This window comes from Erythrolamprus reginae, chromosome 1, assembly GCF_031021105.1.
Source record: "Erythrolamprus reginae isolate rEryReg1 chromosome 1, rEryReg1.hap1, whole genome shotgun sequence".
In the NCBI taxonomy this organism is placed as follows: Eukaryota; Metazoa; Chordata; class Lepidosauria; order Squamata; family Dipsadidae; genus Erythrolamprus; species Erythrolamprus reginae.
In genome coordinates, this window is record NC_091950.1 from 383,041,879 (window position 1) to 383,113,967 (window position 72,089).

The window sequence follows — 72,089 nt, forward strand, 5'->3', positions numbered from 1 at the left end:
TTAATTAATTGAACCTGAAATATTATGTATTGTTTTATTATATGTTGTGAACCACCCTGAGTCCTCGGAGAGGGGAGGCATAAAAGATAGATATGGATGGATGGATGGATGATTAGATAGATAGATAGATAGATAGATAGATAGGTAGATAGATAGATGAAAGATAGATAGATAGATAGATAGATAGATAGATAGATGATAGATAGATAGATAGATAGATAGATAGATGATAGATAGATAGATAGATAGATAGATAGATGATAGATAGATAGATAGATAGATAGATGATAGATAGATAGATAGATAGATAGATAGATAGATAGATAGATAGATAGATAGATGATAGATAGATAGATAGATAGATAGATGATAGATAGATAGATAGATGAAAGATAGATAGATAGATAGATAGATAGATAGATGAAAGATAGATAGATGATAGATAGATAGATAGATAGATAGATAGATAGATGATAGATAGATAGATAGATAGATAGATAGATGAAAGATAGATAGATAGATAGATAGATAGATGATAGATAGATAGATAGATAGATAGATGAAAGATAGATAGATAGATAGATAGATAGATAGATAAATAGATGATAGATAGATAGATAGATAGATAGATAGATGAAAGATAGATAGATAGATAGATGATAGATAGATAGATAGATAGATGAAAGATAGATAGATAGATGAAAGATATATAGATAGATAGATAGATAGATAGATAGATAGATAGATAGATAGATAGATGGATGATAGATAGATAGATAGATAGATAGATAGATAGATAGATAGATAGATGAAAGATAGATAGATAGATGATAGATAGATAGATGAAAGATAGATAGATAGATAGATAGATAGATAGATAGATAGTGTTCATGCCTGCACAAACATGTGCATGTGCAAACATGTGTGAGTGTGTGCATGGATGGACATGCACGAACGTGCATCTTCACAGACATCTGCATGCACATGCACAGACATGCACACATGCAGAGCAGGAACCTGAAGACCATCTGGCCAGTGGGGCATCCTAACAGTGGCAGTACAGCAATCTTTTTCTTTTATCAACTTCTGTTTCATTGTTTGCCAAACGCCAAGAAGATCTGACCTGGAGTGATGGCTCACGTGCCACCAGAGAAAGCTCTGCGTGCCATCTTGCACGTATGCCATAGATTCGCTATCATGGCCCTAACGGTGGCGGTAATGAAACTCATTACCGGACTCCGGGGGGTCATCCCCTAACCGCCAACATTTTACCCTTAGACTATCCACAGATGACCTCTCCAGATTCCTAAGAGGTCAGTAAGGGGTGTGCATAAGTGCACTAGCGTGCTTCCCGTCTCCTTATTGTCTACCCCTATCTCATATCTCTTCTCTCCTATCCCTATATCTTTTCTTCTATAATCTCATTGATATATTCTATTCCTTTTTTTTTTTTTTTCAATTTTTTTATTATTTTTCATAAAAAGACAAACAAATACAAACAAACAATGAACATAAAGTGGGGGTGTATTTCCCCCGCTTCTTATGAAAGTATAAATTCAAATATAGAAAAAGAATACATATGTGTTAACTATTATAAAAAAAAAAAGAAAAGATTAATAAATTTAAGTTGAAGTTTACAAATCTTAATGTGGGTATTAAGGTTAGTATAACATAGTTACCAAAAAGGAAAGATACCTTTAGTATAATCCTAATTACTATAATAAAATAGTGTTAAACCTTCAATCTAAACAGTAAGACTAAATTCAACTATTATACTTCAAAAATCTTAATATATTGTTTATACTTATGCATATATAGCTATATCATAATCATCAAAAAATCCTTTTAAACTAATATTACTATTATTATCGTCATCTAGATAAAAACTAATACAAAATAAAGAGAAAGAAAAAACAACCACTAACGATATATCTTATTTTTTCTTATCTATCCATTTGTAAACGTTGTTCCATGTTTCGTAAAATTTAGTATCCTCTTGATCGTTTAATCTTCTTGTCATCATATCCATTTCAGCGCAATCTAATATCTTAGCTATAACCTCTTCTTCCTTGGGGATTTCCTCCCCTTTCCAGTTTTGCGCATATATTATTCTAGCCGCAGTTAATATATGTATGATTAAATAAAAAATTTCTTTCTTATAGGTCTGGGTTGTAACACCTAATAAATAAAATTCCGGGGTATTATCTATGTCTTGTTTTATTATTTCTTTTAATATTTTTTCAATCATCTTCCAATATAGTTTTGCTTTGCTACATGTCCACCATTGATGATAGTAAGTTCCTATATCCTTCTTACATTTCCAACATATTGGGGATGTTTTGGGAAACATTTTTGCTATCCTATTTGGTGGGAGATGCCATCTATAGAACATTTTGATTTGGTTTTCTTTTAAGGAAACTGATTTAGTCATTTTCCAATTATTAATCCACACTTTCTCCCATGTGTCTATATCTATTTCCTTACCAATATTTCTACACCATCTTATCATAGTATCTTTTAAAGTCAACTCTATATTTTTATGAGCAATAAGTAGTTTATATATTTTCCCTATCATTTTTGTAGAGTTAGTGGTTATTAAGGTAGTTAAAGAATTCTTACTTTTATTAAAAATGTAAAGAGTTTTATCCTTCTGATATCTAGATCGGATCTGGGCATAGTGCCACCAATCTATTATTATCCCTTCTTCTTGTAGTTCAATTCTAGATTTAAGCTTCATCTGATCATTTAATAGTTCTTTATATCTATGAGTCATTTTCTTGTCCTTTATAGACTTTGGATGCGTTATTGCTTCTAAGGGAGCTAACCAATCTGGGATGCTTAAGAAATGATTCTTCTTTATATCTTTCCATACTTCTAGTAAGTATTTCCTTAATGTATGCCTTTTAAAATATGAATGGTTTTTGTCCTTATCATACCATAAAAATGCGTGCCATCCAAGCATTAAATCATGTCCTTCTAGTTCGAGTGTTCTTTTATTATCTAAGATTATCCAATCTCTAAGCCATGTTAGTGCAGCGGCCTGATAGTATAATTTCCAATTTGGAAGGCCAAATCCTCCTCTTTCTTTGATATCTTCTAAACAATTCATTTTTATCCTTGCTTTTTTACCTTGCCATATAAATTTTTTAACTAAATTGGTTAAAGTTTTTAAAAAGATACCCCCTGGGTTTATTGGTATAGTCTGAAAAAGAAATAAGACCTTGGGTAGAATGTTCATCTTAATTGTTGCAATTCTTCCTAAGAAAGATATTTTCAAATTGTTCCAGGTTGCTAAGTCTTTTTTAATTTCTGCTAACAATTTCATATAATTATCATTTTTTAATGTTATTGTTTTCGCTGTTAAATTTATTCCTAAATATTTTACCTTTTTTACAGTCTTTATTCCAGAAATAATTTCTAATTTAGTTTCTAGTGTTTTGTTCATATTTTTAGTCAAGTAATGTGTTTTGTTTTTGTTTATCTTTAAACCTGCTACGTTTCCATATTGTTCAATGGTTTGTAATAAAGTAGGAACTGTTGTAGTCGGTTCTTCAATTATAAACATTAGATCATCTGCAAAGGCCTGGAGTTTATAGATTTCATCTCCTACGGTTAAACCTTTTATTCTGGAGTCCGCTCTTATTTTAATTAATAAGGTTTCAAGGGTCATAATAAATAACAATGGTGATATAGGACATCCTTGGCGAACTCCCTTATTTATATCAAGTATTGGCAATTGACTGTTATTCAATATTATATTCGTTGTTTGTTTTGAATATATGGTATCTATTAGATTAACAAATTTTGGGCCAAATCTCATTTTATTTAATTGCATTTTTATAAATATCCAATTAACGTTGTCGAAGGCTTTTTGAGCATCCAAAAACATTAAGGATGCCATCTTATCTGGGTGTTGTTCATAGTACTCTAGTATATTTATTACAGTTCTAATATTATTTTTAATTTGTCTCCCTGGAAGAAACCCATTTTGGTCTTGGTGTATTATTCCATTTATAACTCCTTTGAGTCTCTCTGCATAAATGGCAATAAAAATCTTATAGTCTACATTTAATAGTGATATAGGCCTATAATTTTTGATTTTTTCTGGTTCTGTACCCTGTTTATGTATTAAGGTTGTCAGTGATTCTGACCAAGATTTAGGAATTTTTCCGTCAAGTCTGCAGGAATTAAAAGTTTCTAACATATGGTTTCTTATTGTTTCATTATCTATCTTATACCATTCTGCAGGTATGGCATCTGGGCCTGTGGCCTTGTTGCTTTTCTGTTTTTTAATTGTTATTAGGAGTTCCTCCATTGTTATTGGTCCATCCATGGTAGCCTGTTGATCTTCTGTTATTTGTGGTAAATTTGAAGCCTCTAAATAGTTAAAAACTTCATCTTCAATGACATGATCTTTAGCATATAATTCCTTATAAAAATTATACACAATGTCTGCCTTACCTTCTGTATCGTATTTTATTTTACCATCTTTATCAGCAAATAGTCCAAAAGGCTCAGCAAGTATTCCAAATAGGTTAATCCAACAATAAGTAATCCAAGAAAGAAGTGATTTCAATCTCTTCTAGATTCCATTTAATTCATGATTATTATTTTATTCATGTTGTGAAAATAGGCAGCAAGAAAGAAAAAAAAAAAGGCAGCAAGACTGTGTTCCTCCGCTTCAAAAATTAAGTCCAGAAGATTATGATTTTAAAAGTCTATCAAGAACAGATTCTGATCATCACTAGAAATTTTCTTTAGCAGTTAAAATTTTCTAAATAGTCATATCAAATTTAAACTATTTTGTTAAAGCATAAAGTCAGAAAATTATTTTGTAGATTCCCAAGTTCACGTTCAAAATGGAAAAGTAAAAGTGAAGAAAAAAAAAATTAGGTCCGGCTGTTATTTGCGGATGAGTTTAAACAAGAAAAAACTTTCACTTTCGCCCTGGAAAAAAAAACTTTTACTTAAAGGTTTTACGATCTTCTGACTTAAAAACGAAACACAATGGAGATTTTTACCTGAAGTCCTTTCTCTGCTATATTCTTTTTCTATGTAGATGTAGATATTTTTACTTTCGCTTCTTTGCTTTTATTCTTCCCGCTGAGTGAGGGGAGAAAGCGCTGGCCGGTCCTCTTAAGCAAAGAGGAGCGGTTCTCCCGTCTCCGAAGCTGCGGGGCGAACCGCTGCCTCTGGAGTCCTGGCGATGGGTCCTCGGGCAGAGGAGAGCCCCCTGTTCATGGATCGGGCCATCCGGGCCCGATCCGATCGCAATTGCGACCTTCGGAGGGGGCTTCCGGTTTGGTGGAGATCGCGACGAGACGTGTCTGGCAGGGCTCTGCCAGGCGAATCTCTTCTACCCCCTCCGAAGATATATTCTATTCCTATATTTTCTCCTCTACTCTTTTTCACTGTTTCCACTATAACCTTCATTGTGCATTATTGTGTATTGGATAAAATAAAATAAAATAAAATAAAATAATAAAATAAAATAAAATAAAATAAAATAAAATAAAATAAAATAAAATAAAATAAAATAAAATAAAATAAAAATAAAAATAAAATAAAATAAAATAAAATAAAATAAAAATAAAAATAAAATAAAATAAAATAAAATAAAATAAAATAAAATAAAATAAAATAAAATAAAATAAAATAAAATAAAATAAAATAAAATAAAATAAAATAAAATAAAATAAAATAAAATAAAATAAAATAAAATAAAATAAAATAAAATAAAATAAAATAAAATAAAATAAAATAAAATAAAATAAAATAAAATAAAATAAAATAAAATAAAATAAAATAAAATAAAATAAAATAAAATAAAATAAAATAAAATAAAATAAAATAAAATAAAATAAAATAAAATAAAATAAATAAAATAAAATAAAATAAAATAAAATAAAATAAGTTATTCAATGAGAATATTTCATTCATTCAAATCTAGGACGTGTTATTTGAGTGTTCCCTTTATTTTTTTGAGCAGTATATAAATCACATATATTGAGACTATTATATATCTTTGTATGTTTCTCTAAATACAATCTGTGTGTGTGTGTGTGTTTGTGTGTGTGTGTGTATACCTACAGACACCTATAAGCACATAAGTATATATTAGAATATTACATCATATAAAGATTATATGGAGATAATATGCTTCCAGCAAGGAAATTATGTACATTTTCCAGTCAATTTACATAATCTCCAACAGACCTAGAAAATAAGTAAACCTTTTTTAAAAATATTCTTCAATAGAATCACACTGTTTGTGTAATATGCATAGCCTTTAAAATCACACCTTTAGTGTCTGTCTCTACTTTTAAGGTGGATAATGTACTCACAGCCATACAGGATATGGTCTAATTTTATGATTAGTGATGTAGATATTCATATAACCCCAAATTACAAGGAGTTCTTTAAGATGAATTGATTGAACCTTATCTAATCAGTTTCCACTTACATGTGTACAATATAAGCTCTATTTATTAATGAAGATATTGAAATGGTAGGTAGTTTCTGCCTTTTAAGATCAATCATTGATAGCAAGGGAATCAGCTGTCAAGAAAAACAGCGCAAACTAACATTTGTAGGGTAGCTATGAAGGCCTTGGAAAAGCTATTCAGATCTGTGATATGTCTACACCGACAAAAAACAGAATCAGTAAGGAATAGCTTTCACTGTGACACTTCATTAGAAACAAAAGTTTGATTTAAACAAAAGTTGGAAGCAGTTTAGAAAGAGCATTTAATACTGGAAAAGACTTGAGAGTAGTCAAGAAAATAAACAACATATCATAGAACAAACCAATCCAGAGTTCTCACAGAAGAAATGACCAGCCTCAAAGTATAATATTCTGGACACTTAATGCAAAGATTCAGTTCTCTTGAAAAGTCCATAGTGCTGGGAAAAGTGGAAAGACAGAAAAGAAGAGTAATGAAGAAGAACTATATTATAGTAGTAGTGGCTGTACTATTGGAAAACCTTAGAAGGCAGGATCATCTTGGAGAAGAACTAGGAACAACTTTATGACACATAATCAAAATAAACTCTCTATGCAATATGAACATAAATATAATTTAATGTTAATGCGAACTACTTATACTAATGAAAGAATGAATTCATATTATATTGTGCAGCCTTATTTAGAGATAAGAGCCTTGGTGGAGCAGTCGTTCAAGTGTAGCACTGCAGGCTATTTCAGCTAACTGCTATCTGTAGTTCAGCAGTTCAAATCTCACCACCCGCTCAAGGTTGACTCAGCTTTCTATCCTTTGAGGTGGGTAAAATGAGGACCCAGATTGTTGGGAGCAATATGCTGATTCTGTAAACCACTTAGAGAAGGCTGTAAAGCACTATAAATTGGTATATAAGTCTAAATGTTATTGCTATTTTTATTTATTTTTAAAGTGTTTGAAAACTTTACCCTTGAAAAGTCTTTGCACTATGACACTAGAAGAGAGGAATCATTCAACAATTCCCATCCTCTTGTCTACTCTAAGGTGCAGAAAAACTATGAAACCCTCTGATGATTCATATCTTATATCCTTAGCATAGGTTTACGAATAAGCCACTTAAAAAAAAAACACTCCGTATGATATTATTCCTTTTAAAATGTACAATGAGTGCAAATAATTATATTTTAGTTTTCTTTAGTAGTTAACCACAACAATTTAGTTAATAATAGATTTATATAGTTACCCTTTTAAAAGAATATAACAAAATTTGCATTGGTAGAAAATACTATCTGTATATTTACAATTGTATGTTCATCTTTCTTTTAAAAGAAAGAGGAAATAAAATTAAAATATAAATTACAGTCTCATTTTTTTGTGTGTGACTTCTATATTTTCCTAATTTGCTGGCAGAACAAATACCTTTGTAAGCGAATGTGTTTTGGGACAACTTTCTGGCAGTTCTAAACAAGGTAAATAAATGGTTTTTCATCTTCTTGCTTTGCTGTTTGCAAACTGCACTTCTCCCCTGGTACAACAGCTCACTCTTTTGGCTACAAGCATTCCTAATGTTTTTTTCCACCTCCTCCTCCTCCTCTGCATACAAGCCAGGCTTCAGAGTGTGATACTTGTTTCTGTCACTTGGATCAGCAACTTTCATATTCTTCAGATGCAATTCATAGAGGTAATTTTTAAAAATGCAATTGCCAAACGAGAGTGTTCTTTTGATTCATTGTAGAAAGTCAATGATGTGGTTTTGTGATCTTTTATTAGTTGCCTATTTTTACTATAATATAGATGTACATGTATTAAAACCCATCATTTGTAAAATTTGATAAGGTGCTGCAACACTGTTATATTTATAGCATTATGTTATTTGTAGTATCTAAACAGGGATAGGCTACTACTACCATTGAGGTATTCTGGATGATAATTCTCATTATCCTTTATCATTGGCCATACCTGGATGAAGTTTTTGGCTGATGTTATGAAAAATATTTGGAAGGGGTCTGGTTGCACTGTGAATTAAAGATAGACAATAGAGACCAATTCTTGTCTGCATCTGTTTTACATTACTACACAATGCACTGTACTATTTTTAAATCCATGCAGGCTTCTGAAAGTTGAAAATATTTTTTTTTCTGAAATATCTTTTGGAATTGATTCATTAATGTCATGCTACAATCTAATAACTCAAACACATCTGTATCGTATATTAATTGTACAATCACCATGCCAACTTGGCTTTTTGGACATACCCACAAACACATTCTGGAGTCATCAAGGTAATAGCTGCACAGTGGCTTTTTCCCAGTTATCTTCTGCTGAATCTCTGCCTGAGATGTTAGGGTTATCCCAATCTGCTTTTGGAAGATCATGTAGATCTGACTCAGTCAAAAAGGATTGGGAGAAAGATTGTGACTCCCCCTCCCCCCCACCCCCGGTTGAGAAGAGGCTATACAGTGATACCTCATCTTACAAACCCCTCGTCATACAAACTTTTAAAGATTTTTTTTGCCTCTTCTTCCAAACTATTTTCACCTTTCAAACCCAAGCCGCCGCCACTGGGATGCCCCACCTCCGGACTTATGTTGCCAGTGAAGCGCCCGTTTTTGCACTGCTGGGATTCCCCTGAGGCTCCCCTCCATGGGAAACACCACTTCTGGACTTCTGTGTTTTTGCGATGCTGCAGGGGAATCACAGCAGCACAAAAACAGGTGCTTCACTGGCAACGGAAGTCTGGAGGTGGGGTTTCCCAGCGAGGGGAGCCTCAGCGAAATCGCAGCATCACAAAAACACGGAAGTCCGGAGGTGGGGTTTCTAGGACTTCCGTGTTTTTGGATGCTGCTTCCACTTCCTTCTCATGCTGAAGGGCTCCCCTCTTCTCTCGCTCACTCGCTTTGTAGCCGGTGCCTTTCGTTCACTGTGGTGACTCCTCAGTTTAGCTGAAGCCGAGTCGATTCAGCCGGGGTGAAGTGCCTCCTTTTGCCTTTCTGTGCCCATATGCTCTGGGAGGCAACCTTTGCCAGGTGTGTGGGAGGCAGCGCGAGGGAGTCACCACAGCAAAGTGGTTTATTCCCTCTCCAAATGCCCAGAGAAAGGAAAATGCTCCTTTCGCTATGGGCTGCCCTGAGCAAAGGGAGAATTTCTTTTATCTGGGTGCTGGCAGAGGTTTATTCCCTCTCCAAGAAAAAGGAAAATGCTTTGTTCGCTCTGGACTGCCAAAGCCTCCACTGGCAGCCCAGAAAAACCTGAGATGGCCAGGATTAAAGGGGGAATGGCAGGAAAATGGCCGGGCCTTTGTGCCGCTCTAAAATTTCCTGGGAAATTTTTTTGGATTTGGGTTCTTAAGTAGAAAATGTTTCTTAAGAAGAGGCAAAAAAATCTTGAACACCCAGTTCTTATCTAGAAAAGTTCTTAAGTAGAGGCATTCTTAAGTAGAGGTATCACTGTATTTGTAGACATACAATATGTAAGGCAGAACACAAAAGATAGATTGTATGTATGTGTATGCATGTGATGCTTCTCCTTATCTATATGGAGGGTTTAAATAAGATAAAAATGAGAATGTTGCAGTAGAGTGATGTGTGTGTGTGAGAGAGAGAGAGAGAGAGAGAGAAAGAGAGAGAGAGAGAGAGACCTTGATGTTTGATAGTTGTAATAACCTGCCAAGTGTTCTAATGGCTCAGGGATCAGGTGCAGAACTACAGCAATAACAAGTGCTGAATAATTATCCCAGCCATATTCTACTAAACCAACCCCCCAAAGTATGAGCCATATAAGGAGGCTTCTGCTGCCTTGCCGAGATTCCCTGAAATGTTAAATCACTGGATTGGGAGCACTTCCAACATTAGTACTGCCCAGTTAGAAAGAAATAAAGCCCAGAATCCTCCAGTGGCAGTTCTAATGTCTTTGTTAATTATGAATTATGGGTAAACATACCGACTCACAGAGGTCATTCCTGTCAGCAACAATACTTTTCAAGAAAGGTTTTTTTAATCAGGGCCTTTTTCATTCTGTTGCAATGTATTTCATATATACATACATAGCAATCTAGCCTCCCATACAGTTCCAGAAAGTGTATTTTGACAAGAATTATGTTGATTTTTTTTCTGGGTTCCTCACTTTCCTTTTCTGCCCCCCGCCTCCACTTCCTTGTTTCTAGAACAAAACTGCAATATGATCTCATAGGCTAGTCAAAATGTATAGGAGAATAGCTAGTATGTAGGCCAATCACCTCTCGCAAGCCCTAAGATGTTGAAGGCTGGATAAGACCTACTTAATTTATTCCGCTTATGTGACACCTGCCAAACTGAAATCTGTCCTGGCAGCTCATATAAAGAGAATAGAAATAATATTATGTGTGGATATGAATCTCATTGGCATAACATTGGTTTGATTAGGCAGTTCATGGTTGATATACGTTGAACTATTGGCACTGCTCTGCACTTTCCTTTAGTCCTGCCCTTCCTTCAATACTGACTTCTTGAAAATATTCTGTGGACTCTGTATCAATGTGATCAGAAAGATAAAGGGGATCTGATTGATGCAGAGAAACTAAAACGTGTAGTTGATACATAATCAATATATTCTTTTATTCCTCTTTTGGTAGTGAATGCGTATGTACCTTGGTTGTATCATTATATAATCTTAAAGAGTTTTGTATTTCTTCATTGTATCTGTTAGTACAGGGTGTTGTGGTTAGCTCTGGCCCAGCTCCTGCCCCAAGGACTGTGGATGTGGGGGAGACATCCACATGCTGCAGGCCTGTTTTGCCCCCGGTGGAATCTGCTGATGAAGGCTCCTCTGACCAAGAAGACATGAGTGACAGGGAGGACGAGAGTGTGGCAGACAGCTCAGAAGGAGATCAATTATCTAGCTCCTCCTTGGATTCAGAACAAGAGTTAATGATACAGCCATGCATGCGGAGAGCTATGCATAGGCAACAACAACTGAGAGATTATTATCAAAGAAAATGAGGCCACCTTTGGTTGGGTGGGGTTGTGGTGATTATTGAGGCTGCTATAAATAGCAGCCTGTGGGTTTGGCCATTGTGGAGGATTATCTGATCGTTGTTTTGTGACTGCTTTACTGACTTTGACCTTTTCTGTGCTGCTTTTTCCCCGCTTTGAAACTACACCAGAGCAAAGTGTGTTTCACATTGTGAAAGAAGAAGGACTGTGAATTGCCTCATAGCTGCAAGGTAAGTATCACAGAACTGATAAGGGACTTGTACAAATTACCAGTTTGTTTGGAGACGAGTGCTCTTTGCTATACCAAAAGAGGGCTTAGGTTAAGTGAATTTTCCTTATAAAGAACATTGTTTTGAATTTTCAAACGTGTGTGTGTCTGAAATTTGTACCTGTGAATTTTTGGGAGGAGTCTACCAGAGAGCCTGACAGAACACCAGGGGTAGGCAAATTTGGCCCTTCTATGACTTGTGGACTTCAACTCCCATAATTCCTAAGACAATCATGCTAGCTCAGGAATTCTGGGAGTTGAAGTCCGTATGACAAAGAAGAGCCAACTTTGCCTACCCCCGAGTTAGTCTTTTTTGGTGTATAAAAGTCAAGGTGAAGTCTGCAGTCTTAGATATATTTACATGAGGAAGAATCCCACTGTATACGCTGAAGCTTACTTTTGGGTAATTTTTTCACAAAATTGGGAGGATAATTTTACAATCTGAATGTGCAGAATCCTAAATTTATTTTTTATTTGAAAAACAAAATCCTAAATTTGCTAACATAATACCTTTGCTTGTGATTTTTCAAGACAAAACTTCTAATTATTCCGTTTGATTTGCAATAAATGAGCACTTTATAAGTGACCATGTCCACCTCATAGCAGCCATTTTGTGAGAACAAATAAAATCTGTTCCACAACATGAATGTCTTGTCATTAAGCTTCCTTATCTTTGTCTTAGAGCAGAATTCTCTAATCTGATGTACTCTGATGCATCACATAACAACTTCCAGAGTTTGCAGCCAACATGTTCTCTAGTCTAGAAATCATAAGAGATGGAATTATGTATTACACTTGGAGAGCATAAAATTAGCCAATGTTTCTTTAGATCACCATTTTTAATCAGAGTACATAATACTGAGATAAATTAGTCAATACTTTGAACTGGCACCATGGATCTAGGTTCTAACTGTATTTAGTGTAAGGCAGAAAAGGAGATACTTGAGTGTACTCATATTTTCTTTAGGTCACAAACAAGAAATGTGAGAATATTTAAGATTACTTCTTTTATTGGACCACCATTTACTTAGTGGCTCTGGCAGGAAAGAAGATACATGGGAAGAAGTGCAGGGCACTGAAGCAATTGACTTTACAATAGGAGACTGAAAATAAGTGGCCTGATAGGAGGAGCAGAATATACAGTATAATCAACCAATGTCAAAGAACAAAGTAAAATGTTGGGGTCCAATTTATAGCAGTTGGATGCTAGATTCAGACTGAATGTACTTAAACATAAAAGCATGAACTGAGAACTATAGATGTAGGGTTTAATGATAGCAGCAGAACAAAAAGATAATAAAGGAAAAGATACCCTCCCTCAAACAACAAGGAGGCTATGTGACATACATTAAAGATAATTATTACTTGTTAGGAGATAACCACCCATAGTCTTTATTAAGATCACAAAATAACCATGTTGGCTGTGTTAATGAGCCACATTTCAGCAGCCACATGTTTGGTGCTGCAAACTTATTTTCTTTCTTATTTGGAAGTATTCTAAGGTCAGAAGTAGCATTTCAGAGGGCTGCATGTATTTGGTTATGCGTATGTACAGTATATGAGTTCTCACATAGGGATCATCTTATGTTAGCACTGATCTGTTTGGTCTTTTCTTGTGAAAAGGCAAATATTTTTGTAAGGAAGGATGATGCCTGTGAAAAGGCAGTGATAGCAAGGGACAACCAAGATGACATTAGACAATGAGATCTTTTGAAAGGAAATATAATTAATTACATCAGATGTGTGCTTTTTCTTTCAGGAGTTCTCTGAGGATCTCACAACATTTATTATAACTACAACACTACAGTTTTGAAAAGTATGTTTTCTAGTGGGGGGGGGAATGGATCGCGAAGAAAAATGCAAGGAAAGGGAGGGATTGAGGAAACAAGGAAGACAACATAATAAATTACTGAACAACTAAACAAAGGCAGAAAAAAATAAGTAAAACATTACACTTGCTTGAAAAAGATTGACTTTCTCTAAATATAAGTCAAAATATAGAAAGTCAAACTGATGTGGAGCACAAATAGAAGCAAATGCCTCTAAGGTGCAGTATCTATCTGGTTTTGTTCTTTCTGTTTTCTGGCTCTCCCTTGAAGACACACAAAGACACATGAATATGCTACTGAACGGCAGCTGCCCCAGGAACAGGAATGGTCTGTGTCAGTGATGGCGAACCTTTTTTTCCTTGGGTGCTGAAATAGCGTGCATGTGCTAGCTATGTGTGAGTGCCCATACCCATATTTCAATGCCTGGGGAGGGCAAAAACAGCATCCTCCACCACCACCCCAGAGGCCCTCTGGAGGATGGAAACAGTTTGTTTCCCAACTTCTGGTTGGTTCGTGTTTTGTCCTTCCCATGTTCCAAAGGCTTCCCTGGAACCGGGAAAGGGTAAAACGCCCTCCCCCATCCCCCCAGAGGCTCTCTGGAAGCAAAAAATGTCCTCCCAGAGCTTCTGTGCAAGCCAAAAATCATACATGCACGTTGGAGCTGAGCTTTGCCAGCAGATATTGCTCCGCGTGCCAATGGTCGGTCGGTCGGTCGGTCGGTCGGTCGGTCGGTCGGTCGGTCGGTCGGTCTGTCTGTCTGTCTGTCTGTCTGTCTGTCTATCTATCTATCTATCTATCTATTTGATTTTTATGCCGCCCTTCTCCTTAGACTCAGGGTGGCTTACAACATGTTAGCAATAGCACTTTTTAACAGAGCCAGCATATTGCCCCCACAATCCGGGTCCTCATTTTACCCACCTTGGAAGGATGGAAGGCTGAGTCAACCTTGAGCCGGTGATGAGATTTGAACCACTGACCTTCAGAGCTACAGTCAGCTTCAGTGACCTGCAGTACAGCACTCTACCTGCTGCACCACCCCGGCTCTATGTTGTCATCTGAATGCTGTTTCTCCCTTCTGGTTATTAAAAATATGCAGATTGACCAATATTACATCTCTGCTGATGGTGAACCAGAAGATGGAAATAAGCTTTGGGTTGAAACTAATAGCTGGAATTCATGTTTCTTCCAACTAACTTGCAAAAACTGGGGGAGGCTATTATGTAATGAGAAGATTTCTCCCTGTCCTCCTACTCTTTATGCTTTTATTATAGTGCTTTATGCAGCTTTTCCTTCCTTTACTTGGGAAGAGCCTCATTTAACAGCTATGTTCCTCTGGTCCTGTTCTTTTATTCTTTCCTTTCCCACATCTCTATGTTTACCGCTGTTCCCTTTGCTGCTCATACTTTAGTCTTTGCTATAGCAACATCTGCAGGTGAAGGCAAAGCTCACCCCCCTCCCCACATGCTTTGCAGGAGTTGAAGAGGCAAGTAATCACTTGACAAGTGGTGAAGTGCTATTTCTCTGCTTCCCATGATCAAATTGCTGCTTCTGACCTGCCCAACCACCCCCCTAGTCTGCACAGGTGTGTAACCTGCATCTATGAGCATCAGGGAAAAGTTCTGTTGATTTTTTTTTAATGCTGCTGTTGACTCATATCACACCTCCTGTCTACTCTGATTTCACACATAGTCACAAAATTTCATCAGGAGCATAACAGAAAATAATATAATTTTGGTTTAGTTTTTGCTCTTCTGCTAATGTCACGCAATAGGATAATGTAAGGCAAGCTATTTAGGATTTCCAGAATCTCTGTTTTCAATTAAACTCCACAAGTTTCTAGCTCTTAAGTGTGTTACTGGATATTCATCTGCACAATTTATACAGATTATGTCAGGGGTTCGGCAAACCACAGCTTGAGAGCCACAAGCTGCTCTGTGGCCCCTTGAGTGTAGCTCTTCTGCAGAAGCCGAGTTTCTGACACTGCGTATGTGTTGTTATTTTGTTTTCAGTAAGGGGGTGAATTTTTTTCAGGGGTTTTTGCACTCCGGCCACATGGCGCCGTAGGAAGCGAACCGGCAGCGAGGCAGTGAGGTAAGTTGGAACCCACCAGCCTCTCCCGAAGGCTATGGAGATGGAGGGGAGGGGAGAGGGCAACCCGGTTAGAAGCTTTCCAGTCCGGCAGCCTCATCCTGCAGCCAGTCACCATCTCCGGAAGTTTGCTGGGATGCGGTGGGGGAGAGAAGGCCACACCTACCAAAATTTTGTGGCTCCTGGTGTTTATTTTTCCTGTGAGAAACAGGTCCAAATGGCTCTTTGAGTGTTTAAGTTCACCAACCCCTGGATTATGAGATTTGGTTTTATTTAGTTCAAGGATGTACAACTTTGCATATTGGGAAGATCATTGAGATAACAATTAGCTTGGCATGCAATGAACTTTAGACTGGTACAGAAATACCCATTCTCCTGGCAGTGACCTTAAGGACCATTTTGATTTTGGCAGCAGGAGAGACAAGTGCTTGCTAATTGAAATCTTCCTCCTTTCAGAAGTCTGAACTGGTTCCATAGATCAGCTTGAATTCCAATAATAGCACTGGGGAGGGAACTTCGCTGTTTTACAGTCTAATCCTTCCTGTATCTATCAGCTGCTCCTTGAGCTAATTTTGAACATAGATTTAACACTCTTCTGGTATAGCATTAAATTGTGTTCTGTTCCCTTGGACACAGGATTAGTTCTCCTTCTGAAGTAGTGCAACCCCTATTCCAAAGAAGTCTGAATCTTCACCAAAGACAACTGACAGGCTCCTTTTGAACAAACTTGTAGAAAATCTTAGAACAAAAAGCAGAATACATGGTTGAACCCACCAGTCTAACTGGTCTCATCCCACATTAAGAAGAGAAATTGATAACTACAAAACTATAAAATTCCCTGTTGTCTGGGAAATTTGGGGAAGAAAAGAAAGCAACAGCAGATGAACCCCCAAGACCTTCTCCTTAATGTACAAAAATTGATGGACATTTGGACTGTTGTTGTTCTGATGGCAAGGAAACAATTACCAGGGCATAATTTCTGTCAGGTGAAAAATAATTTTAAACTCTAAGAGAAAGCACTTCTTTAGGTGTGCTATGATGGCGGACAGTAACAGAATGACCTCTGGGGTTTTCTTTTTAATCCAGAGTAGCCATTGACCATATTTTTACCTCCAGATATTGACCGCCGCAATGACTTGTTTGATGGTGTATATTAAGCTCAAAAGAGGTTGTTCATTGTTTACTCTGGTTTTGCAAGTTGTGGAAACCCCATCATTATTTACCATAAAGTCATAATTTAGAACTTACAGTATGTATTATGTATAAATAGACAATTTGGGTTTACTCAGAAAATTATGGTGAATCAATCACTATTTGGGATGCCAGCTATTTGCCTATCAGACATATTCTAATCAGATCAACAGTTCTAAAGAGGAAAGTATTGACGGCTATTTTTTTCCTAGAACATGTCTATAAAGAAGAATATCTTCAGAAATAAGGACCTGCTGGAAACATTTCAGGATCTGCTGAAAAGGTTTCCTATATTGTTGCAAAAAGCTAGTAAGTTTTGATACTTTTAAAAATTGAATTTGGAGTCACGTTCACAAAACAAGAATGTCTGGTTATTTGTTTGTTTGTTTGCTGAATGTTTATATTCACCTGATCAGAACAATGCAAACGTGAGGGAGGGGCAGTTTATGCCATACTGTACAAGTCACCAATAAAACTTGGCCAAATGTAGACAAGATTCCTAGCATTGCTCTCTGGGCAGGTTAATTACAAACAGAGCAGCCTAATTAGGCAAGCCTTTGCTTTAACATTGATCGCTTTATGTCTATGAGAACCAGCACATTATATTGGACCCAGGAGTCTGATGGCATGTAGTATCAGGACTGCACAGCAAGTGATATGTGAAAGCAGTACTTATCTGCCCCAGCCTGGCTGTTACATTCTATATTAGTTTAAAGATCATCCTTAAAGCAATGCAAAATGTAGAAGTTTTATGTAATCTGTTCAAGGGCTAAATTTTCACTCTAAACAGCACTTAGACTTATATAACACCCACAACAATCTGGGTCCTCATTTTACTCACCTCAGAAGGGTGGAAGGCTGAGTCAACCTTATCCCCAAAAAACTTCTAAAAAATTGGAAGGAATCCCAAAGTTTTCTAAAATTGCAAACAAAGAAACAAAAACCTCAGTGTTTATACAAACAGATGCAAGCTGTGTCATTGGGTTTTTTTCTCTCTGAATTTCTAGCTATGTAATTGGGATAGATATCCTATATGGAAGAAAAGAAACACCCAACCATGCAAAGAAGGTCGTGAGAATTTCAATATTTCTGTATATTCAATTTCAAAAGCACAATTGTAAGAAAAAAAGTATATTTGCAGGATTGGGAAAGACCAGATGATGAGGCTATTTTGTCCAAGCTTGATTATTTTATTCAACACAAACATTTCTTCATGCACACTAAAAGTGTAATGTTTTTTCAAGCTCCGTTGTGATTCCATATATCTATAAGTGAAATTAACATAACATTGCCTTTCCCCCCTGCTTGATAATTGCTAATTTTTCATTTTGGTTGGTTTTCATGATGCAAATGGATAGATTTGTGGTTTTTTTAATGTTTTAAAAATGCTACATCTTCCACTTTTTAAATGGACATAGGGGGAAAAAAGAAAGAAGGAAATCAGAACCAAAACCTGTAATTATGTTTGTGACCAGCAAGCCTAATTGCATGCCACACTGAAAGCTAGCCCAGTGGGGAAATAATTTTACCCCAATTATGGAAAGTTTTATCAAAAGACTTATATGTAAAGTTTTGCATTTTAATGCATTCTGTAGGCACTTGAGTGCCATTTTGCCTGTTCTTTTGCTTATCATTAAAATTCGTGTGAGACCAGGACTGTGAATAAAAACTGCATGAGAAAGGAGGAACTTACTCTGCTTGACTGATTGGCAAAAAAATATGCTCTTTGTGCACATGCACAAACACACAGACAAATGAGAAACCATTTCATGTCTGCCCTTTAATCATAACATTCATGTGCATTTAACGTTATTTCTCCTAGCTTATCAGAAGCACACATTTCAATGTGTAACACAGCCAAACTTCCTTTTTTATTTTTAAAACATTAAAGTTCAGTGAGACAATTTAAATTTTGGTGCAATATTTTAAACACCTTCACTTAAGAGTGTGTAAATGAATGTGTAAATGGGTATGTCTAGAATGTCTGCAAGTATACACTAATATATGTAGGAATAACATTAACAGGGTGTTCAAATGTATCCAATGTATTTTAGTGTTATATATGAAACTAAGACAACTTGATTTCAAGGACGTTGAGATGGGGAAAGCTGTTATGATATATTTCAGAGTGTTCATCATATAGATAGGAAAAATATTTGACCCCAGAATATTCCAGTCTTGAAGCAATCATGTCCTGCAATAAAAAAATAACAGCTTGCCCCCTTCCTTCCTCCCTCCCTCCCTCCCTCCCTCCCTCCCTCCCTCCGCAAAGCAAATAACAAAAGTCAACAAATATATTTACTTTTGCTGGGTGTGGCAGCCTCTCCACCCACAGAGACCTAAGAATGTAAACCTATTGCTTGTCTCAGTATCAGAAAAATGATCAAAGGAGATTTTTAATACAGCAAAATATTGGAATGGAATGGAATGGGGATGGATAAGAATAGAATAGAATAGAATAGAATAGAATAGAATAGAATTCTTTATTGGCCAAGTGTGAATGAACACACACAGTTTTTTTCTTTGGTGCATATTAATTAAGCCTCACAGAGAAGATATGCTAATTGCAAAGCATGTTAAAGAAATCATATTTTCCCTATGAATCTGAATGCTAAATAATCCAGATGTTTATTGAATTGTGCAAGATCTCTGTCTGGTTCTCTACCTTTTGGATAACAACTTCTAATATAAATCTTTGGAATAAGTCAGGGCAAAGTTCTATGTTCTCCTGCCTTCCTATGAAGATTTATTTTTTTATTTTTTTGAATAAGATGTTTTTTATTTTATTTTTATTTTTTTAAGGTGTGTAATTTACAAACAATCCCAATAGCCAAATTTTCATACATTTGGATGCCAGATAGCACTTAGAATGATAACAACTGATGTGCTTCTGTGGCCCTGAGATGAAAAACCAAGGAAATGCCACTAGATTCAGACTTGTGTTGTTTCAATTGGCCAAACACATGGTATGTTTATATATTTGTTTCAACAGAACATTTAAGCCAAATTCTGATGGAATACTAGATGTGTTGTTGTTTGTTCTGGCTCAAAATATTCTTTGTAGTTGTGTGTATCTCTAATCTCAGCTCTGAACTCTGATTCATTTGTTCTGGCTTTAATCCTCAGCCTGATAGCTGGCTTTACTTCCCTAGCATTAAATCCCAGGTCTGGTTCTTAGCGCCTATTTCCATTTTGATTAATGCCTTATGCAGCTCTGATACCAGGCTGTAAAGCTACCGTGCATATATAGCTACTATATGATAGTTATTTTCATTCTTTTACTGTAAGTTTCCAATGAAATTCACAGTTTGTTATATTGTCATGAAATGCTTCATGTTGAGAGGAGGGGATAGAGAGAGAGAAAGAGAGATGGAGTTCTCCATATTTCATCTTTTCAGTAACACTGAGCAATTATCAAGAGATTTAGTAAACACTATCTCCTTTAGGAAATTTGATTTATCAATTAATAGAATATAGAATGATAGCTACAAGCTTTGATTGGGCTATAGGACTAATCTAATAGACTTTTTCTGTGAACGGTCAACTACTTCAATAACTAAATGAAGATTTCTAATGTAATATATCTGAATTCTTTTTCTTGAATTCTAGTTTTCATTCTCTAAGAATTAGAAAAGGCCTTTATAATCTGCTCATAGATTTTCCCCAAGAACGTCTGACTGAACATTTTTTCTTCTGGTTGATTCCTGTTCCAGCTTTTAGAAAAATGTCTTTTGGCTTCTCTGGAAGCTGTTCAGATATCCCGCCTGGGAAGATAACTTTTGGTTCACTTTAAATTTTACTTTGAGCAGAGTTTCAACAGTAAGTTTAGACAGCCAGAAACTTCAGCCCCGAAGGCAACATTCTTAGCTACAATGTTCTTGTGTTCATAGTCTTTTTAAATAAGTTTATTCCCCAAGGTAAATAAATCCTCCTAAACTACTTGGAAATTCCCGTTCCTCTGTTCTCCCCTACAATGACTTTCTGGGCATATTCCCCGTTTCTGCCTTTAGACTAGCTATTTATATATTTATATTCAAACAGAAAAACAACCAGTACAGTGAAATTGGCAGAAAGCAGCTGTGTGGCAAACATTCCCAAACAGGGTTTCAGGTGAAGATTGCTCTTTAATGTCAATTTCATAATCCGATTCTTTCCCACCCCAGATAGAAAGTTTTAAATGTGGCACATCGAAGTGGGGGATGTCAGGGGGGTTTAGGCACATGCACATTTAATTTGTCTCTGTAACCAGCAAGGTTTTAACTCCCTTTTAGATAAATGTGATTTATTGTTGTTGCTGTTGTTGCATTGTTTTTTCATCTCACAGGTTGGCAGAAAGCTTCCAGATTGATGTCAGTCAAAATTTAAAACAAAAATATTTTTAAAAATTAAAAAGGGTATGGGGGAAGCGAATGGGAGAAGCCAAACAAAGTACATGTAAGACAAGAAGCAGAGAAGGCAAAGCCACCTGATAACTAACACAAAATGAAGAACAACAAACCAATTTACCATAAGCTTTCAAACAAGGACATCTATAGCCTGAGAGGGGGTATAATTCACAGAGAGGGGAGGGAGAAGGGAAGAAAGAGAGAGAGAAAAGGGTGAAAAGCTTCATCTAGCAATCACTGCACCAAGTCCCGGAAAGAGCTCTGGGAAGTGGTCACAGGTGATTGTCATGTGTGATAATTATTATTACTGTACACCTGCTCCTCCGCACTAATTAACTTTGGATATGCAAATCAACCCTATTGCATCATGCCCCTGTTCTCCTCCCCTACAGATAAGAAGATGTTCAGCTGCTGGGGTTAATTAGGATAATGAACGGCAGGCCCACTGTGGCTTGGCAGGGGGAGGAAAGGGAGGGGAGCTTGTGGCTGACCTTTTCTCCCCAAACGGTGACATTTTCTATAGCTCCAGAGCACTCTGAGTCACTCCTGTGGCTGGGACGTTGATAAGGAGCGGATTGATGAGGTGTCATTAGAAAAGAGTTGCCTCGGCCCCGGCGTTTGCTGGGAGCGTTACAGCAGGTGTTCTGACAAGGACATGAGGCCAGCACCGTAAGATGCCAAACAATTCTCTGGGTTCAGTAAAGTCAACCATGCCAGAGTATCCTCCAGAAAACAAAACAAGATTATTTCCCAGGCTCACCAGGGCTAGAGAGGCCGTTCCTACATTCCATTTGGAGTTATTCTTTGCCTGCCACCCACAGATTACAACATCCTACCCCTCCTCTTGTCCACCACTATTTGCTAGAGACACAAAGGCAAATAACGTCAAGAATTTTCTTTCCCCTTAGCGTTTATTTGTCCTATTAGTTCCTGGGACAACATGGAGGTAGAAGACAACAGTTCCTAAGGCAATTTGGAGGTAGAAGCCAGACAAACAAGACACAAAAATGAATGTGTGTACAGGGTAATCTATTTCTCTTTCAAATAGAACTTCGAAAGATTATCTAAACACCCTGCGTCTTCTAATACAGTGTTTCCCATTTGCTGGCTGGGGAATTCTGGGAGTTGAAGTCCAAATATCTTCATGTTGCCAAGGCTGGGAAACACTGTTCTAATATATACAGTACTTGGGAACTTGAATTATGTTTGTACTGCATGCAGTCTGACTCTATAGATGTTTTATCATGGGGGTGTACTACTCTGTTCATTGCTGCTTTAGGTTTTGAGTCATTGAGAACTTCATTCTTTGTGAATTGATCAGATCCATACTAACATAGAATTCAGGATCTGTTTGAATTCTGCAAGTCAATTTAAAACAAAACTTAAAATGTAAGAATATACGTATTTTAGTACAACACAGATTTAGAAATATGTAGAAAGGCATGAGAAGAGCAAATTCAAAAACACATAGTGTCTTCCATTCTTTTAAAAAGCTGTCTATTAAGGGCCTCTGGGCTCACAAAAGTATATTTTAAAATAATTTTTAAAATAACATGAGAAATATTTGTGACATCATACTATTTTCTATTGAATTTTTATCAAAACTACAATATTAACTTAATTAGAATCTACAGCAAGAGTAAAAATGGCTAAAGTGTTGCCTGTAATATAGATTCCAATAATATTCTGCAGTGCTGTGTTAACATTATATTAAAATATAGCATAGTTTTAAAACTGGAAGATTGATCTCATTTAAAACTGATAAAACCGAACGTACAGAACCGCCTCTTGCCACACACCTCCCAGAGACCAATAAGAACACACAGAGTTGGCCTCTTCCAGGTCCTGTCGACTAAGCAATGCAGTTGGCGGGACCGCGAGGGAGGGCCTTCTTTGTGGCTGCCCCGGCTCTATGGAATGAACTACCCCCCGATGTCTGTACTGTTCCCACCCTATTGGCCTTCCATAAGGCCACGAAGACCTGGCTCTGCCGGCAGGCCTGGGGGCCATGAAGTGTACATCCTTCATGAATGGTGTGTATGGATGTGATTATGTCTTTTTATAATAAATGGGTTTTATCAGGGGGTTAATTTCAGATATTATATTGGACTTCCCTTATTGCTTTGTATCTTATGTATTGTATTATTATTTTGTAAGCTGCCCTGAGTTCTTCAGGACTGGGCGGCATAGAAGTCAAATAAATAAATAAATAGAAGACTGATACAGATTTTGTCTGAGTAAGTCAATTAAATTCTAGAAAATATCAGAATTACAAAATTGGATACTTGGCTATTTTGATCTAGAAAAGATGGGATAATAATATTATTTCTAGGACTCTCATGATTTATGTTACCACAAGTTGTCCATGCCTCTTTTTTGAGAGATAAGAGATTTAAGAATTACTCATTGTCAGAGATTATGGGAGATTTATTTGTTTGATTGATTGATTGATTGATTGATTTTTATGCCGCCCTTCTCTTTAGACTCAGGGTGGCTTACAACATATTAGCAATAGCACTTTTTAGCAGAGCCAGCATATTGCCCCCACAATCTGGGTCCTCATTTTACCCACCTTGGAAGGATGGAAGGCTGAGTTAACCTTGAGCCGGAGATGAGATTTGAACTGCTGACCTACAGATCTACAGTCAGCTTCAGTGGCCTGTAGTACAGCAGTCTACCTGCTGTACCACCCCGGCTCTTATTATTCAGATATTATCCAAAACATCTGAGAGACAGCAACCTAAATGATGATGATGATGATGATGATGATGATGATGATGATGATGATGATGCCAAGGCAAGGCAAAGCAAAATAAGGCAAGACAGGTAAAAGGATGTGCCTCTTTGGTTGTTTGTTTTGAATTTTTGCAGTTCTTCTAAAAGTTCTCATTTCCTGTTTGAGCGTACACATTTATTAAAACTGTTTTTATATTATGTATAGCTAAAACAGGCTCATTTGAATTTAAAATTCAGATACAAGCCAATAAAACTGATATAGCATAACAGCAGTGGCAATGCTGATGTGTTTGTGTTTCTCTCTTCTTTCACTAATTATTTGCTTGAATATAACCATCTGTGCATTAGACACTTTCTGTACTTCCCATTTTCAAAGTGTGGCTTGATGAAGTCATAAAATAATGCTCTCTTCTTGTTCTTTTGAACAGGGTAAGATGGGAAGAAAGAGAGAAAACTTTCTGCCACAACAGCAGTTGTTTAATAACCTTGAAAATATAACAGGATCCCTACCTCCACTCCATTAAAAAAAGATTTAAAAATCAGTACCTAATTACGCATTGTCTACATTTTCATGACATCCCCCTCCCCCCACCTCCATCCCCCCAAAGGGGGAGGGGAGTTGGTAAGGAAATGGATCTAGAATTAGCGCAATCGTTCTACTTCCAAGATTCTGAAGAATCTCTTTCTCAATATGATCCTTTCCAAATATGCACCTAGCTGGGAACTCTGAAAGTTGTAAAATAGCTATAGCAATAGCACTTAGTCTTATATACAGCTTCACAGTGCTTTACTGCCCTCTCTAAATGGTTTACAGAGTCAGCATATTGCCCCCACAATCTGGGTCCTCATTTTATTGACCTCAGCAAGAGGGAAACCTGAGTCAACCTTGAGCAAGTGAGACTCAAACTGCCAAATTTCTGGCAGTCAGCAGTAACTAGTTAGCAGAATTAGCCTAAAATACCACATTCTACACTGCCAGCATCTTATATCCTCTTGCCAGAATAGCTCTCTTTCTTATGGAAAAATAATTTTAAAAAACCATTTTCTCTCTCTCTTTATACTAAGGTCCTACTTATCATAAAAAAACCACCCACCCAATATTCTTGGCTGGGCACATAACATTCAACCCAAAGTCTCACAGATGTTTAATCTTTAGCATAGAAAAATAATTAAACATCCTGTATATAATTCAAAATCAACTATGGGGTCTACTGCCACTTTAGGCATTGCTGGTATAGTCATTAGAATGCAGTGTTACAGGCAAACTCTGCCCACAGACTGGAGTTTGATCCCGATGAGCTCAAGGTTAACTCAGCCTTCTATCCTTCTGAGGTCAGTAAAATGAGGATCCAGATTGTTGGGGAACAATATGTTGGTTTTGCCCAGAAAGTACCCCAAGAATCTAAAGCAGTGATTCTCAACCTGGGAGATGAAACCCCTTTGGGTGTCAAATAACCGTTTCAAGGGGTTGCCTAAGACCATGGGGAAAGACAAATTTCCCATGGTGTTAGGAACTAAAGCTTCTATTCTGGCGCCTTGGAACATATTTTTACAACCGACCAATCAGGCGTTTACAGTGTGGGTGTCCTTCTGACCTTCCTTCCAATCAGCTTAAAGCTCTGTTAGGAGAATTGTTGCTAGATTTATGGTTGGGGGTCACCACAACATGAGGAACTGTATTAAGAGGTCACGGCTTTAGAAAGGTTGAGAACCACTGTGTAAAGCATTATGGGACGATGTATAAGTCTAAGTGTTATTGCTAAAAACTGTCTGGATGAGTTTGGACCAAGGTTGTTATTGAATGAAAAATAGGAGGACTATACAGAAGATAATGATGAGATTTGTAGAGCTTGTGTTTTCATCTCTCTCAGATACTTAAGGTCTTTATTGTATTAGAAAAAATAACATTTGAAGAGAATTTGCACTTTAGTCTTCCTCTTCTGTTACATCTTTGTTCAATTCTGTTACAATGTTACATCTACTTATCAATGAAAGCAAAATAAATTTAACAGAATACTGATGCACAAGAACCTAAGTGGCTTTTCACTACATCAGGAAAAGAAGGGTTTCTATATTTTGTTTTTATTTTAATATTAACTTTATTTAACCTCTGTCCATTCCTTCTGGATTCTTATTAACTGATAAATTCTAAACTGAATTTTGAAAGTAAAACAGTAGTTGGAATTTGAGCAAAAAACCCATTTCTTAAATTTCACCATTCATGTGATTGCTTCAAGATTCCTACATGATCTTGCCAAATACAACCTTTGTAAAATCCTGCATTAGAAAAAATAAAAATGCAGCTAAAAGTGTAAGTCCACATTTCTTCTTTTCCTTTTCTGTACACTGGAGTAGGAGCATTTATCAATGCAAACCTATATGAATGGTAATGCATCAAAATGCTGTTGTATTTTATTGATGTAGAAAGCAAAAGATAAGAAGACACTGAAAGTTATTCTGTTATAAATGTAGCACAGTCCTTTTGATGTTATCAATTCCAAATGTATTAGACTTCAATTCTTGCAATTCCAAGAGATAGAAACTTCACCATGCACCATGTTCTCTGAAAAGTCTGTGAGTTAAAGGAACACATGTTTGGAGATCAGTCTATGGAAGAGTGGCAAACAAAGTATAGAAAGAAAAGATAAGAATGGGAGAAAATACCAATTTGACTTCAGAAGCAAAAACAGATCATTTGGAACTGCAATATTTATTTGATGACAATTTTGTACAAGGAAACTGTCAAATACACATCTTCTGAACGTACAGAATAGAAATGTTATGAAAATACTATGACTTTTTAGGACCCTAATATTTAACACTGTTAAATGTAATAAAATTGTATTTAAAAGTATGAATTGATTTCAAAGCAATATTTACTCTTTCCTTTACAATTTATCAGCTTAAGAAACAAATGGAGGAAAGTTACCTTTGGCTCAAGATACGTTATTGGCTGCAATGTTCCCAACAGCTGAGCTCTAGATCTTTTAAAAAAATGCTCAAACCAAAAGACAAAACTAACTTTCTCCCCCTCCCCCTACAGACATACATATCTATTTGACTAAAGAGCTATAAGGAGACTATAAAAATTATGGATCACAGAAATAAGCAATTAGTGTTATCTTCAATTGCTTTATTGGCAGTATTCACTCGTTAGAATAGAGGCGGCCATAAAACAGATTGCAACACACTGTATAATGGCATATGGGGTTTTACATTGTAATGGCCATTCTCTGCCAAAGTCATATTTTCATTTGATTGCATGGAACATCATCTCTGAGTTTCCAAAAGCAGAAGTGGATAACTCTGTTGCTTCTCTCCTTTTTCTCTTCCCTGTTGACTATCAGGTAGATTTTGAGGTCCTTAGCAGATGAAAAGAACATCACAATGTAAGATCAACAAGGCTCCTTGACCTTTATCAAATTGGGGGTGGCCCAAATCAACAAAATAATATACGATAATATTTGAACATTGACTGATTCTGAACCTATAGTTGTAGTAATATGAATTTTCATGGTGAGAAAAAGGAATAGAGTTGACACTTTCAGTCACCACAAGTAAACCATTCATATATATTCCATGTATAAAAATGTCTGGAGAGAAAATGCTAGTCCCATAACCTCCTTTTGTAGAAGAGGAATATGAAGGGTGAAGGGCTACCAAAATTTTTAGTACCACACTGTGGGCATGGCTTATGCAGGACACCCTGCATTTTCTTTCAACATCTTTCAGTGCAAATTGGGTGCTCTGGGGTGGCACTCCATTTTTGCTACCCCACTGAATTTTCCCCCATTCGGGCAGTAGCTCACCCCTGATCAGAACTGAATATCTATCCATCTTTACCTAAAAAAATCAGGATATGTCAAGTTTTATGTTACCTTTCAGGTGCACAAATAAGCAAAGACAGTTTATACTTCTGTGTAAAAATACCCTTTAAGTGTTGGATATGGTCTCCTGCAACAGAATCAATGCATTCTACCCTATCCAGTTAGGCCTTCATAGGAAACGTGATTCCTGTGAGTATCTTGGAAATCAGTTTGAATTTTGATTGGTTCTCAAATGGATGAACTCAAGAAAGAGAGAATCAATTAACTTTTAGCCATAATCAACCAAAACACCTGGAGGAACATCAGAACTGAATATCTTATCAATTTTTACCTAAAATGTCTAGAATCTAGAAACTACGTTGTGATTATATAGGTACATCCTGCATTTTTTAATAATTTAATACTAACTTAAGCAGCTGAAAGCTGCAGAAAGAAAGATCATGACATTTTGGAGCCATGAAAGGTAATGGCTAGAAGGGATTGTGAATATCACCTAATGATATTCTAGCCCAATGCAGGAATATATGACTAAAGCATCAATCACATATGGATATCCAGCTTCTCTTATCTTCTATTGTTGATTAGCTCTTAGCATTTGAAAATTCTTCACAATATCCAACCAAGATCTGGATGTTATTAGGTTGGGTTTTTGGTAATTTAAATCCATTACATTTTCTTCTGTTTTTGGAACACACTAAGTCTTCTGCAGCAATTACCATATGTCTTCCTTGCGCCTTCTCTTGTCCAACCTAAGTATATCGTAGAAGGTAAAGGTTCCCATCACACATATGTGCTAGTCATTCCCAACTCTATGGGGCGGTGCTCATCTCAGTTTCAAAGTCGAAGAGCCAGCGCTGTCCAAACACATCTCAGTGGTCAGACCTTGTTACCTTCCATGTCACCTTCCCACCAAAGGTGGTTCCTATTTTTCTGCTTGCATTTTTTAATGTGCTTTTGAACTGCTGGGTTGGCAGAAGCTGGGACCAGTAACGGGAGCTCACAGACAGTATTTAAGAAAAATAAAACTCAGAAAGTAAAGACTAAACAAAAAGGCATGATACATGCATATATCAAAACCCCTTTTTATCCCCCTCTTGGAGATTGGCCAATCCCTAGTGTCCATTACCATTAGGTGGGTGCATCTTCAGACCCACATCACATTTGGAATGCAACTTCTAACGGTCTCCTCCTGGTCACTTGGTTTCTAGGAAAATGAAACTTATCCCACTTCACAGGGCCTCCTGAACTCTTCCCCCCCAATGCCCAAGACCCCTCCCCATTTCTATTGGCAACCAAGCGTAGAAGTAATGCAGATTCATAGCGAAGGTGGACATCACCACATTATGTGGCATTAGGAATTCAAACCACTGAAAAGCTGACCTCTCGATCGACAAGTTATTTCTGTGTATAAATACCCTGTATTATCTTAGGACAGTAGTGCAATCGTGTAGGGGATGGCCTCCTGCAACAAAATCAATACATTCTACCAACTCAAGTTTGGGCTTCATAGAATTTGTGATTCCTATGAGTATCTTGGAAATCAGTTTGAATTTTGATTGGTTCCCAAAGGGATAAACCCAAGAAAGAGAGAATCCACTAACTTTTCAGCCACAATCAACCAAAGCATCTGGAGGCTTCCTTATTAATACACATATTTTGGAACGCTGGGAAACCAGACTGATACAGAAAACCCATTTTAAAATGTGTAGTGCTATACCTTTAAACTATGGTAGGAAAATTCAGCTGGGTGCATTTAACTACTATTGTAGCCTACCGTGTGTGTTTTTATTAATAGAAGCCTACACATTACAAAGTCTTATTGGCACCAAGCTGAGCTTTCTTGTCTGTGTTAGGTTCCAGGCTCAAGGGACAGTATGTTTTGAAAATGTCATGGTGCTCTTTTGTAACAGAAAGGGATCTTGCTAAGTCAGGTGACAAAAGGCAACAGAAGATAACAGGAGAGAGACAGGAAAAAAATGCCTTGTACCTCTTTCTTTCTTTATTTAGCTAACCATTAATGTTATTCTTATTAATCATTGCTGCAATACCGTATACTGACATACATAAAAAGAATAGAGGATTTGAATAATAGAAAGAAAAGGAAGGTTTGAAATATACACACATAAAATACGTTTTAGTCTCACGTTAGGAGAAGGGTGAAGGTTTTAGACAGCAGCCCTGACTTAGCAATTGGCAAATACTTTCCTTAAATATTGTGTAATGTGGTTCTCTGGTTGCATTTCCCAGAACATGCCTACATTTGTATTATGATATGATGGAAAATAACCTGGCTTTTTGCAGTAGGGTTAGATGGATTTCTTTTCTAAAAGATATAGAAAGAAAAGATTGCAATTGAGCAGGTTAATTATTTGAATGGGAGACATTTCTCCTGTGTCAGTACCAAGAAGACATTTCTCCTGTGTCAGGTACAGCCTTCTGCTGCACGAATCCCAGTGACCAGTTAGGTCCCACAGAGTGGGTCTTCTCCGGGTCCCGTCAACTAAACAATGCCGCTTGGCGGGACCCAGGGGAAGAGCCTTCTCTGTGGCGGCCCCGGCCCTCTGGAACTAACTCCCCCCAGAAATTAGAATTGCCCTCACCCTCCTTGCCTTTCATAAGCTATTTAAAACCCACCTATGCTGCCAGGCATGGGGAATTGAGATACTCTTTCCCCCTAGGCCTTTACAATTTTATGCATGGTATGTCTGTATGCATGCTTGATTTTTATATTAATGGGTTTTTAATCATTTTTAGTATTGGATTATTATTGTACGCTGTCTTATTATTGCTGTTAGCTGCCCCGAGTCTCTGGAGAGGGGCGGCATACAAATCCAATAAATAATAAAATAAGAATAAGAATAAGAATAAACATATGCACTTGTTCACATTTATTCTCAGGTGACCTTGATTGTTTCCCAAAGCTAAACCTTGACAAATATGGTAGGCACTTGGAAGAGAAACTATTTATTTATTTATTTTGTTCAATACACAATGAAGGTTATAGAGGATATACTCATAGTAAAATATATCAGAGAAAGAATAGAAGAGATATAGGAAAAAAATTGGGAATAAAGATATAAGATATAGGAATAAGATATAGGAATAAAATATATCAATGAAAGAATAGACAAAGGATATAGGAATAGAAGAAAAGATATAGGAGATATAGGAGAGACAGTAGGACAGGGGACGGAAGGTACACTAGTGCACTTATGCACGCCCCTTACTGACCTCTTAGGAATCTAGTGAGGTCAACCGTGGATAGTCTAAGGGTAAAATGTTGGGGGTTAGGGGATGACACTACGGAGTCCGGTAATGAGTTCCATGCTTCGACAACTCGATTACTAAAGTTGTATTTTTTACAGTCAAGTTTGGATCGGTTAATATTAAGTTTGAATCTGTTGTGTGTGCTCTTGTGTTGTTGTTGTTGTTGAAGCTGAAGTAGTCTTTGACAGGCAGGACATTGCAGTATATGATCTTGTGGGCAATATTTAGATCATGTTTAAGGCATCATAGTTCTAAGCTTTCTAGACCCAGGATTGTAAGTCTAGTTTTCTGTTTCGAGTGGAGGAGTGAAGGGCTCTTCTGGTGAAGTATCTTTGGACATTTTCAAGAGTGTTAATGTCCGAAATGTGGTATGGGTTCCAAACAAATGAGCTGTATTTGAGGATGGGTCTGGTGAAAGTTTTGTAAGCTCTGGTAAGTAGAGTGAGCAGAAGCTATGTAGGATTAGGTTAACAACTCTTGAAGCCTTTTTGGCAAAGTTGTTGCAGTGGTCTTTGGCGCTTAGGTCTTTTGTTATTAGTATTCCGAGGTCTTTAACCGAGTGGGGGTTATTTGTGATAATTTGTTTATTCAGTTTGTATTTGGAGTTCTGATTTTTTTTGCCAATGTGTAGGACAGAGCATTTGCTGGTTGAGATTTGGAGTTGCCATGTGTTAGGCCAATCAGAAACAGAGTCTAGGCCTTTTTGGAGAGTAGTTGTGTTATTGGTGGTATTTTACATCGTCAGCGAAGAGTTGACTATTAAGAAATCTCAAGTGTAAAGGTTACGCTCGAACATTAACTCACATACATTTGGGAAGAAAGTGGTGACAAATCAGTATTACATTACGGCCAAGAAAACTATATAGATGTGATTATGTAGACGCAGAATATCCCAAAACATTTTAAAACAACTCCAGTAATCAGCAATTATAATGATAATAGAAGTAAATGGGCAGCCATGTTCAGGCTGGGCTCAAAGAAAACTCTTTCTGAAAGAGATGAGGATAGGAACCCTGTGGCTTATCGGTGGACCATTAGTGATATCCTAGAGTAAACTTCAACTTCCAGAATTCTCTTTTACTGGGAGTTGAAATCCACATTCTTAAAGATGCCAGTGTTGAGAATCATTGCTCTAGACCAGACTCAGGTTCACTTGATTTTATAGGGGGTAGAATCTCTAGCAAATTTTCTAAGATGTTCAGATGGCACAGATGGACTCATCCATGGGAAGGCTATATAGTGGTACCTCTACCTAAGAACACTTCTACTTACAAACTATTCTAGATAAGAACCGAGTGTTCAAGATTTTTTTTGCCTCTTCTCAAGAACCATTTTCCACTTACAAAGCCGAGCCTCCGAAACTGTAACTGGAAAAGGCAGGGAGAAGCATCTGTGGGGCCTCTCTAGGAATCTCCTGGGAGGAAAAAGGGCCAGAAAAGGCAGGGAGAAGCCTCTGTGGGGCCTCTCTAGGAATCTCCTGGGAGGAAACAGAGCTGGAAAAGGTGGGGAGAAGCCTCCATGGTGCCTTTCTAGGAATCTCCTGGGAGGAAACAAGGCCTCCACCCTCCCTGTGCTTTTACATTGATTCCTATGGGAAAAATTGCTTCTTACAAACATTTCTACTTAAGAACTTGATCACTGAACGAATTAAGTTCGTAAGTAGAGGTACCACTGTATGTATACTGGTGCCATGCTATACATGGCTTTACCTCAAGAAATGTACCATTCCTCAACGAATGGTTTCTCCAGCTAGGACTCCAGCCACTTTATTTTGCACTGTCTGCCAGAATAATATCACAAGGATAGCATTGTCTACTGTCTTTAAGGGTAATATTACATCATTGAAGCCGATATTGTATTTCTTATAATAGTATGATAAATCACATATATGTCTATCTAGAAGTATATATGGAGGTATATTGTCTGTGTGTAGACATAACCTTTGAAGCCTGAATGGATTCTTTCAGAAAGCAAATGATTGCTCATTCCTAATTGTGTAATCTCTTGCGGCACATAAAGTTAAATCCCATTACAGCAATTGAAAATTACAGAGTGATATTCAGTGGGATGAGGCCAAAATTTCAGCACTGCGATTACTGCCTTTTCTGAGTTTGAGACATAAAATTATTCAGTCTGAACTTTCCCACTAATTATTTGTAGCATGCTTTTTCTGGATGCTGAATCAAAATATGCTGCAGAAAACATAGCAGCTAAGTTAATAACCCCCAAACATCCCATACATAAATACAGACATACTCACCCTAAAGAAAAAAGAGGAGGCTCAGAAGTGCAGTGTTTGCTTAAAATAGCAGCTTTCTGAGAGTAGAGATACTTTCAAAGACCTTGGAGTACTCATATCCAATCGCCCACTGTAACAACATTGTCAAAAAAGCATTAAGAGTTGTCAATCTAATCTTACACAGCTTCTTCTTTGGTAACATTGATCTGCTAACCAGAGCTTACAAAACATTTGTCAGACCAATTCTTGAATACAGCTCACCTGTATGGAACCCGTATTGCATAGCAGACAATAATACAATTGAGAGTGTCCAGAAATATTTCAGAAGAAGAATCTTTCACTCCTCCTCTCGCAACAAAATGCCTTACTCCGCCAGACTTGAAATTCTGAAATTAGACAATTTACAATTACGTTGCCTCCGAACTGATCTAACCACAGTTCACAAAATCATATACCAAAATGTCCTTCCTGTTAATGACTACTTCAACCACAACAACACACAAGCATGTAACAGATTCAAACTAAATTTAAACCGTTCCAAACTAGACTGCAGAAAGTACGACTTCATCAATAGAGTGATCAATGCCTGGAATTCACTACCTGACTTTGTTGTTTCTTCCCCCAAAATCTTCAACCTTAGATTGTCTATAGTTGACCTCTCCCTTTTCTAAGAGGTCTGTAAGGGGCATGCATAACCACACCATTGTGCCTACCATCCCTGTCCTATTGTCCTATTGTCTTTTTTACCATTACTTTCTATGCTATGTTTATATAAACTACAGTGGTACCTCGACATACGAGTTTAATTCATTCCAGACCTGAATTCGTAAGTCAATTAACTCGCATCTCGAACGAATGCCTTTAGACTTTGTTTTTTGCACCAAGATAACTGGAAGCAAGGAGATTCTTGCGCCACCTAGTGGAATCTCGGCTCGTATCCCGAATTTGAGCTCAGGTGTCGAACAGAAATTTCACTCGCGTCGCGGCTCGTAACTTGGAATACTCACATGTGGAGCAGCTCGTATCTAGAGGTACTACTGTACTATCCTATTCTTGATTGAGAAAAATAAATAAATAAAATAAAAATAAGTAAATAATATGGGACTTAGATTCAGTTTTGAATCTAAGCCCCACATTATTTCCCAACTTCCGATACTGTTCAGACAGTCAAGGTTTTGGTACTGTTAATAACTAACATGGTTCTGCCTTGATGTAAACCTCATATTTCTGAACAAAGTTTTTTGGAAATCATTTAGAAAATGTTTAAGTTTGTAACTTTATGTTTTCTGGATAGCTGCGCCCTTCAAATATATTTTGTAAGCTGCTCCGAGTATGCAAAGAGAAGGGCGGTCTATAAATCTAATAAATAAATTAAAAAATATATTTGTGGGGTGAAGCACACACACCCCTACAATTTTGAATTGTAGCATAGTTTGTAAACTTTGCCCTGGATAACCACTTGTAATGCAATCCTTTTAGATGGTTGTCTTAAACACTTTTGTTTCCTTCATTCTCCCAAACTATCTAGAAATGGTTTCCTTATTGTTTCTAAGTGCTTGATTTTTGTTATGTCTCTGTCAAACTGTTCCTAGAAACTATTTTATTGCTGTCTTTATCCATAAAACAAGACAACTGGAACTGGGGGAGAGCTTATCCCTTCTTTTCTCTTCTGTGACCCCATCATAAATCTACACTGATATAGCTATGAAGTTTAATCAACAAGATTGCTATTGAAGCCAGCAGGAATTTTGAACTCCTGAACAGAGTGGCTGGAATGAATATAAAAGAAGACGAAAAACCCACCTTCCATATATATTATATTTCTAATACTTCACTTCCCCTCTCCCCAAACACATCTAACTGTAATTATAAATGCATGCTATGTACATTATGTATTTGGCTCTCACAAATATTTGGCTGAATTATTATCTGAGAGGCAGAAATGTTTGGACTACAATTCCTGCATCTTGTTCCATTGCCTATGCTAGGAGGGATTGGTAATAAGGGAGATCAACAACATTGGAAGGCCTCCCAATTGCCTACTTGTGTGCTTATCTTTTCCTAATACATATAATATAGGTCTTAATAGGATGCCAGTAGTATTTATCTGTTTAGAATTGCATGCAGACTTATCCCCCCCCCCTTTTTGTTACAATTCAAAACAGCATCCATAATACTTTGTAGGGATATTTCTCTCCCAACAATTATCTTGTGAGGTGGGTTGTTGGGTTGAAAGAAAGTGCCTGAACCTGAGACACCCAACAAGCGTTTCTGGATAAGGAAAGACTAGAATCCAATCAACTAGTTTCTGGTCCAGCATCTTACACTACACCAAACTGACTCTCTGATATGTACTTTAATCTAATATATATTTCCATCAGAGTTGTTTGTATAAGCCTTTACAAGGTATAGAAGTAGACAAAGTACAGTGGTACCTCTACCTACAAACGCCTCTACTTACAAACTTTTCTAGATAAGAACCGGGTTTTCAAGATTTTTTTGCCTCTTTTCAAGAACCATTTTACACTTACAAACCTGAGCATCCGAAACTGTAACCAGAAAAGGCAGGGAGAAGCCTCCGTGGGGCCTTTTTAGGAATTTCCTGGGAGGAAACAGGGCCGGAAAAGGTGGAGAGAAGCCTCTGTGGGGCCTCTCTAGGAATCTCCTGGGAGGAAACAGGGCCTCCACCCTCCCTGTGGTTTCCCCAATCACACACCTTATTTGCCTTTACATTGATTCCTATGGGAAAAATTTCTTCTTTTTACAAACTTTTCAATTTAAGAACCTGGTTACGAAACGAATTAAGTAGTGGTACCACTGTACTTAAACATTGGCAGCTGATTTTTCAGACGTTTTAACTGTAAAACTGCTATAGTTCAAAATGTGCAGAAAAATTACTCCAGCCAAACATCATCACCTAGATCTTTGATGTCTAAACATCAACATGACAGCCCAGCCCCTTTGACAATAGTTTATGTAATGCTGAGTTGACAGAAAGACAGTGATGAGCAAGGATTGGTCTAGGCAAGTGCCAAATCCTGATGTTTTGAACAATGTAATGTCCTCTGCAAATCAAAGGCAGGAAATATATAAGCTGCAACAAGTGAGGATATATTTCACACTAAATATAATAGTGTTTGACAGTCAAACAAACACAGAGAGAACCTTAGCAAAATGTGTACAGTTTAAGATCTCATTATTTAGATAGCAAAAAAAAGGAACAGTGAGGAAAAGACTAAGAGGCAGTACAATTGGCATGATTTCACATTAATGTTATAAATTAGCAATAGGTTATGTGGACATACTGTATAAATATTAGTGGCTGGAATAAAATAGAATACATTAGTGGCTCCTTCAGGCCCCTTTCACATATTTGGTCTCATTAATACTTAGGAGTATTTCCTTTTTTCTCATTTCTTTTAATAGAAATGAAACAATCAACTTCAAGGTGGGTGTTTTTCCCCTAATTTCAATGACCTTATAAGTCAATTTAGAGAAATTTCTGATGTTTTCAATTTGTTTGTAATTCTCTGTTCCAGTGTTAAATGTTTTCCTCTTGTGGAAGTTCTAAGATATGGGAAGTCAGTTTTTACATGGTCAGAATAAATCATCCTGAAACAACATCAATTTTTATTTTACCAAATGCACAAGATATCTGGAAAACCTTCAAATCAGTTTACACCATCAGATAAAATGGTATAAGAATCAAAACTTTGATTTTATTATAAATATTCATTTGAAGCATGGCACTCAATTGCCTTCAATAACTTTAACACAAGAACAAGGGGACACAATCTGAAGTTAGTTGGGGGAAAGATCAAAAGCAACATGAGAAAATATTATTTTACTGAAAGAGTAGTAGATCCTTGGAACAAACTTCCAGCAGATGTGGTTGATAAATCCACAGTAACTGAATTTAAACATGCCTGGGATAAACATATATCCATCCTAAGATAAAATACAGAAAATAAAGGCAAACCAGATGGATCATGAGGTCTTTTTCTGCCGTCAGTCTTCTATGTTTCTATCAAAAAGTCTTCTTTCCAATATCCATTGTCAGGAGAAACTAATATAAAATATGATGCAAATCTGGTATAAACGCATTGATCATTTTGTCAGCAGCAGTTAGCTAACGGAGTCTACGGAGAGGGGCGGCATACAAATCTAATAAATAATAATAACCTATAGGAGACAGAATCATCCCAGTTCTCTCTTTGCAAGTCTACAGCATTCTTCTTCATCATCATTAATTTTTTCTTGTTATTTTTGTTTTCCCCATTATGGAACCCACTGGATCTGGTGCTACATACATATACAGTATATGTAACATATTCTTCTTTGTTCTAGACGAACAGAATCTTCACCCAAGACAGGAAGAAAGGGTATTTTTATTTATCACAACCTAAATATTTGTAATTTGAACATCATCGTTCTGCAATGACCCGAACAAAAACTAATAGTAGATTCAGAACAGGAGTTAGCAGTGGATTTTTTTTTAAAAAAAATGTTCCATTGAAAAAAAGTCTGCTAATTTACTAAAGGATTCAGATAGCACTTTAAACTTTGTACTGGGATAAAGCTTTAAAGATTTTCAGCACCTGCCATCATCAATTAGAGATACTTGCTAGCCTGCAAAATAAATGTTTTGTTAGTTCTGGAACAGCACAGATTTCAAGATCTCCCTATTGTCCAAAACAGATTTTTAGGGGATACAGTGACTTCAAAGAAAGGAATTGGATGAAAACCTCTAGCAGAAATCAGGGCTTGGTGGAAATCATCAATAGACACAAAGAGCTTTTCTCTTGACAAAAAATGCAAGATCTGGACATCAACCATTTACCCACGGAAGCAGAGTAAAGATGCTGAGACATATTGTGGATTAAATAAGGGTCATTTTATTAAATTACCATAAATTACCATAAATTTAAATAAATTTGCATACACCAATTTAAATATTTAAATTAAAACGAACTAGGGACCTGCAGAGGCCAAAACTAACGGGGCGGAAATTCCTACCAGAAAATTCCTTGGCAACATTGGACAAAAACTCCTTGCTGAATCTGGTGAAGGTACCACCTTCACCTGGATCCAAGCCACGCCCCTTCATCGCGTGGGAGGAGTTCACCCTCCAATCCCCATGGGAAATTGGATCCGGTGATTCCCATGGACATCCCCTCTCCAATCCCCGACGTAGTTCCAACCTCTAGTTCCTGGAGAGAGGCAGTCCATCACCCTTTAAGGATGCCCAAAGGAGCATGCGCAGTCGCTTCTAAATGCCCAATTCCGCCCCTAACCTGCCAAACCCCAATGACCAAAGGGAGGCCTATACAGATATCTAAGTGCACCGCATCCCCTAACCAATCCAGTCCGCACCGCCAGTGTGGAATAGGCGAAAAAACGGCCGCCTCTAAAGGGGAGGCCGCAAAAAATTCCTATTCGGCCCCGAGGCGACCTCCTCAGGACACACTGATAATAGCGGAGGGTGGGCGGGTGTTCGCTTCGAATTTCACCCAGCAAGGGGGAGGTCCTATCCGGATCGCCCTTAAATAGAGCGATCTCGGACCTCCCCCGGACCAGCAGGCAGTGCGCTTTCCTGGCGCGCTGCCAGAAGCCGAACTTCCAGGTTCCAAAGGAACCCGGAAGTACAGAGCTCCGAAGAGCGGCCAGCAGCGTCCCCCAGCTCGGCAGGTAATTTCGACCGGCGGTTTTAAGCCGCCGGTCGTGCATTAATCTAAAATAATGATGTCTTAAGGTATTCATTATAAATAAAGGAGAACATTAGTAGCTCAGGGATTAAATGAGCAGTCCTTGGGGCTCTCTGAGTTTGTTTTCTTGCAGATGTTTCATTACCCTAACTAGGTAATATCATCAATGCCAGTAAGGAGTGCCCTTTGCTGTCAGTTTATATTCTGGTGTCTTGCCTGTCTGTGTGGGTAAGGATAGTTTTAGGGATTCTTTGTTTGGCCTGTTTATTAATGGCTCTTTGGCAGTTTTTTGATTGGGGTATTTCTTAATTGATTGTTGGTCTGAGGTTAACCTTGGAGTTAATCTAAACTGATCTGAGTGCTGATTACTGGTGGAGAAGTGCTGGAGTCTTTTTCTCTTTTGGACTGGTTGTTTGCCTCTTTTGCATAATCTATAAATATTGTTAATGTCTACATGTCTGTTGATGTCTGATTTGTGAGAGTGCCAGGCTCCTAGAAATTCTCTAGCATTTTTGGATTTAGCCCAGTCTAGGATTGTCTTAATTTCCCAATTGAAACTATGGTTAAATCTGTCTATATGTTGTGAAATTAAAGAATTTTCATCATGTCTTCTGATTACCAGTTGGTGTTGATATATGTGTTCTGCCAATCTTCTGCTTGTTTGTCCTACATAGTGGTTGTTGCAGTTCTTACATTGTATGTTGTAGTCATCATATTTATGCTTAACCTGCCCTCCAGGTATGAAGCACAGCCTACATAAAACTCTTCTCCAAATTCTTCATCACACAGCAGTTCTGCTATGTGGATACATTGAACTGAAATAATCCGTGAATGATCCACATTGCCCAGTGATCATTATACAAGAGGTAGATTTCCCCTGAACCAGTCTCCTTTATCTTAATACAATACGATAGCCACTACTCTATAGTTAATCCTAGTTCCTTATTGCTGCACAAGGCCATAGTTAGGGCAGAGGTCCCCAAATTTGGCAACTTTAATTCTGGGAGTTGAAATTCACAAGTCTTAAAGTTGCCAAGTTTGAAGACCTCCTAGTTAGGGCTATTGTATACTTAAAAGTGATTAGGAAAAAGTTTTGTGAATGTATGAAAAGCACAACAATTATCTGCTGTATAATAATGATGATGATGATGATGATGATGATGATTATTATTATTATTATTATTATTATTATTATTATTATTATTATTATTATTATTATTATTATCGACTCTGGCATAAGCCAGTGAAAGCAGTTGCAATGGTCCTTGGCATTCTGGGTGCAGTGCCAAAGGATCTCAGTGGACATTTGAAAACCATTGGAATTGACAAAATCTCCATCTGTCAATTGCAGAAGGCTGCCTTACTGAGATCAGCACATATAATTTGCCACTACATCACGTAGTCCTAGGTGCTTGGGAAGCGCCCGACTGGTGATGAAATATGAAATCCAGCATAGTGATCCCGTTTGCAGAGTTGTATTGATGATGATGATGATGATGATGATGATGATGATGATGACGACGACAACAACAACAACAACAACAGTTTTCTAAGGGACCTTGGAGGTCTTCTTGTCCAACCCCCTGCTTAGGCAGGAAACCCTACATCACTTCAGACAGATGGTTATCCAACATCTACTTAAAAATTTCCAGTGTTGGGGAATTCACAACTTCTGGAGGCAAGCTGTTCCACTGATCAACCGTTCTGACTGTCAGAAAATTTCTCTTTAGTTCTAAGTTACTTCTCTTCTTGTTTAGTTTCCACCCATTGCTTCTTGTTCTACCCTTAGGTACTTTGGAGAATAGGTTGACTTCTTCTTTGTGGCAACTCTTGAGATATTGGAACACTGGTCCTTCTTTTCATTAAACTAGCCATGCCCAGTTCCTGCAACCATTCTTCATATGCTTTAGCCTTCAGTCCCCTAATCATCTTTGTCGTTGTTCTCTGCACTTTTTGTATAGTCTCAATATCCTTTTTGCATCATGGCAACCAAAATTGAATGCAGTATTCCAAGTGTGGCCTTACCAAGGCCTTATAAAGTGGTATTAACATTTCATGTGATCTTGATTCTATCCCTCTGTTAATGCAGCCTAGAACTGTGTTGGCTTTTTTGGCAGCTGCTGCACGCTGCTGACTTATATTTAAATGATTGCCCACTAGGACACCAAGATCCCTCTCACAGTTACTACTGTTACACAATGTACCACATATACTGTACCTTTGCACTTTGTTTTTCTTGCCTAAATGTAGAACCTTACTTTTTTCACCATTGAATTTCATTTTGTTAGATAGTGGCCATTGTTCAAATTTGTCAAGATCCTTCTATATTTTGCACCTGTCTTCTGGAGTGTTGGCTATTCCTGCCAGTTTGGTGTCATATTCAAATTTGATAGATTCCCCATCTATCCCCTCGTCCAAGTCATTGGTGAAGATGTTGAAGAGTAGTGGGCCTAAAACAGAGCCTTGGGGTACTCCACTACATACATCATGTAGATGTAGTTCTACATGTAGATGTAGTTCACATTGGGTGTGGCTAGTTAGTCAGTTTTGAATCCATCTGGAGGTGTTGCTGTCCATCCCAAATTTTTCTACTTTTTTTAGTAGTGGGTTATAGTCTACTTTGTCAAAAGCCTTACTGAAGTCCAAGTAAACCACATCGACAGCATTCCCCTGTTCCACTAATTTTGTCACTTTGACAAAGAATTATTAAGGCAGCCTTTTTTCAGATTTCCCCATGAGCTTGAGAAATGGTACTGCTTCAAATTATTTTTGAAGCATGCACAGCCCTTTTGATAATGCAACACTTGGGACACCACTGATATTATTTTCATCGAGCATTTTAACTGCAGAATATTTGTTACTGTATTAATAGATGTCGCTACTTTCTTTATACAAAGGATTTCAGTGACAAGTATAATTTTCAGCTTTAAAATGTTACTCATACTAAACAAGGGTTGCCACTGTGGGGAAAAAAGGAAGGTGTTGATTTGTATGTGTGTTGGTATATGTGTAGCAACATTCTGTATTGATTCTAAGCCTTCACAGTAGCTTTAGTTCATGATTCCAAATTATGACGAGAAGCACCCAAGTTGTCACAGTGCCAAACATGAAAACAAAAGGGCACAATCTTAAACTAATTAAAGGCCAGGCATCAAAGAAAATTAAGCAGAATTTCTTTGCATAGAGAATCAGTAGTACATTTTTTTAAAAAAATATCAATGTGCAATTAACATAGAAATTGCTGTAAAAGAGAAACCCATGAATGATTTATGTTGAAACAGTGTCTTGTTTATAATAGTAGCCAGTACTAGATATTTTAACAAAAAAAGCACTGCACTTCCCCCACCCTTATAATGTACTTAATTGCATGGTACAATGCCAGGGGGCTATGGGGTGGGGGGAAGCATTCTCACACCCCAGCTGTTGAAAGGTTTACAATATAAAGTGTGCAAATAATGATAGTATTTAGTATTTTAGTGGGGGCAAACTGTAGAAGCAAGGATGCCTACACATAGGTTATCCAACAGGGAATTTTTCTGTATCTCTTTGCTCTTTGTTGTTGTTGTTGTTGTTGTTATTGTTGTTGTTGTTGTTATTATTATTATTATTATTATTATTATTATTTATTAGATTTGTATGCCGTCCCTCTCCGAAGACTCAGGGTGGCTCACAACAATAATCAAAAACAATATAACATTGCAACAAATCTAATATTAAAAGAGAACAATATATAAAACCCCGACAATTTAAAACCCATGCAACACATACATACCAAAAACATAAAATATAAAAGCCTAGGGGAGATGTCTCAATTCCCCCATGCCTGGCGATATAGGTGGGTCTTGAGTAATTTGAGAAAGACAAGGAGGATGGAAGCCATTCTAATCTCTGGGGGGGAGTTGATTTCAGAGGGCCAGGGCCACCACAGAGAAGGCTCTTCCCCCTGGGCCCCGCAAAATGACACTGTTTGGTCGACGGGACCCAGAGAAGGCCAACTCTGTGGGACCTTATTGGCCGCTGGGATTCGTGCGGTAGAAGGCAGTTCCGGAGGTATTCAAATGTTTTACATCCCAGGTAGCCTTATCTATATAAAAAGTTCTGATGTTAATCCAAAGGAGCCTTGCTTTTCTTTTTTGAGTGAATTATGCCCATGAAGCTGTCTTGAATGAAAGTTTTTTCCTCTTCCTCCTCTTCATCCTTCTCCTCAGTCTCATCAGCATTGACTTTTCCATCCGGTTGGTGCTCCTGCTTCTCAGGCAACTCCACCAGTGACTGTTTTGTGCAAGACCCTCAAAATTAATCCGCTGACTCAAAAATCCTTTATTTTATGATAAAATCAAACCCTTTATTGATAGAAGCACACATAAGGAAAAGCAGATTTTAAATGTGAAAAGGAGCTATCTTTTTCTTCAGAGCTAAACATAAACAATGTCCGGGAAAGGCGCCAAACTCGCCCTAATCAGCATTCGTTAGATAACAAGTCCATTTATCATTTAAGCATATGAATTTTCTCACCACAGTCCTGGGCAACAAGTATCCAGCAGAGAATGTCTTTTATTGAGGCAGAAACCATGTTCAATCACACAGCCCAGTCTCACATCTCTTCCATTGAACAACATTGAAATCCCACACCCAATTTCCCAAAATCCTTTGCCTTTATACTGCCTGGAAGTGACATCACACCCCACAGAGGTTAAGGCTGTAAGCTAATACCTTTTACTATGCAACTCCTCTCGCCTTCTCAACAATCTCTTATAGCGAGGGTCTAGCCACTGACTTTCCACTCTAATGTTTTCCTCATCCTCCGACTGGGACCACTCAGCCCCCTCTAGTGGTTCCTCAGGTTCACTCAGATCACTTTCTCCCTCACTCTCTGCATCAGCTGGCAACACCCCCCCCCCCACCTCAGGTTATCCAGAGGGGATAAATAAAAAAACATTTGTCGGCGCTTTTTATTAATCTCATCATGTTTCTGTTTTTCCTGGAGTTTTTGAGCTCCAGATTTCTGAGATGACATTTCAAAACCATTCATAGACTGAAACGAAATATAAAAAATATTGATAAATGAACAAACTGTTTTTCTTTTAAAAAGGTTGGTTTTGTAAAAAAAAATTTAAAAATTCCCTTTATGGCCACCTTTGAGCTGTATGGGCCCTGGAACAAGTAGGATGATTGGCTGCATAGCTAGAGGTATAACAAGCAGGAAGAGGGAGATTGTGATCTCCTTATATAGAGCGCTGGTGAGACCACATTTGGAATACTGTGTTCAGTTCTGGAGACCTCACCTACAAAAAGATATTGACAAAATTGAACGGATCCAAAGACGGGCTACAAGAATGGTGGAAGGTCTTAAGCATAAAACGTATCAGGAAAGACTTCATGAACTCAATCTGTATAGTCTAGAGGACAGAAGGAAAAGGGGGGACATGATCGAAGCATTTAAATATGTTAAAGGGTTAAATAAGGTCCAGGAGGGAAGTGTTTTTAATAGGAAAGTGAACACAAGAACAAGGGGACACAATCTGAAGTTAGTTGGGGGAAAGATCAAAAGCAACGTGAGAAAATATTATTTCACTGAAAGAGTAGTAGATCCTTGGAACAAACTTCCAGCAGACGTGGTGGTAAATCCACAGTAACTGAATTTAAACATGCCTGGGATAAACATATATCCATTGTAAGATAAAATACAGGAAGTAGTATAAGGGCAGACTAGATGGACCATGAGGTCTTTTTCTGCCGCCAGTCTTCTATGTTTCTATGTACCAGCTGCACACACACCCTCCTCAGGTCTGTCCCAGTGTGCCAGTCACTTTCACTCATTTAACCAATTCCTTCCTCTTGGTGAGAATTGGATCTCCAATAGCAGATTTTCTTTCTTTTAACCTTCTGATAAATGCAGTTGTCAGCAATAGAAGACAAGAATTTGTTGAACCTCTGACCCTTGGCAAAGGTAGAGTTTCACTAGATGGCAGGATAATTGAAATCTCCCATTATCACTCTTCCATCTGTCCACTACAGTATTCCCAGCACTTTATCTTAATTGGGTGAACCCTATCATTTTCCTACACCTTATTTGTCAGAGTTTACACCTAAATTATGTTAGTAGACACTAATTTTGAAATTGAATTCTGTTTTCTCCATGGAGTATGCTAACATTAATTTTTTTTTAATCGGGCACAGTCCAGTGTCTTACCTATTATGGGCCTATTCTGTTTAATTTTAATTTTCACAAAATCTTAGCTTTTGAAGGGGCCATTTAGGACATTGATTCCAACCACCTACAAAGCTCAAGGATTAAAATTTAAAGCATCTCCGACAGAAGGATCTCTAGTCTTTACCTTGATACCTTCATGGCATCGGGCCAGAATATCTCTGAGACCGCCTTCTGCCGCACAAATCCCAGTGACTGGTTAGGTCCCACAGAGTTGGCCTTCTCCAGGTCCCGTTGACTAAATAATGTTGTCTGGCAGGATCCAGGGGAAGAGCCTTCTCTGTGGCAGCCCCGACCCTCTGGAACCAGCTCCCCCCCCCCCCGGAGATTAGAATTGCCCCTACCCTCCTTGTCTTTTGCAAACTCCTTAAAACCCACCTCTGCCACCAGGCATGGGGGAATTGAGACATCCCCCCCAGGCCTTTATAGTCCTATGCATGGAATGCTTGTGTTGTATGTTCTTTTTAATAATGGGTTTTTAGATTTTTAAATATTAGATTTGTTCTCTGTATATTGTTTTGTTGTTGTTGTGAGCCACCCCGAGTCTGCGGAGAGGGGCAGCATACAAATCTAATAAATAATAATAATAATAATAATAATAATAATAATAATAATAATAATAATAACAGCAACAACTACTTAATAATAATAACTTCAGACTTCAGACTAACTGAATTCCGAAGTATAACACACCAGACATCCTGATTGTGGAGAAAAAGAATGTATGGATCATCGACACTGCAATCCCAGGGGACAGCAGAATTGAGGAGAAGCAGCTAGAGAAATTAGTGAAAAACGAAGATCTAAAAACCGAAACTGCAATGACTCTGGCATAAGCCAGTGAAAGTGGTCCCAGTGGTACTTGGCGCACTGGGTGTAGTGCCAAAGGATCTCAGCGGACATTTGAAAACCATCGGAGTTGACAAAATCTCCATCTGTCAATTGCAAAAGGCCATTTTACTGGGATCGGCAAACATAATTCGCCGCTACATCACGCAATCCTAGGTGCTTGGAAAGTGCCCAACTGGAGATGAAATCCAAAATCTAGCATAGTGATCTCGTTTGCTATGTTGTATTGACATAATAATAATAATAATTATTATTATTATTATTATAATTATAGTTATAGTTATAGTTATAGTTATAGTTATAGTTATAATTATAGTTGTAGTTGTAGTTATAGTTATAGTTATAGTTATAGTTATAGTTATAATTAATTATAATTATAATTATAATTATAATTATAATTATAATTATAATTATAATTATAATTATAATTATAATTATAATTATAATTATAATTATAATTATAATTATAATTATAATTATAATTATAATTATAATTATAATTATAATTATAATTATAATTATAATTATAATTATAATTATAATTATAATTATAATTATAATTATATTATTATTATTATTATTATTATTATTATTATTATTATTATTATTATTATTATTATTATTATTATTATTATGTGAAATGGAATCCATCATTTCTTTAGGCAATTGGATCCACTGTTCAGCTAATCTTTCTCTAAGGAAGGTTTTTCCTTCTGCTAACATTTGATTGGAACCTGCTTTCCTTTTACTTCAATCCATTATTATGTATTCTGCACTTCAGAAGGAGAGAGAACACAGGTTTTGATAGCACAATCATTTAGACCTTTGAAGAGTCCCTCTGCTGTTTTGTCCTAAACATTTATTTTGTTCAAATTCTGTTCCTACCATGGCTCTGTGCCTTGAAAATATCCAATATCTTTTTCTTCCATCTCTCCCCCCCCCCCATTTAAAAATTTTATTTATATGCTTTCTTTTCTTCAAGGAACTACGGGGACATATTATTCCTATTTTACTTCCATAAGAATCCTAGGTGGATAGGTTAGACTAAGAAACATTGGTAGGCCCAAGGCTATCTAATGAACTTCAAGGTGAGAAAGGCTTTGAGTCTGAACCTGCCTGTTCAAAGTTCAACTACTGCACCAAATATCTCACTCCAGTACATCTTTAACATAGGCTCTGTATTTCCTCTTAACAGAATTCAAGTCTATATACAGTAAATGTATCCATTTGCTTCCAATTTTTAATTACCTTTCCTATTTCTTCCTATGCTGCACTATTAAATTTCACAACTGAGTCATAAGACTGGCTTACTAGTAATAAAATCAGCATTTTTCAATTCATCATGAAAACAGCACTGCCATTATTGCTTTACATAAAGGTTCTGCAAAGGCCATGAAGAAGTAAGAGAAAAAGATATCTTACTTTCCTATTTGACAGTAAAATAAATGATATTTTACAGAAGATCCCATAACTATTATTTATATACAGTGGTACCTCTGCTTACGAACGCCTCTACTTACGAACTTTTCGAGATACGAACCGGATGTGTAAGGGGTTTTTTGCCTCTATTTATTTATTTATTCTTTGTCCAATATACAATACATATGGAACAGAATAGACATTAAGTAATATATATAAAGATAGAAAGTAATAAAGAAGAGAATATATATGATATAAGAGATACAGAGAGAATATATATGATATAAGAGATACAGAGAGAATATATATGATATATATATAAGATAGATAGATAGATAGATAGATAGATAGATAGATAGATAGATAGATAGATAGATAGATAGATAGATAAGGAGAGAATATATATGATATATGAGATAAGGAAAGACAATTGGACAGGGGACGATAGGCACATCAGTGCACTTATATACGCCCCTTACTGGCCTCTTAGGAACCTGGAGAGGTCAATCGTGGAGAGTCTAAGGGAGAAATGTTGGGGGTTGGGAGTTAACACTATTGAGTCCGGTAATGAGTTCCACGCTTCGACAACTCGATTGTTAAAGTCATATTTTATGACTTATCTACTCACGAACCATTTTCTACTTACAAACCCAAGCCAGTGCCACTGGGATGCCCCACCTCCAGACTTCCGTTGCCAGCTGAAGCACCTGTCATTGCCTTATTGGGATACCCCTTTGCTTCCCCCCGCTGGGATTCTCTTCAATTCGCGCTTGGGCTGGCCACTGGGATACTCCTTTGCTTCCCCCCAGTGGGATTCTCTTCATTTCATGCTTGGGCTTACCGCTGGGATACTCCTTTGCTTTCCCCTGCTGGGATTCTCTTCATTTCGTGCTTGCCAGAAGTCTGGGGACTGGGCATCCCAGCTGCGCCAGCAAGCACAAACAGAATCAGGGGGGGGGGGGAGGCTGAGGTGAATGGAGTGGAGACAAGGGCAGTGAGGAGAAGCAGTGAGTGGAGATGGGGCAGCGAGGGTTTGCATGCATTATTTGCTTTTACATTGATTCCTATGGGAAAAATGCTTCTACTTACATACGTTTCTGTTAGTACATGGTACAGTGAACCCTCGATCATCGCGAGGGTTCCGTTCCAGGACCCCACGCGATGATCGATTTTTAGCGAAGTAGCGGTGCGGAAGTAAAAACACCATCTGCGCGTGCGCAGATGGTGTTTTTGCTTCCACTGCCGCCCGCCCTTCGCCCGCCCACCCCGTTGCTCGCGCCTGGGGTGCGCGCGCGTTTGGGGACTCCCTAGATCCGCTCCCCAGCTGGGGAGCGGATCTAGGGAGTCCCCAAACGCGCGCGCTTTCCCCAGCAACGCGCGTGCTTTCCCCAGCAACGCGCGCGCGGTGGGGACTCCCTAGATCCGCTCCCCAGCTGGGGAGCGGATCTAGGGAGTCCCCACCGCGCGCGCGTTGCTGGGGAAAGCGCGCGCGTTTGGGGACTCCCTAGATCCGCTCCCCAGCTGGGGAGCGGATCTAGGGAGTCCCCAAACGTGCGCGCGTTGCTGGGGAAAGCGCGCGCGTTTGGGGACTCCCTATATCCGCTCCCCAGCTGGGGAGCGGATCTAGGGAGTCCCCAAACGTGCGCGCTTTCCCCAGCTGGGGAGCGGAGCTGGGATGTCCCCAAGCGCGTGCCGCCCGCCCGCCCACGCCGTTGCTCGCGCCGCCGCTGGGGTCTTACGGGGGCAAGAGGGGGAAGACCCAGGGAAGCCTCTGCCCGGCGGGGAAACTCCACCATCTATGCATGCGTGGAAGGGCACGCATGCGCAGATGGTGGAGTTTACTTCCTGGTTGAAAACTCGCGAAATAGCCCTTTCGCGATACTTGAACACGCGAAACTCGAGGGTTCACTGTACATACCATAATTTGAGATTTCCATGTATGTTAAACTACCAATTTTAGTTTGCATTTGTTACAGTTGTAATATCTCTTTAAGGACTTTGGCTGGCTAGCCATAAAAGGGCACAAGCACTCTCTCCTGTTGATGACTCTGGATAGCTCATTCACCTTTTTGCCTTTACCTTGTGGGGGAGTATATTTTGCTTTGTGCAGCTATGTGCAGTTTGTTGATTATTTCTGCTTTATGTTTGTAAATATGTATATATGTAAACAATACTTGTTTAGCATACTAAGTCTGTGTCATTACTGGCTGTATCACACAACCACACTCTTCCTTAAACTCTGCTCAGTGTATGTCGAAGGTCTCATAGCCTAGCTGCACTGAGACATACCAACAGTTTCTACTTAAGGACCTGGTCATGGAACGAATTAAGTTCGTAAGTAGAGGTACCACTGTATTTGATTTTTATTTTATTACAATTACATGCTTCTTGACACACAAAATGCACACCATGAAAATAGTAAAACAAGGAAACATAAAGAAATCAATCAGCCTATAACATTCCTATGGTATTATCTAACTACTGTAGCCCTGTGGAGAAGTTCCACTACAATTTGCTTCTAGAAGTCAATATTGTTGGGACAAGTGTTATATCCAGCATTGAGTGTTACCTAAACTGTGATTTCCACATATGCACATATGCCCTTATAACAGAGATGGGAACTTACAATTGGCCAATTAAAAAAATGGAAGAAATGGAGATATGGCATAGCAGGAGTTGAAGGGCTAAGTATAACATGGAAATGTCAAGCATTTCACAGGATGTCAAGCATTGGCAGATGATCTATAAAATAAAGACTTAGGTGGGTTTCACATGTCATGTTTGTAGAAAACAATAGCAGATGAAAGCCATTTTGGAACTCTGCAAAGAAAGTTATCTGCCTCATCACCACATCTGTGCCTCATTAATCCTGTTTGAATATAAAGAGAGAGAAAGAGAGAGGAAGGTAAGTGACTGACTGATTGACTATAGTCATCCATGTGTGAGAGGGTAGCAATAGTTCAGGGACTTTTGTATTTTTTATTGAAATGTTGTAAGCCGCCACAAGTCCACGGAGAGTGGCGGCAAATAAGTCCAATAGATAGATGGATGGATGGATGGATGGATGGATAGATAGATAGATAGATAGATAGATAGATAGATAGATAGATAGATAGGTAAATCCAGCAAAAATACCCAGGCAATCCTTACTGTACCTTTGGCAATTAATCAGGAACTGGCTGTCAATATTAAATTCCAAAAAGACAGCGAAAGGCATTGTTCTGGAGACATTTGCCCCTTCTATCTGAGCTGGTTCATTATTGTATCGTAGAAAACTATCCAATATTATTTCTTCTTCCTGACAACAGGGCTATGAACTGATATTGAATAATATTTGGACAGTCCATTGCTCCTTATACCTGCTTTAATGTTTTGCGTAATTAGAATTCCAATATTTAAAGGGTTTTGTATTTTTACAAGAATTGGGCTTTTTGCTTGTATACATGTATATCTACATCTCTTTCCTGAAGAACTGAAGAAGCTTTTTGGATGAGAAGCAAAACGTCTCCAAAGAAGAAGTCCAGTTGCCTTTTGAAGAAGTACGTTTGGACAATCATGGCCTGGATGACTGAGAATCTCCATATGCATGAACACATTGCTGTTTCTTCAAGCATTTGGCTAGGTTGGTAAGATGAGCTCTGCAATTGATAATGTTTTGTTTTTGTTTTACTGGAAGTTATTGTTATTTTGAGTGCCTGAGGTTATAAATTGTGTGCATTTTTAATCTTTGTAAGCCAGTCAGATTTATTTGTAGGCAATTTGTAACTCTATACAATAAATATGCAAATCTTATTCATCCTGTTGATTTGGTAGACTATACAGAACAACTTGGATATAAGCCATCTCACAAATAATATGTGCTACACAGCTTTTATAGGTAATAACCAATCCTTAAATTGTGCCCAGTAGCTTACCAGGAACCTGTGGAGTGGTGACACTGGATAAATGTAGCATGACTCAATCAAACCGACCCATGGTGCCGTATTCTAGATGACTTGCAGTTTCTCAATGCTTTTCAAAGGCAGCTCTATGAAGAACAAATTATAACAGGAAGTGACAGAAGCATAAATGAGTTTGAGTAGAGCCTCCTGATCCAGAAATGGATACAACTGGCACACAAGATAGATTTGTGCTAAGGCCTTCTTATGTTTTGCTAGTTGTAGAATGCCTTCTTTAAATACCTCACTATTAATGGCCAAATGGCTGGAGAGAACTATAGGAACTTGGGTAACTTCTATATGAACAATCCTGTCTTTGTCCTAAAATGTCCTACCTGTCAAGGACTACTTCAGCTTCAATCACAACAGTACACGAGAACACAACAGATACAAACTCAAAGTGAACAACCCCAAACTTGACTGTAGACTATCCACTGTTGACCTCACCCGATTCCTAAGAGGTCAGTAAGGGGCATAAATAAGCACACCAGCGTGCCTACCATTCCTGTCCAATTGTTCCCTCTTCTCAGTACCCATCTTATGGATATAAACAATATTATATCTATGTATATTACAAATATGTACTTGAACAAACAAACAAACAAATAAATAAACAAACAAACAAACAAACAAATAAATAAATAAAATTTACTCATGTGATTTCATGATATTTCTTGTAAAACCCAGGTTTCAAATGTTTGTGTTTCACTGTTGCTGCTGCTTCAGAGCTTTTAGGTTTTTATGGGCAATTTTAACTTCTATTTTATTGCCTGCAGTTGTTTTAATTATTTTGTTAGGATGAAAGAATGTTCATTCTTTTTTTCTTTTCTTTTTTTTTCCTGTATCATTTTTGAACCACTTTGGAAAAATTGTATAGACATATTTTGGGGGGGAGTGGGGGTACTTCATTATAAAACTAGGACTGCAGGTTTTAATTAAATAATTTTAAAGCGTGGTTTAAATATAAATCAAGTGCTAATCTTCCTCACTCTGTTTCTAAAGGAGTCTAAAAGGACAGAAGTGGTTGATAGGATGATGTAGGGAAGAGTGGGTCTTTGACAATTCTCCACAGCCAACTTGCCACAGCCAATTGTCTGCAGGACAACTCGCCATGGTCAAATCTCTATGGGACATGTTGTTGTGGCATAAGAGTTACTCTAATGGTGGAATAAAATCATTAAAAGAGGCAAAAAGTATTAAAAAGTGCTATTGCTAACATGTTGTAAGGTGCACTGAGTCTAAGGAAAAGGGTGGTATAAAATAATTGAATGAATGAATGAATGAATGAATGAATAAATAAATAAATAAATAAATAAATGAATGAATGGAGGGATAGAATGAATATTAATGAAAAAAATAAAATATTTTTTTTATTTATTGTAAACAATTAAACATAATTATTAATTTTTTCTGTGGAAAGTTGTCATGTGGAAAGTTGGTGGTAACAATCTGTCCTGCAGCAAGTTGGCCATAGAGAGTTGGCCTCAGCAAATTGACCATGGCAAGTTGGCTACTCTTACTGTGAGTTGGCTCTGACAAGTTGTCCTATTCTGGAGAAGAATGGAATGTGTAAAAAAACCCCTCCACTCTCAGGAATCAAACCAAAGCTCTCTGTAATTCCATGATTTTTCTCATAGTGGTCATTTTAAATCATTTGAATATGAATGCTTTGGCCTTTTTGTTCATGACCATAAGGCACTATTCCTTTAAACTGGAAATATAAGAACAACCATTAACACGAATGGCTTTAAGCATCACATTAAATCAGGCCATTGTTTATTGTCTTTTTATTTAACTAGATTCATGAACTCAGCCACCGCAGTTTGTAAATTATGGTTTATGGCTCAGTTTTACATGTGAAGCAGACTATTGCATCTTACTCTATCAACTGTAGTTTACACAAACTTTAGTTTATGTTTTGTTTTGAATCTGGCTAATACTTTTAGAGTTATCCAAGTTGATATTAACCACATTATTTTCATTTCATTTCTTAATATTTCCACTCAAGCATTTTTACCGCTGCTGCATCCAAGATTGAAAATGTCATCAACTAGTTTTTGTTATTATTGTTACTATCAAATAATATGAAGGAAAATATTTATTTAGGGATTTCTTTTCTGAAAAAAGAAAATGACATTTTTCTTTTGTAATAGATATTTATTTATTTATTTATTTATTTGTTTGTTTGTTTGTTTGTTTGTTATTTAGATTTGTATGCCGCCCCTCTCCATTAGTTTAATGAACATTATAAAATACAAAATAAGTAATAATATAATGTATATTCTAAAATCAGAAACCATAACCAGTACATGGAATAATGATAGAATTAAAAGTTAACAAAAAGAATTGCCCTCAACACATTTCAAAGAGGTGGGGAAGGTGGATAAAAAAGTTACTTAATTCCCCCCCCCCCCCAGTGCATAATAGAAACATAGAAACATAGAAGACTGACTGCAGAAAAAGACCTCATGGTCCATCTAGTCTGCCCTTATACTATTTCCTGTATTTTATCTTAGGATGGATATATGTTTATCCCAGGCATGTTTAAATTCAGTTACTGTGTATTTACCAACCACATCTGCTGGAAGTTTGTTCCAAGGATCTACTACTCTTTCAGTGAAATAATATTTTGTCACGTTGCTTTTGATCTTTCCCCCAATTAACTTCAGATTGTGTCCCTTTGTTCTTGTGTTCACTTTCCTATTAAAAACACTTCCCAAGTCTTCATTACATCTTTCCTGATACGTTTTATGCTTAAGACCTTCCACCATTCTTGTAGCCCGTCTTTGGACCCGTTCAATTTTGTCAATATCTTTTTGTAGGTGAGGTCTCCAGAACTGAACACAGTATTCCAAATGTGGTCTCACCAGCGCTCCATATAAGGGGAATAATCCTGTACATTAGATAGGCTTTATATGTTAAATATCTCATTCAGAATAAACTACCCACTTTGGCTTTGGTATATCTCTGCCCATTTCTATTAGCAAAAATCATGTTCAACTGATCCCTACAGGTAGCCATCCACTCCTTTATAAATGTATAGTCTTTGACTTATAACCATTTCTTTAAAGACCTTTTGAAGTTACAAGGGCACTTGTAAGTCACTTGTGACTATTGCAGCCTCCCCATAGTCACTTGATCAAAATTCAATTGTTTGGCAATGGCATGTATTTATGACAGTTGCACTGTCCTGGGGTCATTGATTACCATTTTTTAACCTTTTCCCTCTGGCTTGTGACAAGCAAAATCAATGGGAGAAAGCCAGATGAGCAACAATCACATTATTTGCTTAACAATTGCTGTGCTTCACTTAACAACTGCAATAAAATGAGGTGAAACATACTTAATAACTGCCTTGCTTGGTAATGGAAATTTGGGACTCAATTGTGGCCATAGGTTGAGAACATGGGGCTCTCTACATAGGTCTATCTCTGAAGAATGTTCGGAAACTGCAAATCATACAAAATGCAGCCGCACAAGTGGTTATGGGCCTTCAAAGGCATGCCCATATTTCTCCAAGACTCCGCGGATTGCATTGTTTGCCGATTGGTTTCCGGACACAATTCAAAGTGTTGGTTATGACCTATGAAGCCCTACATGGCATCGAACCAGATTACTTGCAGCACCACCTTCTGCCGCATGAGTCCCACCAACCGGTTAGTCCCACAGATTTGGCCTTCTCCAGGTCCCATCAACTAGACAATGTCATTTGGAAGGACCTGGGGGAAGAGCCTTCTCTCTGGGGGGCCCGGCCCTGTGGAATCAGTTCTCCCCAGAGATTCATACTGCCCCCACCCTCCTCGCCTTCCGTAATAATCTAAATACTCATATTTATGCTGCCAGGCTTGGGGCTATTAGACTCTCGCTTCCTGGCTGACGAGTGTAGGAATGTCTGCTGTTCCAATGGGAATGAGTGATTTTTAAATGTTACTAGGGTTTTAAAGTAATTAGCTAAATCAATTGGAATTTTAGACATTTATATGTATATTGTTTTTGATATGTTGTAAGCTGCTCCAAGTCCTCAGAGAGGGGCGGCATATAAATCCAATAAATAAATAAATGAACTACCCCTATAGGGGATTGCTTTCTTTGACTGAAGTCCTTATTGTATGGAGTCAGGGGTGAAATGATCCTGGTTCACTCGTGCCTGTCAGGCATCAGAGAACCAGTCATGAAGGGAGCATAAGGCTCCACCCACCTGCCCGGACACCGCCATTTGAGTTCTTTTACCCTCTGCGCATGCACATTTGCAAAGGGTAAAAGAACCCAAATGGCAGTATCTTGGCAGGTAGGCGGAGCTTCATGCTCCCTTTGCGATTGGCTCTCCTACAACCAATAGGCACAAGCTTTTCACCCCTCTATGGAGCACAGGTATTGATATAAATATTTTGAAATCAAAATGCTTTTGCATTTATTGCAAGCTTCAAGCAACTGTTCTAACTTTTCAAGAAATATGCCAAGGCTGCTGAGACCAGTCGCAAAATGTTCTAAGCTCTAGAACCCTTTTCAAATGATCAGAATGATTCCAGCAAGGTTTGAACAACTTTTCTTGGTGTTTCCTGCTGAGAACTGAGCATTATGGATTTCACATTACTTCAAAATCAAAAGTTTGTTTCCACCAAACCTACCTTGTGTCAGACCTGCAGAAATAACCCTTTACAGTTGTCACACTAAAGATCTCTATCACTAGAATGCAAGTAGCACCACTTGGGATGAAAAGACATATCCAGGGATCCTCATCTCCTTTGCCCAAAAACATATTGAAAGAGAACGTGGAAAGAGAGTTCAAATCGCATTCCTTTTTTCCCTGCCCATTTTACTCCTGGAAAATAGTAAGCCTAAACCATAAAAGGAAAGGGGGGGGGGTAATTTTTGTAGAATTGCCCCAATTTGCTCTTTTTCTATTCCTGGGATTCATATATCATGCAGACATAGTCTTATGTACTCACTATTATGTACTCTATTGGCTGTATAAACTGAGGAATTCATATGTACTATATGTAAAAATACCGACATTCCTCACTGAATCAAGACAAAGAGCATTATATTGTCACTTCTGAGCAAAATAGCCTATCACTAATAACTGGGAATCTGCTTCTGAAAATGGAGACAAAAATTCCCAGGTATTTTGATTAGCAACTAAGAAGAAATATAGTCTTTCTTTTGAAAAACCATCTACACTATAATGTTCATCCTTTCATCCTTGCTAGATGGCTTCTGAATAAATTTGGTGAAAAAGAACATGCACGATTTTGCGGGCTAGAACTGAAGGTAGTTAAAGATCTGAAGAGTTTCATGTTTATTACCTTAATATACTCAGACCTTTGTGGTGTGCCTTGTTGTCTTAGAGATCTCTAGATCTATAGCTGACCTCCGCTTGGTGCCCTCCCAGCCTTCCATAACCTGAGACTCATTGGGAATGATGGGAATCAAAGTCCAACACATCTGGAGAGTAACAGTTGGAGAAAGCTAATTAGCCTGACCTGTTAGTCACTTTCACCCCTGTTTCTGCAGGTGATGGCTCTACTGAATTTTAAAGTTTTTCAAAAACTTATTTTACTGCTTCTCTACATCCTCTGGAGCGTTCTCACGTGACTGGTATAATGACAATCTGTCTCTCTGCTAACATTTCTCTCCTTTGGTTATTTGTTTGATAAAGTGAGGAGCTTCCCTTTTGTTGCCCTTCACCAGAGCTTAATGTCTTTACTTTGGGATCAATATACTTTATGAATAATTTTATTTCCTTCTATTTTTATGGTCTTTTCTCCCTCATTATCATACTGAGTTTATTAGCTAGTGCTGTCAGTATCTTTACCCTGTCATATGTTCCTGAGGTACAGTAAATATCACTTGTGTTGTAATTAATATGCACACCCTCTGCAGTAATTAAAGCACAGACCCCTTCAACCAGCTGAGCTTCCCTACACTAATTCCACCTTATCTTCATAATGAACTTATTGCAAGCTGAAACTACTGGTGAATATTGTTCGGTAAGGATAGAAGAATGAAATCTAATGAGACGCAATAATATTTGTGAACATGGTTAATATGGGGGGGATGAATTTAATTATCCCTAAATCTAATTAAATTGCCTCAGTAGTCAGAATCTTCCCCTTTCATTCCTTGGGGTGGGGGAAGGAGAAGGAAGATACTTCTATTGCCCCATCAAAAAAATGTTCAAAAAATAATGGCCAAGATGTCTGATTCTTTTCCCTAATGGGACTGTGTATATTTGTTTTCTTAACAACTTAATAATAATAATAATAATAATAATAATAATAATAATAATAATAATAATAATTATTATTATTATTATTATTATTATTATTATTATTATTATTATTATTATTTATTAGGTTTGTATGCCGCCCCTCTCTGAAGACTTGGGGCAGCTCACAACAATAATAAAAAACAATATTACACTGGAACAAATCTAATATTGGAAAAGAAAAGACATATGCAACCCCATCATTTAAAATCATACAACACATACATACCAAACATAAAATATAAAAGCCTGGGGGAGGTGTCTCAGTTCCCCCATGCCTGGCGATATAGGTGGGTCTTGAGTAATTTGCAAAAGACAAGGAGGGTGGGGGCCGTTCTAATCTCCAGGGGGAGTTGATTCCAGAGGGCCGGGGCCGCCACAGAGAAAGCTCTTCCCCTGGGTCCTGCCAAATGACATTGTTTAGTCGACGGAACCCGGAGAAGGCCAACTCTGTGGGACCTTATCGGCCACTGGGATTCATGCGGTAGAAGGGGGTTCCGGAGGTATTCTGGTCCTCCAAATGAGTTGTGTGTTTTCATACTAGGTGGTAGAACTGGATTGTAGGTAACAGCAAGGGTGAGATTAATGCCAAACACTATGGGTAAGAGTCAGAACCAAAAGAATAGACAACTAGAGTCTGGATGAAATCAGTAAGCCAAACTTCTCATTAACCTGTAGGAAAATTCTCAGGGGGAAAAATGTTACTTTCAGGTAGGCATTCCTGATATTAGAATTCTCCAGTAACAACCAAGACAGGTGGAGCTAGTCCGGAAGATTAGTCTCTAAGAATAGGATCCTGTATTTTCATAGATTAATCCATGGGAAAACATTTATTGGTTCAGCACTACCTGGCACAAGTGAACGATAACCTGGGGCATGGACAATCAAATTCAAATCCAGGAATGAACTGTGCATTATTTTGAGTCAGAAAGGCTTTGTAGCTAGGAATAGATCATTCAAACTAGGTTCCTCTATATAGTATCCAAGCTCCACAGTCGACCTCTTTGAGGCCTGCCAAACTGCCTGCTTGACTTAATTTTACTTTTAAAAAATTCATTTATTTATTTTTTTAAAAGGTGACTGTGAAAAGATGCATGCTGAGCACTAGCAAATTTATATATAATGCCTCCGAGTCCTGGAAGTATCCTTAGAAAATAAAAGAATGGATAGCCACAGCCTGTTCTTTCTTGGTCTTCTGTGCAACTCACCATGACAATCAAAGTGGGAAAAGTCTTCATGAGCTCTCAATATACCAAACATTGCAATTGGCTCAAAAGGTTTAGGTACCCCAGGGCTAGATCTTAGGGGACGTAAGCATTCACAGGCTTGTCCTGCCCATAGAGCTAATTGTTGCTGGATGTCACAAGCGGAATGGGAGTTTTTGTCCTGCTTGTTTCTCCTGCAGATTTTCACCTCCACATTATTAACCACGAGCTTTTCTCCTTGGCTGGTCCTCTCCCATATTTTTAACCTGGCACATGGACCACAGACCCTCCATCCCAGTCCCTTCACTGCAGCCCATTCATTGAAGTTCAGTTTGGGTTGGGCGTTTGGGCGGCCAGGACAGTTCACAGGCAGCCAATTGGTGAAGAGGCTTGAGGACTTTTAGGAGAGGTGCTGCAAGAAAGGGGGAGGGGGTAGAAAAGCTGGGGTTGGGTAAACACGGCTACAGCACAGCTGCAGTTCAGAGGGAAGTTCAGGAGTGCCACCAACATCACCCTCTTTGTCCAAAGTGCCTGGGACAAGGGCTGGTTCTCATCTCTTTGCCACAAAAGAAGGAGGGAGAGGGGCTGTGGAGGGTGACGGATCCATCAGATGGGGTTCTGCCCCCCCCAGCCACGAGCCCCTCACCTGTCAGGTTGGAGCTACCAAGACAATTGAGAGCAGCACAGGGGAGAGGGCTGTAGAAGGTGAAGGATCCATCAGGTGGATCCCTTGCCTGAGCTAGCCCACCCAGGGTAAATAACCTCAACAAAGGACACTGGGCAAATATTTTCTGGCAAACTTGTCAGCTCAGCTGAGCAGTCCCAGAAACCTAGGAGAAGCAGAGAGAGGATGAAGAGGTAGGGATGGAGGATAGAGGAGAGCATGGCTCTTGGGACAGGTAGGTCTTCAGAAACCAGGAGAAGGAAAAACAAAATATCAGCCCAGCCACTTCCACCAGCTGGTTACAAAAGTTCAGTGCCAGCCCCAACCTCTGGCCCTGAAGAGCAGCCCCAGCTGGGGTCCTTTACAGGGTGGCGGGGATGGAATATAGAAACCTAGGGCTGGTTTTTCTAGTCCAGTGTTTCCCAGCCTTGGCAACTTGAAGATATCTGGACTTCAACTCCCAGAATGCCCCAGCCAGCATTCGCTGGCTGGGGAATTCTGGGAGTTGAAGTCCAAATATGTTCAAGTTGCCAAGGTTGGGAAACACTGTTCTAGTCCAACTCCTGCTTGAGCAGATGACCTTACACCATTCCAGACAATCCCTTCTTCCAATGATGGAACACCCACAGGTTCTGTAGGCAGCCATTGCACTGGTTCATAGTTCTCACTGCAGAGAAATGGGAGAGGCAGAGGCATCTTGGCCCCACTTGCTGGCTCTAAGGGAAAACACAGAGCAACTCAAGGAGTTCCGGGCACCTGGCAGGAGTAGCCTGATTCAGCCTTTACTACAGCTCCCTTTGCCTCCCAAGTCATCTCCAGTTGTGCCAGGAAAAGCATCTGGCCCAGCATGAAGGGGCAGTGGAGCCCCTTGGCTCCCCCAACAGACTGCAGAAGTGAATGGAACAGGGTGTTAGGGAGGGCACACCTGCTCACATGCAGAACTTGCAACTCTGCCACAACCATTCCCCGGTAAGGACGCTGTGAGTCACAGTCACTTGCTGTAGTTGCCCTACTCTTGCAGATAAAGCTCTGGTCGCACGGAGCAGGGAGGGCTCCTTCTGTGCATGCTGCCCAAGGGATGTCATGCTGTTCTTGAAATACCTTTGCCCCCTCCCAGCCCCCTCTTCCACAGAGAAAGGCCCTGGGAACTCTACCTGACAGATCCATCACCCTCTACAATCCCCCTCCTCCACACACTGTTCTTGGCCACCTCGTGTTGTGGTTCAGCCTGAGGCAGATCAAAGGCCAGCTGCATCTCTGCTGGCTCCATGCCTGGAGGAGGCTGACAGCGAAGAGCAGGTGGCTGAGCAGTCGGACGGGGGAGGGTCCAGTCAGGAATGTGATGAGGAAGAACAGCATGGGAGCCCTGGGGAGGGGCTCTCCCCAGCCAGTAGCTTGGAGTCATTAGGTGACGAGGCACAAGCTGTCATTGACATGCGACAGAGACGGTTAGATCAAAGGAAGGATCAATTGAGGAAATGTTATCAGCATTGAATAAGGAACACGAGGGCTTGGGTGTGGTCCTCATTAGCAGGGAAGGGTTTATAAGGCAGGCAAGCTCTTGAAGCCATGTGGAGTGTTATCAGTTGGAGTTTCTGTAACCTGCATTGTTTCTCGGCGTCTCTGTTCCTGGCTTGTGGCCCAGCAGTCTTGAAGACCCATGGGAGGGGTATGTCTGTTATCTACAGCCTCGTCTTGGCAGCAAGAATCCTATATTGGTGCATGGACAATTACCTTCGTGTATATATTTGGAGTTCCAGTGTTTTTCTGCTTTGTAAGGACATTTTCTGTTAGCTTTGTTTTCCTTGAACATTATAAAACTGTATTTGAATTTTACCGGTGTGTCTGGCTTATCTTTTTGGGTTGGTTATAGCTTCCGGAGTGACCCAGACAGAACACCTCGGGAAGCTTCGAACTGACAGGTGAAGGAAGGGGGGAATTGCAAAATCCCATTTGATGGATCCCTCACTCTATACAGCACTCCTCCCCTCCAATTTTTGTGGCAAAGAGATGAGTACCAGATACTTTGTTGGTGGCCCTCCTGAACCCCCTTCTGAACTGCAGCTGTGCTTACCCAACCCCTGCTCTTCCACCCCCTCCCCTTCCCACAGCACCTTCCCCCAATAACACCTCTGACAAAGCCCCCGATCCCCTGCACCAATTGGTTAGCTGTGAACTGACCTGGGTGCCCAAATGCCCAATGTGAATTGTACTTCAACGAATGGGCTGCGGGCGCAGCAAAGGGACTGGGACAGAGGGGCATGGCCTCTTGGGGGAGGTCGAGGCAAGGAGAAAAGCTTGTGGTTAGAAATGCTGAGGTGAAAACCTGGAGGAGAAACAGACAGGATGAAGGCTTCAGGCCAAAAAGTCCTAGACCCCAAAAGAGTGGAAAGAGCCTGGTATCTTAGTGTGTTCAAATTAATTACAGCCATTATGATTACTGCCTATGGAGCAGTTTTCCTTAAAATAGCAGTCTGGCACATCCAAAGCTTAGTAGGGCCACCCTGCTTTAAGCCACAAAATTCTAACACAGTTTTGATTGATAGAACTGTCAAATTGGGCTTCAAAAATCTGGATGACCACTAGAGGGCAGCAAGGCTATATAAAAACAAATCCTTTTCTCCCTGTATTTTTCAGTCTAGATCAGTAGCCTGTGTGTGAATGGGGTTTCTCGACCTTGTTCTGCAACTAATAATACTGATCTTGGGGACCTGGCAGAAGAGTAAAAAAAACCAGAATATTATAATCAAAGTTGTCACAGCAAATTAAATGTAGTTGAGTTGTTTAATGCAAATTAAGTCATGCTAAAATTGCTGGAGCAAATTAGAGAAGCCCGAACTTACAAAACAGGGTTTTGAAGTCAAAGTTCCAAAACTGATTAAAATTACTTAAAAACAGCCATATAGTTTTGCCCTTTATCTATGCACATGAAGTGACTAGCATCTGTCCTGGGCTAAGGGCCAATTCCCCCCCATTACTGACCACTTTCTCATATTCTTCTGCAAGCCTTGCTCATTTACTCTAAGTCCCAGGCAATTCTATTCCTCCGAATATACAGCATGTCTTAAAAGTTAGTTGTAAATGAAAAATATGTGTGTGTGCTTACTTCTGACCATTCAATTTTAAGGGGTAGTGATGGTTGAGAGTCACAAATAGGGCTTGGTAATAACTCCAAGATCTTCAACCTTAAATTATCTACTGTTGACCTCTCCCCTTTTCTAAGAGGTCTGTAAGGGGCATGCATAAGCGCATTATTGTTCCTACCGCCCCTATCCTTCTCTCTTATTATCCTTTATATCACCTCTTTATATTTTGTTATGTTAATGCAAACTATAATTCTATACTTGTATGACAAATATATAAATAAATAAATAAATAAAAACATGGCTTTGAAACTACTCAGCCATATCAATATGGAATCAACTCCCCCCACCCTCCTTGTCTTTCGCAAATTACTCAAGACCCACCTTTATCGCCAGGCATGGGGGAGTTAAGATATTCCTTCCCCCTAGGCCATTACAAGTTATGCATGGTATGTTTGTGTGTATGTTTGGTTTTTATAATAAGGGTTTTTAGTTGTCTTATTAATTGGATTGTACATGCTGTTTTTATCATTGTTGTTACCTGCCCCAAGTCTGCGGAGAGGGGCGGCATGCAAATCCAAATAATAATAATAATAATAATAATAATAATAATAATAATAATAATAATAGTAACAGTAACAGTAACAGTAACAGTAACAATAACAATAATAATAATAATAATAATAATAATAATAATAATAATAATATGGACACATTCACACCACAAAGGTGCTTTTCCAAAAGGCAAGTGGGCTTGCGAGTTTGCGGAGAGGGGCGGCATGCAAATCCAATTAATAATAATAATAATAATAATAATAATAATAATAATAGTAATAGTAATAGTAACAGTAACAGTAACAGTAACAGTAACAATAACAATAACAATAACAATAACAATAACAATAACAATAACAATAACAATAATAATAATAATAATAATAATAATATGGACACATTCACACCACAAAGGTGCTTTTCCAAAAGGCAAGTGGGCTTGTGAGTTTGCGGAGAGGGGCGGCATATAAATCCAATAAACCTAAACCTAAACCTTTCTTAGGTTTTTTTCTTTAAGACATTTCATTTCTCATCCAATTTTTTTTCAATTCTGATTGAATGGTGAGGAATGGAAAGATTTATATTCTTTGCAATCACCTGGTCGTTAGCACTCTCAAGATTGGTTGTCTTCAAGGAAAGAAACATAAAAGTCCACTTGCCTTTTGGAAAAGCACCTTTGGGACAACCACGATCTGGATCAAAGGTGTCAAACTCGTGATGTCACAGCGACATCACGTGATGTATTGGGATTTACCCTTCGATAAACTGCATAGGGACAGGGACAGCACATGACACATCCAACCCGCAGCCATGAGTTTGACACCCCTGATCTGGATGATTGAAATTTTCCACAGATAGTAAAGCACTACTACTCTCTATTAGGGAGACAAACTTCTGTAGCTTTGGACATGTTAAGTGTTCTGTCAAGCTCTCTGGTAGAATCCTCCCAAAAATGCACAGATACAATTTCAGACACACACACGTTTGAAAATTCAAAACAATGTTCTTTATACCGAAAATGCAAATAAACCAAGCCCTCTTTTGGTATAGCAAAGAGCACTTGTCTCCAAACAAATGGGTAATTTGGACAAGTCCCTTATCAGTTCTGTGATACTTAGCTTGCAGCTGTGAGGCAATTCACAGTCCTTCTTCTTTCACAAAGTGAAACACACTTTGCTCTGGTTTAGTTTCAAAGCGGGGGAAAATCAGCACACAAAGATCAAAGTCAGCAAAGCAGTCATGAAATACAACAATCAGATAATCCTCCACAATGGCCAAACCCACAGGCTGCTATTTATAGCAGCCTCATTAATTACCACAGCCCCACCCAACCACAGGTGGCCTCATTTTCTTTGATAATAATATCTCAGTTGTTGCTGCCTATGCATCGCTCTCCGCATGCGAGGCTGTATCATTAACTCTTGTTCTGAATCCAAGGAGGAGCTAGATAATTGATCTCCTTCTGAGCTGTCTGCCACACTCTCCTCCTCCCTGTCACTCATGTCTTCTTGGTCAGAGGAGCCTTCATCAGCAGATTCCACTGAGGGGGGGGGAACAGGCCTGCAGCATGTGGATGTCTCCCCCACATCCACAGTCCTTGGGGCAGGAGCTGGGGCAGAGCTAACCACAATATTAAGGATCATCAGTGTGTGATTCACAAATGACTACCTCACTGGGGCAGCAAACTGTGTTGTCCCATAAGCCAAATACTTTGAGGAATTGGCTAATATAATTATTTTATATATTCCCGGAGAAAGGGGAGTTAGATTTATTGTACCCCGGTGATCTTAGTAAATTTCTCTGGAGAAGAGGCTTATTTGTCACCACAACCACTACCATTATATAAACAAAAGTAGTTTCCTAGTTAAAAAGTGGGTAAACAGGTTTGATAATGTTCATTAGTGATGTCTCCCAGTGATCCCTGATTCATTGTTTCTCTGTTAAGCAAAAGTGTAGAAGTGTAGAATCTTCAGAGAACAAGACTTGTGCAGTTGATGATGTAACTTGCGCCATAATGCATGATGAAGTCATAGTAAGTCATGACGTCATGGCATCAGTGATATTGGTTTGTGCTACGTTTTTACATTTATTATTTACTCCTTATCTGTATTTTATTTTTAATTGACCTAACTCTTCAGGGTAAAATGCTAACAAAACTCCATCATAGCAGCCTGTTACAAGCTCAAATAATGCCAAATTGTTAACACATGAGCCATGACATTATTGCGCAAATAATGTGCTTATGCAGTTTGTACCATGTTATGTCATTTGCCACTATAGGACAATAATGTCTGAGTCTTATATACCATCTGATTCATTACCATTTATGAGAATCACTGTTTCTAAGGCTGTGGATGACATCTGTACTACAGAGATTTTTGGGTAAATAATGCTGTTTACTAATCATCTCGGCCTGGTCATCAAAGCAATCTCAGTAAATTATCAATTCATGGAGAGAGAATGATAGTTCAAATTAAATTTTAGATAGTCAGGAGAATTTATTGTACCTACCAGTGGCTTATTCTAAGGTAATTTTGAAGACATTGATGGTTTGCTAACATATTGTTTATTTTCATCATATAAATATTCCTCATGTTTTAAACAGTGAAACAAAAGTGTTTTTATCATTATATGATGATAGTATGGATAGAAACTCCAGGAAAATTAGAGATATTTCTACTTGATTTGTATACAGTAGCTAGATCAATAAGTGATGACAGAAATTCTCAGTCATTTGAGGAGTTTGTGGTGGAAAAGAATACAAGTCATCTCATACAATCTTCTGATAGTTCTTATAAAATTTGAAAAAAAATTCCACAAAATATATACACGGAGGTTTCTTCCCCATTCCTTGCCAGACCTGTAGAGAGATCCATGCACACACTGTCTTTTCCATATCATATAATGGAAGAGCATCAAACAACTACATGGTTATAAAATAAACAAGCCATTGCCTTATTTTAACGTTACTTTATATGGCATTATTTTAGTGTTTTGTAAATATATTTACATTTAATTTGTCATATACCTCTGGATTATTGTGAATATGATGGAAAGATGGTGTATACATTTCTTTAATAATAAATAATAATAAAGTAGAATCTCTTCCATTTGTTTTTGCTTGCTTTTGAATTCTGGTCTCAAACTAAAATGACTGCTAGAGTAACTCATAAATATCAGTATGGGGACTGATCAACCTTGTAATCTAAAATAAATGACAGGAAAAGGATAAGGGGGGAGAGATGGAGGGGAAAAAAGCAAAGCATAGGTTCCAGTTCCCTCTGTGACAAGCAGGAATGAAAGTAGTTCAGATGTCATAATGGAAAACAGAAACCTAGGCTGATTTGAATATGGAAAAATGGATTTAAAATGTCAAGCTACAAGAATAATGCAGGAAACAATGATACACTGGATTTATTTATTTGTTTAAAGACTGTTTACATCTCAGACAAATGGGAAATTATAAAAACAATTACAATTTAGTATAAAATAAATATATGGCAATCAAGAAAAAATATCATCATAGATGTTGATATAACCAGGAAATTGACCCTTCACACATTCAGGGCTCTAAGCTTTGACATATAACCAGGTCTTCAAGGCCTAACAAAAGGCCAACGGGATTGGGATTATTCTAATCTCTGAAGGGAGAATGTTCCAGAGGGCAGGGGCTATGGCTTGATAGGATTGTAACCTGCCACCCAAAATTAAACAGACAGAAACAAAATAGAGCTCTCACCATCTATCACATACTAGAATGCTCAGACCAAGACCTCCCTTTCCAAGCACATATACTCAGTGCCATAATGAGTGGGGAATATAATTTACAAATGAAACTATGTAGTGTTTTAATCATTAAATGGGAAATTATAATCTAGAAGAGTGATTTTTTTTAGCTTTCCTAGCTTGGACTTAGAAAAGAGACACGTTTTTTTATTATTTTATTTATTTATTTGTCCAATACACAATACATATTGAAGAGAATAGACATGTAGTAATATATATAAAGAAAAGGATAGAAGAAAAGATATAAAATAGAGGAGAAGATATATGAAAGGAAGAAAAGATATATGAGATAAAGTTGTAAAGAACTTTTTGAAAGGAAGCAATGCAGCTGCGAGAGCTATCATGGGCTTTCCTAAATTTGCCTATGTCACACCAACACTCCGCAGTCTGCATTGGTTGCCGATCAGTTTCCGGTCACAATTCAAAGTGTTGGTTATGACCTATAAAGCCCTTCATGGCACCGGACCAGAATATCTCCGGGACCGCCTTCTGCCGCACGAATCCCAGCGACCAGTTAGGTCCCACAGAGTTGGCCTTCTCCGGGTCCCGTTAACTAAACAATGTCGTTTGGCGGGACCCAGGGGAATAGCCTTCTCTGTGGCAGCCCCGACCCTTTGGAATCAACTCCCCCCAGATATCAGAGTTGCCCCCACCCTCCTAGCCTTTCGTAAGCTCCTTAAAACCCACCTCTGTCATCAGGCATGGGGGAATTGACATGTTCCTTCCCCCTAGGTTTATAAAATTTATGTATGGTATGCTAGTGTGTATGATTGGTTTTAACTTGTGGTGTTTTAAAATTAATTTAAATATTGGATTTGTTTACATTGTATGGCGATTGCTGTGAGCCGCCCCGAGTCTGCGGAGAGGGGCGGCATACAAATCTGATTAATAAATAAAATTAATAATAAACAAAAGAGAAAATCAACTTGTAGGATGCTACTTGAAAGCATTAAAGTTTAACATTCATAAAAGAAGTAAATGGAAAGAATACAAATAGAATTTATTTGATCAAACTATGCGTGTGTGTTTTTGTTTCTGTTGCTCCTAATGGACCTGAGCTGATTAGGACTGAATGACAAGGCTTTATAATGTGTTTATTAATAAGAGATTTCACATGGGAAGAAGACATTAGAAAGGGTGATAAGTTGCTGAAGTAGTTTATAAAGGAAAGTCATTTCTTTATACATTCTTTTTTATTTGTTTTTTCTCTGCACTTTTCATTTTTTATTTTTTATATTTGTCTTAGATTATAGAAGACATTTTTTTTCTCTTTGTATTTGTAAACTTCAAGAAAAAATATTTTTTAAAAATGCCATAATGGAATGGAGAATGTCCTAAGCTCTCCACGGAGTCACTTTCAATAGAGGTAATGGAACTGTCCTTTTTTAATTAATTCAAACTGTTTATGATGAGCTTCTTTTGCCAACAGATTCAGAAGCAGTTTATAATGAAAGCTGCAAGAAAAGCAAAAAAAAAACCAAATAGAAGTCTTGAAGGACAACTGTGATACAGTTATTATTAGCTAACCTTCTGACCTACCAAAGCATCGTGTGAATATATTTTGATGCAAGCAGAGCTGTATTTGCATATCAGCCTATATCTATTTTGGCCCAATCTTGCTTTGACCCATAGGAGGAGTTTCTACTCTGATGACTTGGCAGTTGCTTTCAATTCAAATTGAATGTAAGAGAGTGTAAGACTACCCTGAGCTTCACTTTGCTGCATTGCTGTCAAAGACGGAAGTGAATATCTTGAGAGTAAGGAGTTACAGACTTGGTTGAATTATGTTTATGTTTATGTTTATTTATCCGCAGACTCGGGGCGGCTCACAACAAAGTGAAAACAATTTACAACAAATCTAAATTTCTACTAAAAACATTTTAAAAAACCCATTTTCTAAACACACATACATACACACATACCATTTATAAATTGTATATGCCCGGGGGAGATGTCTTAGTTCCCCCATGCCTGATGACACAGGTGGGTCTTAAGGAGCTTACGAAAGGCAAGGAGAGTAGGGGCAGTTCTAATCTCTGGGGGGAGTTGGTTCCAGAGGGCTGGGGCCGCCACAGAGAAGGCTCTTCCCCTGGGGCCCGCCAACCGACATTGTTTAGTTGAATTGCTATTATAGTAACCAACTCTAAATGCAACTGAGTTTTGAATGCCCCAAATTAATTGCTTATCGATATGAATATAAAAGATAGAATCGAGCTTCAGCCCTTGGTTTCACTGCCTGGATTTCCAGAGAGATGTTGGGAGGGAGTGGGAGAGAGAGAGGCTAACAGAAAAAGAGTTGTCTTTAGGCACTCTGCCAAAAGATGTAGAGTACTTTTCAAAAGACTACAGAAGGGTCGGCTATTAAAAGATGGCTGTGTGTGTACAATAAATAGGCAAAGATGGGATGGGAAAAGAATGGAAAATAATCTGGAAAATCCATGTGATTTTTTTTTCCTGGGAAGTGTAGCTAGTTTTACCTTTAAGTACTTGCTCCTCTGATTAGCTACAGTCTCACTAGCATTGTATTGACTTCTGAAGCAAAGCATTGGGGTCCCTTTAGCTAGGTCCTCAAATGGAAAAGGAGTACAAGTATCTCAAATCCTAAGAGAGGTTTTCAGTCAACCAAGACACATGTGTTTCCATCCTCACAGTGAAAACTCTTCACAGTTATCAGATTTGAGGTGAGACCTGCTGGCTGGGGAATTCTGGAAAATGAAATCCAAACATCTTAAAGTTGCTAAGATTGAAAAACCCTGATTTAGGCGCCACAAAAATCCTCTGCCTTTATGCTTGTTTCTTTAAAAAAAAATCTAGATAACTACCATGTTTCTCTGAAAATAAGACACTGTCTTATATTAATTTTTGCTCCAAAAGTTGTGCTACATCTTATTTTCGGGAGGTGCCTTATATTTCTCAAATAAGACAAATTCACAGGCAGAAAAGCTGACACCCCCAAAGAAAGTGTACCATACGGTACGGTACCTGTCAGTATGGCACCCACACACACAAACGACGGCACTTATATGGTACAACAGTATACTCCCGCTATTGCAGCTTCCGGCCACCAGAGGAACTACAGTCTATGCACTGTAGTGGAGACTGTAATGGCGGTGAGACAGCAGCAGACTGTGTCTGCTGTACTGAATGGTACAAAGCGATGGAAGGGGCCAGCAGGGGATGCCACATTATTACGGTACAGCTTTGAATGGTATCGTATGTTTTTCCACCGTACCGTATGTAAACTTGACTACACCTTATTTTCGGGGGGGTGCCTTATATTAGCAAATTCTGCAAAACCTCTGACTTGCCTTATTTTCGGGGTACGTCTTATTTTTGGGGAAACAGGGTATAAAGAATGGAAAAAATCAGACTGTTGGAAAAAATAAAGAACAATCATAACTATGGCAAAAGGAAAAAGAGAAATGATTGGATTATATTCTGAAATTGAACGATACAAAGGATAAATTTATCTGACTTACAGCAGGTGGCAACATCTTGCTTCACCTCAGTGGCTTAGGCAAAGTTAGACTGGACCTGATCATTATTTGTATAGAAAACCAGCTAGAAAGGAGGGCATTGGGGATTTGAAAACAAATTTGGGAAGTATGCAATCAATAGAAAATTGTTGTAAAAGGAAAGGTTCCTCAGTTTTATTACTGCCAGAGTGCTACAAATCACAAATATTAAAAGCAATACCAAATTCAATGTTTCTCTATACCAAATGACTTTTGCTATTTTTGGCATGAATTTGACCCAAATATATTTAATTTTTATTTTGGGGGACATATGGTTGCTGATTTAGATCTGGGATCTGGGGCAGAAATATGAAGGAGCAATAAGGATCGTTATCCATTACAGAACTATGAAACTAGCTGTTCCTCAGACATATTAGTAGGATTTCTGTACTACAGTTCAATACTTTATGAAAAAGGAACAAATAATTGTTGCAAATGACAGAGAAGCAGATCAGTTTCCTGATATATTGCCAAGTTCATATCATAAATCATTGAAGCAGCACACAAAGCATATTCCAAGCATTTACGTGTACGCAGCTAGTCCCTGATAAAATCCTGAAGGACCACAGATCTAACAAAGAGGTGACATAAGTGTTTCTGGAAAGGTCATATTAGACAGTCTGGATATGAAAGTTGCAACACACTTTCCATCTCCAGAGGACCTTCTTCCATGAGATGAGGGAGAAAGATCAAATCAGGTGTTGCAACTGAGAAGGCATGATTCCACAAGATGATATTGTCTAATAGAAGGGCCTTAGAGTATGCATCTCTACTAGACTGGGGAGGCTAGAATAAACCATAAAAGAAAGCTAGTCCTGTAATATTCTCATATGCCCTGTAGGTTTTATAGGTGATGACCACTACAGGATAGACTCTCCTGTGACGTAGAAAGTGTTCTATCCCAGGCACCAATCTTGGGAACTCCACTGCCAACCAGATTCTAAATGTATGTGGATGATTCTCAGTCATCCAGGTCATGGTTCTCCCCAAGGTGCTTTTTCAAGAGGCAACTGGATTTTCTGTTTTTTCTTTGAGCACATTTCACAAGCCGAAGAAGCTTCTTGGATTTGAAATGAAATGTCTTCAAAGAAAAACCACAAAGCCCAGTTGCCTCTTGGGAAGGCACCTTTGGGACATCCAGATTCTAGACTTTTTAGCAGAAAGGATCCTATACAACAGGAAAGCTAGTACAAGAGCAACAGTTCTTTTTAATCCCAAACCCCTTTTATTATATAAAGAAGCATGATGATGATGATGATACTACTACTAATAATAATAATAAATAAAAATTATTTTTTTTAAAAAAAAAGGTGGTTCCACCGAGATTTGAACTCCGATCGCTAGATTCAAATTCGAGAGAGCTAACCATTACACCATGGAATTAGCTATGTTTCCGGCCTCTCTTCAAAGCAATTAAAGGGAGGTCCTTTCAACAAAAGGAGCTGGGAAATCCCCCAATTTCGACATTATGGAGGATTCGGGTTCGGGTTCGGTGATGCCACCCGAATTTTTTGTAAAGTCCGCCCGAATCCGCCGAACCCAAATTTCATCAGGTTCACCCATCACTATTGATCAGTATTTATATTTTGCTGCAGTTCAAATTGCTTTTTACTGCCATTAAATTCTCACTTCC

At 38.3% G+C, this 72,089-nt stretch overlaps 1 long non-coding RNA gene across 2 annotated transcripts; it reads right to left on the reverse strand.

Annotated features, from left to right (window-relative positions):
• Positions 1 to 26,038: 26,038 nt before the first annotated feature.
• Positions 26,039 to 43,572, reverse strand: LOC139161915 (uncharacterized). Of its 2 annotated transcripts, none has more exons than XR_011558173.1 (3): positions 43,479 to 43,572; positions 33,280 to 33,388; positions 26,039 to 26,497 (listed from the first exon to the last, which is right to left on the reverse strand). It is a non-coding gene; the product is annotated as an uncharacterized lncRNA (long non-coding RNA). The 2 variants fall into 2 exon arrangements; XR_011558172.1 differs by lacking the exon at positions 43,479 to 43,572 and adding an exon at positions 33,520 to 33,637.
• Between the last annotated feature and the right edge of the window lie 28,517 nt (positions 43,573 to 72,089).